The sequence below is a fragment of the Syngnathus acus genome, chromosome 6 (genome assembly GCF_901709675.1).
Source record: "Syngnathus acus chromosome 6, fSynAcu1.2, whole genome shotgun sequence".
In the NCBI taxonomy this organism is placed as follows: domain Eukaryota; kingdom Metazoa; phylum Chordata; class Actinopteri; order Syngnathiformes; family Syngnathidae; genus Syngnathus; species Syngnathus acus.
In genome coordinates this window covers 13,640,077-13,706,507 of record NC_051092.1, presented here as the reverse complement: position 1 = coordinate 13,706,507, position 66,431 = coordinate 13,640,077, and the positions used below count along the sequence as shown (strand labels likewise).

Genomic DNA, 66,431 nt, shown 5'->3' with positions numbered 1-66,431 from the left:
GATAGTAAAAACAGACTTTTTCTTCCTGGCGCATATGATAAACTGCGAGTGTGGCACCAACTACTGTCTGGATTTTTATTATGCCTTAAGTATCGGTGGCTGTTATCGGCAGACTTTGTGAGTACCTAATACAGTAATATAAGGCCGCATTGGTTCGATATCTGTTATTTTCATTACCCGATCTGTAGTGAATATACTTTTGAATATAGACTAATGGGGATAAATGTGTTATGTTAAAGTCATATCCATGATGACCCTTGTGAGGATAATCAGTTCAGAAAATTGATGTCTTCCAATATTAATAAACTCCTACGCTCATATTTTGGACACACAAGTCACATTGCGGGTTTAAACCCTTTTTCTCCAAATCATATTGATTAATTTCTTCTTTTAGATCAATCTAAAGTGCTTTAGGCATGAACGCTGTGTGTCACTTTTAGAACTGGAACTATGCATTGATTACCCAAAGACTAAATTCAAATTTAGACTCCCAAACTGATCATCAGAGTGAGTCATTATGTCATTCATGATCTGAATTTATCGCGACATCACTGACATGGGAGCTTTTCAATGAAGAAACATCAGCCTCATAATAACTGAAGAACTTTACATAATTTCAGTGTTAATTCTTCCCGATTCCCCTGTCAAATGGTCGCCGCCGCTTCCTGAGATTTACACCGTCCCTCTGCCCCAATGCCGTGCGGGCGCGCGCCCGCGTGCGTGTGCTCTCCCGAAATTAGCGGAGGCACGACTCTGCTTCCCTTTGATAAAGACTGAATAGCTGCGGCTCGCTATATTCGGATTAGCCTTTGCAAACAGATGTTCCTCTTGCCTGCAGTCTTAAAACCAGATTCCCTCCCCCTGCACACAGCCAAAGATTAGCATTAACCTGACTAAATGAACTTTACACTCTGTTGCAGGCCTGCAGGGATAATACAACAAGTCGCATGCATTTATGTAACGTTTGCCTTTATTTTTAACATCTGCCTCACCAAAGAGGCGCGTTAAGTGTGAACTTCTCGCTATGATCGCGTGCGGCCGCATTGTGTCCGCCGCGCCGCTCTCTCGAGTCAGGACCGCTCAGCAAATTGTTATATTAGCAGTGGCTAAGATGGGAGGAACGAAGCGTAACATTGCTTATTGACCTGCTGATTAAGCAGTAGCCATCATCACTAATCGTAGCCGATCGGTCCTGCAGAGCGACTGACAGGCTTGCGGCCTGTCCTGCAGCTGATTAATGCCAAGTGTGTCCCTGCTCCTTTTCTTTTCTAACAGCATCAGGCACATGCTTAACTTTATTAGCGCTCTGTATCATCACACTCCGAGATGGACAGCGCGGGCCATAAGAGGTCTGCTTATTGAGCTGTTTTCTTTTGAAGCTGATTCTTCTGTTCTCATGAGCTGCGATGGTCTGAGAATTTAATGCAGCCGTGATCACACGGCCGAGGCGAGGTGAGGCGAGTTTAGTGTGTGAAGCATCCTACTAATACTAATATGAGCTGCAGGAATATGTCACAAGTTGAGGTTAAGTTAGGCACATTTCATTTTGATTTTGGTAACTCACGATCATGAATTTAAAAAAAACAAAAAGGCTGCCAAATGGCGCTGTGTGTGTTTCCAAATTGCTGCATCGTACCTGCTAACGAGGGTAATAACACCGCAGTTGGAGTTCTATATTCTCTTGTTCATAACACACACACACACTTCCTGTTTCTTTGACAGAGTCGTGTCGTGCCCCTAAGAAAAAGGTTTTTCTTACATTTTGCCACAGCCGCACTGAGTCATTTTTGTGATGCAATACCACACGCATTAAATGGACTTGACGTTTTACAGTGGCAAAATTGATATATTCAAGTAATTAATCATCTCCACCAAAGCGCTTAAAGCTACCATCTCCCCCATTTGTATGTCTGACTGTCAGCAGGATTATACAAATAAAAAAACTAGCAGGCAGCTTGATTTTTATAAAACCTGACAGAGGGCAGAGCTGTGGTATTTTGAGCGGGTCGAAATCCAGGAATTATCTTCAGAACTGCGAGACATGTTGTTGACGGGATGTTTGCGGGCTTAAAGCGAGATCACATAGGGGGCAAGGTGAAGAGCTTCTCTCGAAATAACTCATTAATTCAGCTTAATATGAGCCAAATGATTGATATACTGTAATGTATTATTCATTTTGGATTGCTTCTCAGATGATATTTTATGTGCAAGTATAAAAGCAAAAGAATAGAAAACTTAACATTTCCAATTTTTTTACCCTAATGTTAAAAATGTAGCACAAATGTCACATTTTATACACTCTTGTCAAAACTCAGTCGGAAATACAAAGTGAAAATTTAATCAAATGACAATTACGATTTGTTCCTGTGCACATTATATCTGAGTGGACCAGTTGTTGAACTGTGTAACATTCTGTTCTTTTGCGGCCTCGAGTGTTTTGGCTGAAATCCATTTCCGAATCAACATCCAGAAAATGAGTTTGTGAACGCACAGGACAGCTCCGGGGCTGAGACAGAGTCTGAAAAGCTTTTTTTTTTCCCTTCTCATTGCTAATGTTTGCAATCTTGTTTAGCGGAACAATCTTAGGTCGACTGTATTTGACTGCACAAATGCTTTTCCATCCAGTAAGCACCTTGTCTGCCTCAAGGCAATATCGAATTAATGCAGAGAGAAAAGTAAAAGTGATGTTGTCTTAATTCCCTTCTCTTATAATTTCTCATGCCGAGTCTTCAAATCTTGTACAGGAGTCACAAGAGGAAATCTGGATGAACATTACGAACAGTGCAAAAAAATAAAATCTGAAATCTTCGCTGTCGTCTTCTCAGCATGACCTAGCTTTATTTTGTTTTACCAGAGCTGCAGCACTTCCTGTGAGTCAAGCAGTCTCCCTTCAAGGTCTTTGTGACATTAAATCCCACTATAGATTTATTTAAAATGTCATTTTAACCAAGAGTGCGTGTGGGAGGACCAAGAACATCCCTACCGTGTTCTTTCCTTTGGTTAGCCCAAGGCCTGTTGTCCTGCTCTGATGGAGGGCTGTTGTTTTTATTTGTTCCGTTGACCTCAGGATACACCCCAGCCCGACCGCCGGCTCCGTCACAGCAGCCTCCTCTGCGAGCACCGTTCAGGGCAAACCGTCACTCCGCCGCATCAAGGGCCGAATTCACAGGAGCAAGAGCTTGGACAGCATCGACCTCCTAGATTCCAATGTAAGTAGCTGGAATATTACAATGTACCGTGATAGCTAACGTGTATTCTATAAATGACAGGCAAGGAATTAATTTTTTCATTTTTTATTATCATATTTTTTTTTTTTTATATACAACAGACTTTCACTTACTGCAACATCGTCTATTTTTTACAGTCCTGATATGGAAACTTTTAGAGTGGCAGTGTATTCTAAAATAACAAATTTAGATAAATGTTTACATGACAGCAACTAAACGTGGTGTGTAAAAAAAATCCTCATAAAATCATAACACTTTTTGGGTTGCGGGGACCTGAAATACATATTTGAGTTTTATTTTGTTTCGTCCTGCTGACGGCATTGTTAAAAAAAAACCAAAACATTAATGCAAATGTCAATGTACGAGCTTGTTTTTGCCTGATGGAAGAACAGAGCACGGAAGGTGTAAGCCTGAGGGAGCGGGGAGGTAATTTGGGGTTGACAACTAAGCTAACAGTGAATTCAGCTCAATGCTCCACCTCATTAAAGTACATAAAAAAAGAAAGGGGGAAAACGGAGCTGCTTGAATTATTGATATCAGCATTTGGTCAGCAATAGCGTTGAAGCCTTTGGGGAATTGAATGACTGTAAAATAAAAGATTAAAACTGGTAGTCAGCCAAAAAAAAAAAATGCTTAAAACTGTGTTTCCAGAGATTGTGCTTTGAAAAAAAAACGTTACAGTATTTGTAATCCCACTTTTGAGTGTTTATCGTCCCTCCCTGTAAAGCTTAGTGGTGGTGTGATGTGTGTGTAACAGGCCCAGAGCTTAAATCTGCTCTCTGACATGTTGATTTATTAAAAACGGCACAACGGCACAAGTATTATAGCAGAGGAAATCTTCACAGCGTACATTATCCATGGAAAACAAACAAGCAAACTATTGAGGTGCTAGATTGTTATTCCCATTAAGTATTATAGTGATAAAATTGAGGTGGATGCTTTTAGCCTTGATTTTATGTGGATTTAGCAAACTTAAGCCTTTCTCTGAATAGGAAAGCTGTAGTGGGACTTTATATTCTTATAAACAAACATTACATCCACGTTTGCTCCTGTAACAGTTTACTGTCAAACTAAATATAAGTGAACTACAAACTGTAATTAAAACAACCAATGACCTTACTAATGGCCTGCTTGTTTAATGCTAACATATTAGAAGATGCTAACGGTTAGCATCAATATGAATAGAAAAAGGCATTGACATGCTAATGGTTAGCCACACAGTTTTTGTCATTGTGGACGCTGATACAGATTTGCTGTAAAGCTGGCAAGGGAGAAAACATTTTGAAGTGGGCACTTGGAAACCGTCTTTCGTGTGTAGAGCTTGGAAACTGCCTCCGCTGAGGAGACACGAGGTAGCCAGTTGTCTCAACAACCTGCTCCTCGCTGGACAATTCAAGAGGCCACTATTCAAGTGAGACGGAGGGCTTTTTTTTCCTCAGTATATTTCTCCGTGTGTGTGTGTGTGTGTTTGTGTGTTTGTGTGCGCACGCTAGAGGAAAAGTTGCTGACGTAGCCAAACTCAAATGCAGCTGATGGAAGGAGCGTTCCGCTCCCAGTGAGTGATGAGACTGCAGGATGCTGAGCTTGATGAGCAGTCTTCATTGCTTCCTGTCACAACACACACATACAGACTTTGAAGCTGAGCCACTGCATGAGCAGTTCAAATGGTTTTAATAGGGTTTATCTGATTAATTTAGCGGGTAATTTAATTGGCAAATATTAGCTGCTTTAAAATCGGTAAACATAAGACATTGGCGATTTTACTCTCTGTTGTTCAGGACAAAGTATTGCAAAAACAGATTCCATTTTCAATCTAGGTTAAAATGCTGATTTCTGAGTACATCGCCCAAGCCCTCGTTTTTAATTAGGTTGGTAAATGTTTTGTTCGGGAATGTGAGGCGTGAATCAATGTAGGCACCTAACTACCATCAAGCATAAAAGAATCAATACTAGTTGAATACTTTGGTTTATATTGATTGCTTTTTTTTTTATTATTAGTTTGCTCTGATAGTCAGAGGAGGGCTTTGGCGCCTGGCCCACTCCTGCTGTCATTTGTGTTGGCAAGCAATTCGTGAATCAGATTTTAATGCTAAGGCTGCAGAAAATACATTGGAGGGAAACCACTGTCTTTTATCCTCCGGATGCTTTTGTGTTTGCAGTTATTTGGACAATTAGAAATCAGCAGCATCAACTGTGCTACTGGGTCCGTCAGGGAAATGCATTTATATTGTTCTATGCGGGGATTTTTTCCAGATTGTATTAATATGTACAAATCTCTTATTCTCAGTGCTCATAAATTGTTTGGATTTAAAAAAAATCCACTGATTATAACACAGCAACGTTGATGCTATTTGTTAGCCTGTCTATGGCGTTTTACATTGTTAGTGTGAGCCTTATTAGCTATGTGGTTATGTTTTTATTGTATCACAAATATTCCCTGCAAGTCAAAGGGAAAAAAATGGTTCATCATAGCTGCAATGGTCGAATGAAGCTATCCCATCTAAATTACCACCCCAAAAAAGGCCCAGTGTAAGCATTTATTCACCCCACAGTCAGAGCCAGAAAGTGCTGCAGATGCATTTGCGGGGAATGCGGCTGCAGCTGAATGAGGCAATCTGCATATTCAGGACCTGTCAGATGGAGGTTGTCCCATGTGATGAAGGTGTGCCAGGCTGAACCTGACTGAGACGCGCTAAGCACGAGAAGGAGGGGGTGGGAGCGAGAGATTTATCTGTAGGTGGTGGAAGAAAGGGGAGATACTGTGATTGGAGTAGCACGTGAGGCCTGTTGCGTAAGAACATTCAGAGAATGGATGTGTTTTTTTTTTTTCATGAGCGCAGAGGGATGGTTGGAGGGTCGGTATGTTAAAAAATAAAAACTCGGTGGAGTTGGCCATCCGTGATGCATGCAAAGGTTGCGTGTGGTGGGGTTTCTCGGAGGGGACGGCAGATGTTGCGTATGTTTCCGGAGGCTACGACGCAGGGGCAAGGCCTGTCTATTGTGTGTCCTCCAATGGGACATATGGCAAGTCACTGAAGGCAAGTCCTCATGTGCTTACAATACCATCCATCAAGTGGAAATGTCGACTTTGTGCTGTTTTGCCTTTACTAGCAATGGCACAACGGCGGCTTGATGGAAAGGCTCCAGAAGTTCTTCACAATATGTATTTTGAATTTTATACAGATTGATTCATTAATATAATCTGCCTCACATAAATTGATGTATTGCCAACAGTCTATTTTCGTAATTTTGGAGTGTTTTTTACATTTTTCCTATATTGTAAATCATTTAATAAATGCGGAAATTAAGATTACTGCTGGAATTGCATTTCCCAGTCCAGGAATCTCATCCCTAGTTTATTCCTCGAAGGAATTCACCATGAGGATTTAAACTGGTTGAGCCTTCTCTTATCAGGGGGGAGATTGTGGAAAAATGGTTTTCAATTATTGTTATGGTCTGCATTGTGTTTCTCATATTCAACAAATCATTATGACAGAAGACTAGAAAAGATATGAATCCAATATTGCCTTACATGGGTTGTTTTATAATAGGGTAGAGCTGGTAGCATCCACAGATTGGTGAAAATTAGAATCAGCATTAAATGTAATGTTGTTCTTGTCTACACAACAACTTGGATCTATTTATGTTCCACAACAATCCCTTTGTGGTCATTTGTGCCTATCGACAAGTCCTCGTTGATATTTCCTTCCCCGTTTAAGCACTCGAGTGCGGGGTCAAGTGAAGGACGAGCAGCTGGATGATGTAATGTTTGCGCGAATGAAGATGCTGGCCATGGTGGGCAAGTCAAGCATGAAAAATGAAAGCGTATTTTGACTTTCTCTTAAACCGTATCTGACAGTAGAGCGCAAGTGACGACTCCAAAACATACACTGAAATATTTCTCCTCCATCTTGACTGAATGAAAGTATGCCGTGTTCATGCTGAGCATTCTCAAGCATGTCTGCTGTGTAGAGTGCGTGCATCATGTGGCGTGTGTCGCTGGACATGTGTGCATGCGTGTTGACGCCCAGGGAGGCCACCATATGCTGTTTAGACTCAGGAGCTCCCATTCCGACAGACCAGCCGGTAAGGAAGCCCGACTCCTTCCTGTGTCTCCTCGCGTCGGTTCACACGACTTTCATTGTTAAAATCCTGCATGTCGCCTTCACTCCTTTTCATGCTTATTTTCCCATCGCGTGGTCACATGTCATGGCCTAGCTTAGATATCAACGGAAGTCCTGCAGAGGGCAGAGTTTTACTTGCTAGATGCTGAGGAGCACACTGAGATGTCCACATGGCACAGTCCGAAAGAAAAAGGAGGTTCACATGAAACCATAAAAGGCATTTTAGTGCCTAGCTGGATGTAGAATGTCAAAAAAGAGGAATTTCAACGATAGATTCTTGGCAGGAATATTGCATTGGTCGGATTTTGGTTTCATAAATTATTTAATACAGTGTACATTTTTTTGCCGACTCATTGTTTCTTCTTTCTGCGGTATAATATATTTGTCTTTTTTCCTTCTTTACTGTCCTTATTACTCACCACGGCTTGCCGCAACACTGCTGAGCCATCATTATCACCAGTGAGGCATTTTAGGTGGAAATAAAAAACAATAAGCAAATAAGCGTCACCTTTATTGACAATTAAAGCCATAGTTAACATTTAGATGGCTGTTTAAAGAAAAACAGCAGGTTTTAAGTGTCTTCCTGGGTTTTATTTGATGAGGGTCTCAGTAATTATAGTCACTGAGTATAGATAATCTTGTCGATATTTAGTCGTCACGTCAATTGGATGCCGATTTGAGAAGTTATTAAAAATTCTTGTTTGGGTGTAGTGCTGAAATCCGTTAAAACAGAGTTATTTAGATATAATGGCTGGCCACCAAAACCAAGATGTGTCTTTTGCTGCATTTTATTTTTCCTCCAGCTGTTTGTCCTCAAAGCCAAGGGCACGTTTCATCTTCCCACACAGAGAGGCAGCGTTTAATAAGTGCCTTTTTTTTTTTTTTTTTTTTTTACTGCTGACTTTACAAGGTAGCTTACACTTCCTAGATCGTGGACCCCCTGTCTGTTTCTCAGCGTGGGATGCGTTATGAAGGCTTAAGGAATTTTTTTGTTCAAAAAGTTATCAGCTACGAGTCAAGCCAGCGGGGCGATTTTTAATGCAAGAGGTCGAATACTGAGCAAGGACAACAGAGGGAAGACAGAAAAACAAACTGCTGTACTCAGGTCAAAGCGCACTTTTACGGGTTTACGTTGATCTACTGGCGCATTTTTACCACTTCCATGCTATAAATGGACAGATGCATTCATTCCAACCCTGCTGCAGTTTAACAACTGCCATGTTATTTGATAGCTGCACCCATTAAAGCTCATAGGTAGCCCGCACCATTCTTTGCTTAGTCTGCCGTTTTCTTGACCTGTGTAGCTAAGAGGTGACGCACTCACCATCGGGGGGCGGCATACACAAACAGTCGACATGCTGAGAATTTATAATTTGCCCCCCTCACACACATTCGTGCAATTCAGCCCAGCAAGTTGGAGTTAGGATCTAAATGGTGATGAAAAGAGCGCGGCTAACGTTGTTGTGTAGCACGGCATGTGAAAGTCCCTCTGCGCTGTCAGAGCCAGTGAGGCAAACAGTGTTGTAGCTTTAGCAGAGGGTATTTCAAGGGCTTCAACAGAGGAAGATAAAGCGGCGTTAAGCTCAACGTCAAAGCTGTCCAGACTCTTAAAAGTTGTCTTTCATGCATTTTTTTTCCACAGGGCCATTCTGCTCCAGTGCTTCAGCTGTACTGCATGATAACAGATGATCACTTTGAGCCATTGGTCTTGCACGGTGACATTATCCTGCTTAGTGGCCCAAGGTGTGCCTATTGGCTGCAGGCCAAGAAATATGAATTGCGTCGTAAACTGTACGTTGGAGATGAATGATTTTTGAAAAATAATAGAATTGGGACACCCCCACCTTGCACATTATTGCGACTGTGATTTAGCTTAAATGGACACATTTTTTTCAAGGTCCTTTTTTAGGTACTGTTAACAAACACAAATTTATTATCCATAAATATTTTACTTACACTAAAATAAAGGCAAATCAACCATGAATTACTAGTAAAGACAACAATTTTTTTACACTTTATTACAATATTATACTGATATATTTTGCTCTTATGTTTGACATACACTGAAAAAGGCAAGCAAAGCATGAATTAATCTAAAATATTTTATTTACATATTTCAATTTGACTTGTCAATCAACTAAACACTTTTTTGTCTTGCGGTCTTTAAAGCATTCACTACGACAAACAAGTGTGGCCTAAACATTAGTCCGTATCATACATCAGATTACAACAATGCCAAACAAATCTGTGGCTTCATCACTTTAATTCTGCATGTTTCATAAAACGATATGTAAACTTGTGAACTGCACTTACTAAACACAGATCTAGAGACCAAATAAGCAAGAGTTGTTAAATTTGATTAACTGTTCAGCTCTACTGTACATTCTATCCTTGTGTTGATGCAATGTTGTTTCTCCACAGGATATCAATAAGACTGCCTTTATCTAATTCTAATGACCTTGGCCACCAACTCGCATTCTTCCCTCTTCCCTCCAAGGCACCCCCCCACCATTCGCTCCTTGTTATCCTCCAATGGAGTCTCCAGCAAGTCTCCTTACATCAGCAACATTGCAGGACCTCTGTGCCCCCCCCCCTCCCCTTTTGCTCATTAGTGCCAGAGGTAGAGGTGACAAAAGCGGTCGCACAATTTCCAATACTGATAAGAGGCAGAAGAGTGGGTGCTGCAGAGAAAGGGGTACAATACTTGAGGAGATGCCGCTCTAGTACATAAGAGGAAGGTTTGGTGCAGTGCACAATTTACATTTCACTGTATATTGATTAAATCTGTACACGGCTGCACGGGAAGCTGTATTAAGCACGGCGGCAGTAGGATGGATTTAAGAACTCTCTTCTCTGCATGTAATGCCATTTAAGCATAGTCTGCATTTGAAACATACATGAAAAACTTAATTGAATAAAAGGCAATATTTTTCAGTGTGCTGAGCTTTGTTTTACCGAGACAGTTTTCGCTCAGTACTTGAATACATCCAACATAAAATTAGCAGATGATACTTTTATCAACCTCACCCAGTTTCCTCAAAATCCACCCAGCAGGGGGTTAAGAACACAACCCAGCAGTTTTGTGTATGTGCATGTGTGTGTGAGTGTGTGCATGTAGTTGCATTTATCTTTATGAAAGCAGATGCTGTACAAGCTTACACGAGTAAAGAGAGAGCAAACTTCCTTAGTATGAGTACATTGCTACATTATCACGAGTCGCGCCAATTGTGATATATGCTCTCCCTCCCAAGCATCAATTTCTAAGCTCTCTGTTTGATTAAGATCCTTAGAAACATGCTTCCTAAAGAACGTGATTTAGTGATTTTGATATGTGCCTTTGAGAGGCAGCTCTCCTTGCCCACCTGAGGGGAATGTGATATAATGTTGCTTGTCACAATGAGTAAAACAGTTTTTTTTTCTTGCTGAAAATTCATAATGCATTCAGATGTCATTATACGGAAATCACTCTCGGGGAAGCCTGTCAGCTACCAGTTGTATTTCATGGTTATTTGTTCAAAGAAATGGGGTGTTGAAAAAAGAATCAAATACATCTTGTACATTGTTAGGTTTAAAAAACGAGGCTATTTGACAACGTGAGTTGAAAGTATAGATGTGTTTTAAAATATTTTAAGTCAAACTAAAAAAATCGTCACAAAAAAACAATTTAGGGACAACATTTTATTAAAAAGTACCATGGACTGTTTATGGATGCTCTTGATATGAGTCAGTTCGAGCTGGATGCAGTCGCATCCATTTCATCACACATCGTGGGGTTTTTCAAACGATTAGCAGACATGCTTTAAGCTCCGCGTGTGAATTCTGAGCCCTCTGCGTAGCTCTCAAGGTGGAATGGCGCTGGGGCGATGCTGCTGCTGCCGCTACTGCTGCTCTACTGCAGCTTCCGTCGACAGCCTCCCCTGCATCCCAGCTCCATCACCCCCCGCGGACTAGCCTGAATGGTTTGTTCCAAGCGAACCTGTCACTGCCACCGAGTCGGGCAAGCCAGCCGAAGTGTGCGCGCAGAGGGGGTGGAAAGGAAGGAAGGCATCATCCACTGCCTGCCTGCCATTGCAGTGCGGCGGCTGCTGCTGCTCTGGAGCCACGCAAGGAGGACTTTTCCTTCCCGGCGCACATATTTCGGGGGGAGGGTTGGAGGACGCCACACAGACCGTTGTTTTTGCCAAGGTGAATATGTTTGTGGATGTATCCGTTGTTTTGGCTCTCGCCGCACGCGGGGAAAGGATGCATGCCCCCCCTCCCCCCAATACCAGCGGGTACGAGCGAGCGAAAACTGTGCAAGTGGAGGTAACTTAGCGACCCCAGTGCTAGTAAAGTGCATTTACGTGCTATGCTAAGCGGGTTAGCCATTCAACCCTATTCGCTCCTAAACGAAATGGCAGCTACTTCTCTATATCTATCCTTTTATATGGTTCTCGTGTGTCCTAAAATGTCATTCGGTCAAGCTGTCATTCGGCGGAGCACTAGTGGAGGTAACCGTTAGCCAGGAGCAACTAGCCTAGCTGTTACCACAAAATGTCGGCCAGCAAAGGGGGCTCGACTTGACCAACGAAAAGGATGAAGGGGGGAAAACGTTTAGGAAGTGTCGTACCGTAACCATGTGACACCAAGTTAAGGTTGACGATTCCGAAATATGACTTTAGTGTTACGTTTTAGGGCGAAGATTGAGCACTTGCTCGTATTGTTTAGGTGGTAGTGCAGTACCCCCACCGAGGGTCTTTAGTCACAGCTCGTTAGCAGGTTGCTAACATTAGCTCGTTAGCTGACGCGCTCGTCTCCCTCAGCGTGTCCCGTTACTTTTACCGCAAATAATATTACAGGCAGTTGCCAGACAACCTTGTCGCGGTTGCATCAGATGTGATCAACGCTCGAACCGAGTCAACGGATATCAGCTGTTACCTGTTGAATGTTGGCATTTATTGGAACAGGTTAAGATCTTTGAAAAGTTGTTAAAAACTTGTAATGTTCACTTTTTAGTAATCTGTGTCATTACCATTTATTAGCCCAGAACAGTATGTTTTAATGAACGCTAGCTTCACTATTGTCAAGGGATGCTCCTAATCCAGAGACCTGTATAGTTACTGCAGTCAATTTGAATCGAGGTCAAGATTTTGTCCACCCTAATTACATGAATACAACTATTGATGATATTTATAATTAAATTGTAGTATTTGCCGGACATTTTATCAAGTACTTTCTCAACTAATAGTCATCCAACCACCATAGGCGTGTGTATTGTCAAAATCTTATTAAGCTGTCAAAATAAATACAAAGTGCACCATCCGCTAAGAGCCAAAAGTCTATTGGTGGACTAATGAGAAATATTCAGGAAGCAAAAGTTACATGGTGGCCCAATGAAAACGGACCATTGAGAAATTAAAGAACAGCAAAAATTGGAGATGAGGGTCCTGATGATAAAGAACTGGTACCTCGAAAGAGATCTTTTGTTCGGTTTGTTTCACATTCAGGGCAAGCCCTAGGCGTCATATGACATAGTCTCTATGCTGACGCTGCAAGGGCAGCCATACATGTTGTCCTGTAAATTATCTTACCCGGAACTCTCATGGGACCAGCAGTCTTTGAGTCATTGTGGTTTCTGAAGGACATTTTCATGTTGTATTTTGGGCAGCCAAGTTCAATTTAAGATATATTTTAACGTCTTCTGATTATATGTTTGACATTAATTTTACGCACATCTGTGTCTTCTTACATCCACAAAGCATATTTAAGATCTTCTGAAACTGAATATAAACTAAAGTTGTGATTTTGGAGATGCAAGGATTCTAAATGCTGCATAGAGGAACCCATAATTTGAACCGCCTGAAGGTGGTTCATTTCAGACGCTGACCCATAATATCAAGAACAATATGAAATGAAAAAAATTGCAATATTCAACCTTCATCCTGCAGAGAGGCAATTTCAACAAATCTCCATACCTTTCACAGAAATAATTCATTGAGCACGTTTGGCTTTTTTGTATCTTCAAAAAGATGGTCAGCCATGCGTGACACAAGCTGCTAGCACGTCTGGCGTACCTCATGGGAGCTTGGTTTATCCAACATCAAAGAACTAGCTAGTCCCAGGAAGGGACTGAGTTGTTTGACTTTTAAGATTCCACAGCACTTTACGGCTGTGACGACAGTAACACAGAAGCTCGGCGTGACTCGAGTTGCTCGGAAAACCCGCAGTTAAAACACGAGGTGTGATCAAAAGGGATATATCTCTGGAAATCCTATGAATCACCTATCAATCACAAACCTTCTGTGGGATGAACAAGCAAGCTTTCATCATGAGTGCAGTTTTGTTCTCATCCCCCACACTGTGATAGAGATGAGACAGGGTGCAGGTCAGCAGCTCTGCTTATCAGCACATTCCTGCTCTCCTGGGCTCCGTGTGGCCTGCTGATAACTTCCACTGGGCTTGATTTAGTGCTGGAGCTGATTTCCTGCTCTGTGGCTCTGGTCAGGATCAACAGCTCCAGCTGTGGGTTAGGTGCTGTTGTCAATACTATCTAGAAAGAAGAAGAAAAAAATCTCAGGTTGCAATTGGCTGGAGTTATGTATTTGTTGGAAGCACATTTTATAGCTGACATCTGAAGGGTTTATGGCAAAATTGACTGGCTACTGTGATGTACAGACAATAGTTGTCAGTTTGCTCAATTAAAAATTTCTATTCTAACAAAGACTGAGGTTGTGTTTTGGGAAGTGTTTGCTCCTAGTAACCAATGGCAATATTATATGCACCTTTTTTCATTCCCTGTTGTATAAAAATCTTTATCACAATATTTCAAGCAAAATATTCTATTTGAAAGTACAATTTTATACTTACTTTTCTTTACGTCTGCTGGCTCATCCTTATTTGTAACCCTGTGAAGCAAATCTACTTTTTGACGCGCCGGTCCAAGAAATTATTAAATAATAATGACAAATAAAAAAAGATATTAAGTGTTCTGTCGTGACCATCAGTCACTGCTAAGCTGGGCTGTATGTGGGTGTATAGGTGGTGTTGAGTAACATAAATGCACCAGTTTAACAAAGTGCAGTGATACAAACCACTGAAAACATCAAACTAATACCTCAACAGCTTTATGATGTCAGCCTTTATGATGCATCCGAACCTTTTGTGCTGTGATCTATCTACCGTAATGGTCGCACATATTTATGTCGTATGTGAAGATTAAGATGGTCCATAATAGCCGCTCAAGTGTTTTTTTTTGTTTTTTTTGCAGTCTGAGGTTGACTCGGCGGGTTGTCCTTGAAGCGTTCGGGTCATGTTATGCACAATGAAACATTGTGCCGTGAATGCCCGATACAGCATAGGCGGCGTAATGTACAGTCCCTTCATGTCATTGGTTGTGACACCTGTCTTCTCAATGTGACCGGGAACAGCAGCTGCATTGTAAAGAGGAAAGGATAACGTCAGCTTTCAAAAATCACTTCCAACATGTAGTGAGCCATCATTTTCCTGGAAGTGGAAAGGAAAAAAAAAAAAGATGAAGGGAGGAAAAAATGCCGCTTGCAGAGAAAAAGCGATGCTCTGAGCACTGAGGCCATTTGAGAGTTAAATCCGATACAGCAGTTTACACTGCGGATGGATGTTCACTAGCACAGAGTCCCGTGCTCTAGCCCAAACTGCAGATCCCACACAGATCGCTGCCAAGCCCAAAGGGATTTGCTTCAATCCCATGAGCATGTGCAGGGTGGGATCCATTTTGAAGAAGGATGTTTGGAAATGACATGTTTTTAGTTTTTTTAATGAATAATAAATATTGGAGAGGGATATCAATTTGTTTTTTCGGATTTCTCTGCAATACTTGTGTTCGGTGTTTGTGCTCGTGTCATTTGCTTTTTTTTTTTTTTTATTATCAAAATCAAAAATCTGATTTTTCACGAAAAATAAATCTGGGATTTTATTTTCCGACCATATTTTCCAGCCCGACTCTCAGCTGTGCATTCCATCTGTGTGATGGTCCATCTGTGTTGTGCCCGCTCCCAAGTTGCATGGTCGTAATCCCCCCCAAGCATGGCCCGAGCGTCTCCTTGGAGCTGCCAGCATTGGCTCTGCCTTGTGGCACGGGGCTTGCGCTGGCACCGCTTGTTTGTGCTCGGGCCGGGCAGGACAAAAACACATCATCAGTCAATGGGGCGACCGAACAGCCATCTGTAAAGGGGGTGTTTTCTTCTTGCTACTAAAATGATGTTGGGATGTCACTTGGTCCTTAAATGATATTTTTCAAATTGCAATTCGGCTTGTTTGTTAATGACAATTTATGCATCGTATAGAAAATAAGTCATGAAGAGACATCATAAGACTTTTTTAAAATTATTCATTATATTATATATAGCAAAATCATCTTGTTTTGCCTCAAAATTATATCCGGTCCTTACCCAGCTAATGTAACCCATAAAAAGTTTGTCTGCCCACTCTGTCGCCTGTTTACTTTTGTTCATTTAAAAGGTAGAAAGGCATTTTGGTATGTAAATCCAATTGTGTGGCAAGCACTACAAATGTCAGCCCACTTTAAATTTTAAAACACCACAGTGGTCCCTGTGTGTTACCGCAGCAACAAGCGCTGCAGGAAGAAAACGCCAAACTGCATACTTTCAAAGGTGTACGTGAAAGAGAAAAAAGTGTTTTTTTTTCCCCCCAAATGTCAACAGTATATCGTCTGCCTTGACGGCGCACCGTTTTTTTTTTTTTTTTTAATTCTTTGCATCAACGTTTCCATGGGCTTGACCGATTGGACATAAGTGTAAATTATACTTCCCTAAAGAGTCGCAGTTGGAATTCTATCTTTTCTGCAGTCTTGTTAATATTCAAATGTCTTCACCCCCCTCCCTGCTTAAGTGCTGCAGTGTACATTGTGTTGGAGGATGGAGTGGGGGAGTGGTGATCTCATTCAAACTTGGTCTCACTCCTCAGTCTACCGAGTCCCGCCACAAGCTGCCTGAAGAGATAATGACTGCGGCTCCCAGGCCAAGAACGTGTGGCGGGCCACTTGTGGCGATTTATGCCTTTCCTTTCAGTTCTTGTTAGCCAAATTATTATTTGCTTGTAGACACGATGCTGCTATCATCCAAATATAGGACATATAAAATATTCTAATCTATTAAGTTGTTATTTTACATATATATTTTTTTTACAACCTTCTAGACTTAATCATGTTTTATAAGCAACCATTAACAATGCCGAGGTGAAATGCCGGAGGAGTTCAAGAACGAGCAGCGGAGGCGCTAAGGACAAGGTCGCAGTAACAGTTGAAGGAGCTGACCTTCATCTCATCCTCTCAGGGGGTTTACTGTGACCAAGGCTGTGCTTTAATATCATTCACTATCACTGTGACCTCATTTTATCTCGCAAGAGTTTTTATTAGCGTGTCACGCGACTGTCGTGTTCCTCACTCTTTGTTTGTTTTTCTAGAGCGCAGCAATGGAGGAGACTGTCATTTGGGAACAGCACACTGTAACACTGCACAGGGTGAGTACTAGTCAAAAAAGATCTTGAAAATCTTTCTTTGAAAACCACATCCCTGTTCCAACACTTGCCCTCAATGTCTTGGAGCTTCCCAGTTTGGATTTAATATGTTTGAGAGATGCCAGCCTGCTTCGTGACAATGGTCCAGGTGCTTTGAACAAAGCACAAATGCACCCGGACTCCACTCAAGGCTACAGTCAGCATCATCATTACGCTGACATTTCTCCATGCAAGCGTGGAATTTTCTGGCCCTCTGTGTGATGTGCAACAAAATATCGAGAAGCCCTTTCAACTGAATGCATCCCCTCGAGGCATCTTTATCGTTATGACAGGTCGTATCAGTGTACATAAATCAACACGCTCGTGTATTTATTTTTCAATTCAGGCACCAGGGTTCGGCTTCGGGATAGCCATATCAGGAGGCCGAGATAACCCTCATTTTCAGAGTGGCGAGACCTCCATTGTTATCTCAGATGTGCTAAAAGGCGGGCCGGCTGAAGGTCTACTACAGTAAGTGATTGGCAGCACAGTCGGATTGGTTTTGCATTTTCCGTCTTGCTCCAGCGTGTCTTTTCTTCTTGTAGGGAAAATGACAGAGTTGTCATGGTCAATGCTGTGTCTATGGATAATGTGGAGCATGCCTATGCGGTCCAGCAGCTTCGTAAAAGTGGAAAAATTGCCAAAATCGTGAGTTAAATTGTTACCGTTGTGTTACAGTGAGTAATTCCAAAATAGAAAATGGAGGTCCCCTGAGCTGACTTGAGTCGACGCGATTGATTCATCCCCCTGTAACCAACCACGTCCTCCTATTCCTGACGTCTTGATTTCTTTTGAGCAGACAATCAGACGGAAGAGGAAGGTTCACGTCCCCATGGGTCGCCTCGGGGAGAGGGAAACCATGTCCGAGCATGACGAGGAAGAGGACAGTTACGACGAAGAGATATACGAGACGCGGAGTGGACGTAGCGGCGCGTACAGCGGCATGGGCGGAGCCATGGGTCGGCGCAGCGGTCGGAGCTGCGGCCGAAGGGACAGGGAACGTGAACGCAGCGGCTCGCGAGAGCGAAGTCTCTCACCGCGGTCGGATCGCCGCTCACACAACCTGCCTCCTCGCCCCGCCAAGGTCACGCTGGTTAAATCACGGAAAAATGAAGGTGAGGCTCACAAAGTCGGGGATAGATGAAAGAAAGAAAATTAGTCCAACTGTTAATCCTGGAAAACCACTTTATTTTCTGCTGGGTCAGAATTAAGTCAATTTTGGTGAAGTTCCAGGGAACACAAAATTTGCCAACCTCAGCAGAATCCAAGTTACTCAAATAAATCTTAGTAAAAAGAGAAGAGGATTTAATCTTCTTTAATCTTCACTGTTAATCCTGGCGGAAGCAGAATCCGTGTGTAGTCTGCGCCGTGCCGTCTTGTCAACTCTGTGCTAGCTAACCTTGACTTTGTTGTTGTCGTTCACCAAGCAGAGTATGGCCTGCGCTTGGCCAGCCACATTTTCGTCAAGGACATCTCCCCCGAGAGCCTGGCAGCCAGGGATGGAAACATCCAGGAGGGCGATGTTGTACTGAAGGTGAGGGAGGCTGCTGGGGAAACATCACAAAATGTATGAAACAGACGATTAGCTTGCAGCAAGTGCTTTTTATTATGGTTGGAAGCATAAATGAGAAGTGGTAATGTAGTGGAATTCTTTTTTTTTTTTTTTTTACTGCTTTTTTTGTGCTGTCCAAAGTTGCATAACAGCACTTACAGATGCAGGCTGGTGTGTTTCCAGAATCGCCACATAAAATAGCAGTATGTGCGTAACAGGTAGTTTTTTTTTTTTTTTAACTAACTGCTCTCAATCAGTTCTGTTCTGACATTGAAATGAAGGCAAGGGGCTATTTTTTTGTTTCAAGTCTTTGCAAACTTTAGCACACTTCACCTCATCATCACTCTGTCTGCCTGCACAAGCTTAAGAGATCAAAAATAAGATTTGTATTTAAAAAAAAAGAGATAAAAAACCTGTGACCTGAAAGATTATGTGATAGTGAGACTGCAACCCTTCCCAAGAGGATGCAGTAAAGACATTCATTAGTCAAGATAAAGAAATAACGGCGCTAGTACGCTACAATTCTTTTATTCGATTTCTAAGGCTTGTGGTGCTAATGGAGTCTGGGTTTCTTTTCGACACACTTTACATTTGATTTCACTCTGATAAGGATGACCGCTGTTGATCTGCATTTAATCATGACCATTAAGTGTGCTACTAAAGTGGCAGACAAACAGTGTGGGTTTAAAAATGTCTGGCCACCAGGAAAGCGTCATCATGTCAAAGATAACAATCCGTCTTCTGATTCTTGCAGATCAACGGCACAGTGACCGAGAACCTCTCCTTGATTGATGCCAAGAAGCTGATAGAAAGGTCGAAGGGCAAGCTAAAAATGGTTGTCCAGAGAGATGACCGGGCGACCTTGCTGAACATCCCTGACCTCGATGACAGCATTCCTTCAGCCAACGCCTCCGACAGAGACGGTGAGATTGCTGTTAAGTGGTCGCCGCTCGCTGGCTGGGGTGCTTAACACTGGTGTGTGCGTGTGTATGTGTGTGTGTATGTGTGTGTGGATAAGACATTTCAGATATCCAATCTCTGGCATCCGACCATTCCAATCGATCGCACGACAGAATTCGTAGCAGCCGCTCCCGCTCTCCAGACAGACGATCGGAACCCTCGGACCACTCCAGACACTCGCCACCTCAAGTCAGCAATGGCAGGTGAAGACCAGCAATACAAAAAAAAAAAAAAAACATGAAGTATGGGTTGTTAAGCTTTTTTTTTTTGTCAAATATCAAAAACATCATTCCTTGTGAAAGTTTTCACACAGCTATTGTCACTTGTGTTTTGTGGCTGGGTCATTTTTAAAAACAGTATATCAGAATATTGCATCACATTTGCAAAATTTAACGAGAGCATATAAAAATGGCATTTTCATAAAGTGCATTACTGTATACAGTATATGACTTGACTATAAACTTGATTTTTCTTTTTTTCCCGTTCTTTGGCCAGTTGGAGAATACCGTAAGTTCATGTAATTTGTGACTATGGTAATTAGTTGTAGAACTAGTAATATTTAGTATAATAGTGTAAATCTTGTTTGGGGGGAAAAAAAGTGCTAGAGAAATAGATCGTTATTATATTTGTGATAAACTTTAAATTCAAATCCCGACTTGGACACTTTTGTAATGTTGCTGAAACAGTTTTTTTTTAGTTTTTTTTTATTAACATTAAGGATATTTTACACTGCAGTTTCTGGTGGTTAATATTTTGTGGCATTGTCCTTTATGTGTTATTCAAAGCGGCTACCACCGCAGTGCCGTTGACATCCCTCAGCCACCCGCCACAGCATTGTATAAATTCACAGACGTGACGCCAGCATTGCCATAAACAAGGTGGCATGTTGATGACTCCATTTATTGACATTGTGTGCAGTCTTTGCTACTGTTTATTTCAACCTGATGATGACATTGGTAATCATTTTTTTTTTCGAGGTAGACTTTGATGCATACCTTCAAGCTACAGGCTATTAAGCGTCTGTGTTCACCTTGAAGACGGAAGATAAAGATGCTCTATAAATAGAACATATAAAAGAGGAACGTGACCTTCAAGACCAAGATGCTGCCTCGGGCTCAAGCTGTTCAGTTGTCCTGTTTTTATTTTTTTCTGTCCCTTATGGTGGGGACGGGGGGGGGGTCTCTATAATTTAGTGCGGTTTAGTGTTTGTTCTTCTTTGTAGCAAAGGTGACGAATCAGTTTGCCTCTCAACTTTTATAGGGCAGCTGTGTCCGTATTTGATGGCGAACTAAACCAATCCATCTCTTTTTGACCTCAGTCACAGAAGTCGAGATGAGGAGCGGCTATCAAAAGGCGCTTCAACACCAGCAAAGCTTTCAGAGGAAATTCCTCTGCCCAAGCCGAAGGAGCCGGCTCTCACCAGAGATGACAAACAACTTCCGCCGCTCCCAGGTCAGACACTCAAGCCTCAGCAGCCAAACTCAGTCTTTGTTTCCTGTGTCATATGCATCAGAACAGCCCCAACAAAGAAGTCTTGTGTGTAAAAATAAAAAAAACCTCCTGTTTCTACCCAGTATTTTTTTTTTTTTTTAAGTACACGAATTCCAAGAAAAAGTTCAGCTTTAGACGCCTGCTGAGCAAGGCTTAACATGCCTGGAGCCAAGTGAAAATAAAACCATAAGATCTTATTTAGTCTGACGTCTCATTCCCGCCTGCAGCGCTCTGCTTCCTGCCTGTTTGTCCTCTCTGCTTCCTTCAGTATTTGTAACAATGATTGTATTTGTGTGATTTTTTTTTTTTTTATATGTATGCTGGCTTCAGAGCCGAAGCCAGTTTACGCTCAGCCTGGACAGCCTGACGTGGACCTGCCTGTCAGCCCATCCGATGCCCCTGTGCCGAGTGCTGCCCACGATGACAGCATCCTTCGGTATTATTCATTGTAGTCATCCTTTGCTGCGTCACAAATTTTGTTTTACACAAGACTATCAGGAGAGGTTGGAGTCTCAAATTAGAACACCAAAGTGACTCATTTTTGTGGTCATCTGCTAAAGCAGGCGACTGAATTTCTAGGTAACTCCACAAAGTTGAATCAAATACTAAGTAGGGCAGCATTCAGAATTCACTCACTATTGGCTTTGTTTTGCAGGACACAAAAATTCCATTGAAGTGTATCTCGTCTAATAAAGTATGACTGTTTTCTTTGTCCTCAGGCCGAGCATGAAGCTGGTAAAGTTCAAAAAGGGGGAGAGTGTGGGGCTGCGGTTGGCAGGAGGGAACGATGTTGGCATCTTTGTTGCCGGCGTGCTGGAGGATAGCCCAGCTGCAAAGGAGGGCCTCGAGGAGGGTGACCAAATTCTCAGGGTACTTTTCCTTGTACCTAAGATCAAGCGTTTTAAAATTAATGCTTTTTGGAGAAATATAAAATGTGATCTTTTTTTTTTTATTGAACATTTTTCACTTTTCCTAATGTGGACAGTAGGGAGTGCCAAGTGGCTCCATACAATTTTGGCTTATTGTGCATGCAGCTTGAGTGCTCCTTTTTTGTTTGTCCTTACACACAATGCTCACTCCAAAATTCCTGTACCTCTGGGCCGGTCTCTTAGCAATGACTTAGGGACTGCGCTGTTTCCTTTCACTGTTTGTACCATTTCCATGCAGCCATATATCTCTTTTGTTACACCTCCTTTGTTTGAGGAATGACTTGAATTCTTACACTCCACAAAAAAAAAAAAAATGTTTCCCTAGCATGTTGGAGAACAAAAATATCTGGGAACCCTTAGTTTATAAATTTCTACTCTCCACCATGCTGTCAGTGTTGAAAGAATGTTACAATTTAGCTTGAATGCACCAAAACGCTCCACCGGGGCTCATCGTGTTTATGGAATTTCAGGTAAACAACGTCGATTTTGCAAACATAATCCGAGAGGAGGCAGTGCTGTTCCTCCTGGATCTTCCGAAAGGTGAAGAGGTCACCATTTTGGCTCAAAAGAAGAAAGATGGTAAGCAAAACTGTAATCAGTCTTATTCCAGCTCTGGATCAGATCATAGCTTGCTCACTCTCTCTTAATATTTTTCTTTTTTTAGTCTATCGGCGGATCGTTGAGTCTGATGTGGGTGACTCCTTTTACATCCGGACCCACTTTGAGTACGAGAAGGAATCTCCATACGGGTTAAGCTTTAACAAGGGCGAGGTGTTCCGCGTGGTGGATACCCTCTACAATGGCAAGCTGGGTTCCTGGCTCGCTATTCGCATTGGCAAGAACCACCAGGAGGTGGAGAGGGGGATCATCCCTAATAAAAACAGGTGAACAAATAACACAAGCAACAAGATTCTGCCTCTTAATGACAGATTTTTTAATATATTTTATTTATTTTATTTTTTTATTATATGTTGCTTGTGTTTCTTTTTTCTTCATCAATTTATATTTAACCTTGTTCAGCCACAAATGGGGCAAAATATGTCATATAATGCATTTTAGTTTCACACACACATTAACAACGTGATATTAAAGTAAGAATTTTCACAGTGTCAATGTAAATATTGCACTGTGTTCTTTCTAGACAAGAGGAAGCTCTTGATGCAGCTCTTCAATAGATTATGCAGGGGAACCTGAAGTGCCTGCACTATGTTAACGTTAGCAGGAAGTTTGAGCATCCAAAAAAATGACATGTAGAATGAATGGCGCGTTGGACATTTGGTTTTGTTATTTATTTTAAATGTGTCATTTCCTTGAAATGCTCTCTGTTGCTGGCACTATTGAGATTAGCCGTGCCAAGTTTATGACACATCCATTACCTTGTGCGTCAAGTCTTCTCTGCCTCTCCTACGATATGTCAACAGAGCGGAGCAGCTCTCCAGCGTGCAATACACACTCCCCAAAACAGCCGGGGGCGACAGGGCGGACTTCTGGAGGTTCCGCGGTCTTCGCAGTTCAAAAAGGAACCTCAGGAAAAGCCGAGAAGATCTTTCCTCACAGCCGGTCCAGACAAAATTCCCAGCTTATGAGAGGGTTGTATTGAGAGAAGGTGACAAATCTGACATTATGTGAATATTTCCTCTGTATTTGAATTATACAAATTCATTTTATATGTGGTCACAGCTGGTTTCCTAAGACCTGTTGTGATATTTGGACCTATTGCCGATGTAGCACGAGAGAAACTGTCTAGAGAAGAGCCAGATCTTTTTGAGCTTGCAAGTAAGTTTACACATCATGGTTTGAACATCAGGATAACATACAGAAGTTATGAAGTCCATTCAAAATGTATCTATGCTTTATTTTCCAGAGAGCGAGCCCAGAGATGCAGGAACAGACCAGCGCAGTTCAGGAATTATTCGTCTTCACACCATCAAGCAAATCATAGATAGAGTGAGCTCTCCATTTTTTGGTTGTATCAAATATCCACATTGCATTATTCCCAAAAAATCACCCCAACTCACCTTTTCTTCATCTGCTCTTGCCAAGGACAAACACGCTGTGCTGGACATCACTCCCAATGCTGTGGACAGGCTGAACTATGCTCAGTGGTACCCAATCGTAGTCTTCCTAAATCCCGATAACAAGCAAGGTGTGAAAAACATGAGGACAAGACTGTGTCCAGAGTCCAGGAAAAGTGCCAGGAAGCTGTATGAACGAGCCATCAAACTGAGGAAGAATAATCATCACCTGTTCACCAGTGAGTGGCCACTGAATATTAAGAGGCACTAAAAAGGCTGAGTTATTTCCTTTACGTTAATTACCCCAAATCCTCTTTTATAGCCACCATTAACTTGAACAACATGAATGACGGTTGGTACGGAGCGCTTAAAGAAACCATCCAGCAGCAACAAAACCAGCTCGTGTGGGTGTCTGAGGGAAAGGTGAGCAATGGGCACCTTGTTTTTTTTGGGGGGGGAAAATCCGTCACAGCTACAATGCAGTGCGAGTCGTGAGCCCAGGGGTAAATGTTTTCTTCTTAGGCGGACGGCACCACGGAAGATGACTTGGATATCCACGACGATCGTCTGTCCTACCTGTCGGCGCCGGGTAGCGAGTACTCCATGTACAGTACGGACAGCCGCCACACGTCCGACTACGAGGACACGGACACGGAGGGCGGCGCGTACACCGACCAGGAGCTCGATGAGACCTTGAATGACGAGGTGGGTCTGCCCACGGAGCCTGCCATCACGCGGTCTTCCGAACCTGTGAGGGAAGACCCACCTGTCATTCAGGACACCCCCGGTTACCCCGGATACCAGCACCCAGTGTCGCCTGACCCAGCGAACCGTATAGACCCCACTGGCTTCAAGATGACATCCCCACAGCAGGTAATGTTTCCCAGCCTTTTAAACCACTGCAGTGTGTCCGGATAGGTATACTGTACAGTGTAAAACTCGAGAGGTTAACTCGTCTCGGTTGTTGCCTAAGGCCATGTCCACACGATTCCCATTTTATGTTTTTGATTGTGTGTCCTTGATCATCTATTATGTTCAGGTCTCTTAAGGTGCTCAACATAAATTAGTACACCGCCTTTGAAAAGTAAGCTTTTCATTCATAAAAAAACAAACAATTGAAGCATTTTTTGGCGCACTCTGTAGGCAACATACATTTTCAAAACATTTGTGTCCGTGTGGACATAGCCTAAATTGAATTATTCAGCCTGATTTAGAAGCTACTGGTACATTGTCTGATGAAAGCAGAAGTCTGGCGCTTTCGGAAATATCAAGGTGTTGGCCTTTGACTTTGTGTGCCCTTGGCAAGCCGTGTTTGTAAATGTCTTTTAACAATATTCACAGCAAGAGGAGGCTTCTCTGCCCATGCCCTCCTTGACCGCAGCGGTGGTAGCGCCCCCTGCTGTTGAGCAGCCTGTACAGCTAGAGGCTTTGCACCTAGAGGAGCCGCCCCATGCTGCAGCCGCAGCTCCTCAGGCTGACTCACTTAGCAGCCCCAGTCCTGCCCCTGAGCTTTTTCAGCCCCCACCACCACCACATGAACACTACCCACCTGGACCACCTGGTCCAGAACCAAAGGTACCCGCTGTTTCCACTGCCCACTTGGACCGGGCCTGGGCCACAGTCTGCCGTTTTAACTGCCTGTCTTCACGCACATGCTTTCCACTCGCTCTCTGCATGAATTGCGCACACTGTGTGTGCCTCACTGCGCCCACTGTGTGCCTCTGGCTCCCAGAGAATGTGCGACATACTGGTCCACATGCACAATGGTGAGACCTGGGAGACCAGAAGGACTGGTAAATCTTGAGTCTTTGACCAGGGTGAAGACCATCAACAACCAGCCCTAACTGTTGCCTTTTACTCCCTTTGCATGGCTCCAAAATATTTTTGGGTTCCTTTAGCTTTAACTCTCTTCCGTAGACGAAAGACAATCCTTTCGAGTGGCCTAATTGTAGATGTGTCGTGTTGTAGTGCCAGTAGTTTTTTTTTGCATTAGATTCAAACTGAATGTTGGTTGCATGATGAAAGCTAACCTGCAGACAGTACTCTTGATAATGATTTCCGTCAAAGCAATTCTCCCTATGGAACAAATCACTCACCTCAGCACACTGCATTATGTTAATGTTCACATGCTTAGTTCTGAGCAGATGCCAAGAAATCAACCTTCTTCCATAGGAAGAGCTGTAACTCAATTTGCTGTCTACAGGCTACACATCATATGTTTGATATGTGGCCTTTCAGAAATGAAATTGATTTTATTATCACACATGGAAGAAGAAAAAAAAATCAAACAAATATGGATGATCGTCATTCTTGAAAGGCATCTTGTCAAACGGGCATTCAGAACTCTTTCAATAAACAAATATTTGCTTGTGTAACTTTGCACTTTGACAAATTTCTCTATGTAATTTGGAAAGTGTTACATACTGTATGCTCACTTCCATGAATTTCACTTTTATTCAGCTGTTTGTTTTTTTTTTTTTTAATTTGTTGGGGATTTCTTTCCCCAAAGTTCTGCCTTGAAACACGAAGATGGTTAAACGCGTAGGATCATCGCCATGGTTCTGTCCCCAAAACATTCATTTCATATTGTCTCTTCACAGATGTTCAAGAAAGACCTGTACAATCTGGAGGAACCTGTGCGAATGAACCATGGCCTGAAGCAGTCTCTGAGCTATACTCACCAGCTCCCGTACCAGGACAAGCAGCCATACCGGGAATACGAACACCCGCCTTACGGTTACGACGGAGGCGGCTTCACAGAACCAAAGTCTCACAACACTGACTCTCACATGCACTACGACAACCGTGTGCCTCATTACAACGAACAGTGGTCGCCCTACGACCAGCAGACCTCACCCTCCCAGCCCCCAGCTTACCAGCCGGGCCACCAGCAACCCATCGCCTACGCCCCCCGCTCGCCGTACGAGGACGGGCCCGGGAGGGACTACAGCCCGCCACAACCTCGATACGAAGACGCCCTTCCTGTGGGATACGATGGCAGAGCGCGCCACACTAAGTCTATTCGCTACGATGACCCGCCTCCACCGCCGCCCCCTGTTGGCTACGATGCGCGCTCTCCCTATGAGGCAGACGCTCACAGCTTTCCCATTAACTCGCCTCGTTCTCCAGAACCGCCAAAGCAGTACTACGGCGATTCTGGTTTAAGGCCCGCCTTCATTCCCGGTCCACACCGGGGCTTCAAGGCAGGGATGCACGAGCCTGTGATGAACTGCGAACCACCAATCCTCCCTCCTAAAACAGAGGTCGTCACATCCCCTTGTGAACCAGCAGTCACTCCTGGATCTAAACCCTTGCCACCCCTCCAACGGGAAGACCTGGAGGAAGACCCGGCCATGAAACCACAGTCGGTCCTCAACAGAGTAAAGATGTTTGAAAATAAACGCTCCGTTTCAATGGACAGGGCAAAGGAAGGAGACTCGTCAGTTCTCAGGGTACATTATAGCAACGTTAGCAGCGTGTGCTGTTCTTTTCTCCCAAGAAGGAACAAGCTTAGGCTAATTGTGTCCTCTGGTTCTCATTCAGCCAGCAGATGTTCCCAAACCTTCAAGTGCACCTGGTCCAGTGCTCAAGGCAAATTCGCTCAGCAACCTGGAGCAGGAAAGGTCTTCCTACAGGTACGTTGAGGTCACAAACAGCACCCTCAGGCGACAGCAAAGGTAGAGCAAGGACACGTTTTTTTTTGTTGTTTTTTTTTTATGCCTGCTATCTGGCATTTGTTGTTTGAGCCCCATCTAGTGGCGGCAAGTAGTAAAGCAAATTCAAGGTGTAAAAGCAAACGTTCATAAAAATGGTGCCTTAAAACGCTGCCGTAATTTTGTTTGCATCATTTTTAGGGCTCCTGAGCCGCAGAGGCCTCACACCAAACCGCTCGATGATGTAATGCGTACCAATCACTATGACCCGGACGAAGACGAGGAGTACTACAGGAAGCAGTTGTCCTACTTTGATCGTCGGAGCTTTGACAGCAAAGCCATGGGCCAACCCAATCCTGGCATCAGTCGCTTCCACGATGTGGCCAAACCAGCTCAACTGTCGTACCCGTACAACAGGTAGAAGCACACGCCTGCAAAAAGAAAAGAAACTTTCCTGCTTTTTTTTTTTTTTTGTCCAACAGCATTTTTTTAAATTCAATCTTCATGTGTTCACCCAAATTAGAGTGGAGTCTGTCGAGAAAGTGAGTCCAGGTGACAAACGATATGACCCCCTACCTCAGATAAGCCCCTCTTCTCAGTACGGACCCCCTGGCTCTGCCATCCCACCCAATACTCTGCCCAAGCTCATCCCAAGTGATGGTAAGATCTCAAATTACCCACTGGAACATGGACTAGTTGTACTTTGTTAGCATTATTATGCAACAGCAATTGACGTTTCGAACTTATTGGGAATCTTTATTATATCTGTGATTGTTTCTATTTTGTCTAGTGAACTCCATAGCCGAGCCACTGAGCTCCCCCAAACCCGACCTGGCAGCTCTCAGACCCGTTAGCAGGGATGAACCCACACCAATCGGCTATCTGCCCCCAAGGGCCCTTCCCGACAAGTCCTCTGTCAACGGCACGGAGACGGCTCCCGCAAAGACCGTCGGTGCTCCCGTTCCCATCGGTTACAACCGCTACGTCCCTAAGCCGTACACCAGCTCTGCGCGGCCGTTCGAGCGCAAGTTCGAGAGCCCCAAGTTCAACCACAACCTGCTGCCCAACGACACACAGGTGAAGACGGAGCTCCTCGGCAAGCCCGGCACGGTGAGCAACAGCGGGGGAAAGCTGCAGCTCTCCCCCCAGCCTCTGGACCACGACAGTGGTCTGGACACCTTCACTCGCACCATGGACAACAGGCCCAAATACCAGCACAATAACATCAACGCCATCCCCAAAGCCATTCCTGTAAGGTAAATTGTCACTCTGTCTCTTTTTCCACACTCGTGGCGGCTTGTTGTGCACCAAACATTGCCCCGATTGATGACTCTGACCCCCGCTACAGCCCCGGCGCACTGGACGATGACGACGAGGATGAAGGGCACACGGTGGTGGCCACCGCCAGAGGCATCTTCAACTGCAACGGTGGGGTCCTAAGCTCCATCGAGACGGGCGTCAGCATCATCATCCCCCAGGGTGCCATCCCCGAGAACGTGGAGCAAGAGATCTACTTCAAGGTGTGCCGCGACAACAGCATCCTGCCCCCCCTCGACAAGGAGAAAGGTCAGTCTCACATGGAGCTCTCCGTTCCCAACGGGAGGTATAGCTAAGAATAAAGTCATTTGGAGGCGCCATCAACCCACAATGCATTGCACTCCAGCTAATTTGTATCCTCTTAAGATGCTCACAAAAGGTCAGGTGAGTGCACCCTTTACATTTCTGACACCACTGATGAAATGACAATTTGCTACAGGTGATTGTAGTCAGTGTATAGCTTGCATAACTGTAAATATACGGTCTCCTTAAAAGAAGTCAGCACGCAGACATTACTGCAAACATGTTTATTTGTTCTACCTTTCTGGGGTCTGAGTGTGGCTGCATGTCCCCCCTGCAGGAGAAACGCTGCTAAGTCCGCTGGTGATGTGCGGCCCTCACGGACTCAAGTTCCTGAAGCCGGTGGAGCTGCGCTTACCTCACTGTGCGTCTATGACCCCTGATGGTTGGTCTTTTGCTCTAAAATCCTCCGACTCCTCGTCGGGTACGCTGTCCTCTCTCTCGCTCTCTCTGTGTAGGCTTAAAGGTTTGCATGGTTGTACAGGACAGTTTTTTTTCCCCCCACCTTCTTTTCCATATTTCATTCCTTCACCATTGGATATTTTTTTTCCCCTAAATTTCATGAAACAATAAATTCTGATTAAAAAATATATATGTATTTTTTTAGCATTTTTTATGTAGCAGGGGAAGATTTTACTACCAATGTCTTCAATCCTTTTTCAAAGCAATTTCAAAAATTAGCACTGACTTTTCTTGCTGTCATTTTCACAGCGCAGGTGATTATTCTGCTCCATCAAGCATTCCTTGCTTCCCAAGTCGAATCATAAAATACATTACGTCGCCCTCCCCCAGCTTGTAAATGTGTCATTGGCTAAAAGATGTTGCTCAATAAAGAGCTGAGAGTCAGTGTTCAGTCTTTAGCGTGTCTACGGCGCCCTTTCAACTCTTAACTGGTCGAGCAATTCTTTGACTAATAGTGGAGGAGGAGAAGAATATTCAAATCTTGTCATATTTCTTCTTTTCGTTTTTTTGTTACTCAGAACACTAACTTGACATGCAACAACTCCAGAGTAGATCTTTTTCGAATTCATTTCATTGTTTAATTTCCCAAATACATGCATAAAATGTGCTTTGTGCTGGGAAAGAACCTAACTTATCTCATTCAAACATGATGATGGATAAGTTTGACTTCCACATTCAGTCTTAACATGTGATATTGAACATTTGTGTTTTTCTACCGTGGAAGCAAAATTCAAAATGACAATTAATTTGATGATTTTTCTTCATATATAAAATAAACATATGATGTGTATTGTGCGCAGGTGACCCTAAAAACTGGCAGAACAAATCTCTCCCCGGAGACCCAAACTACCTGGTGGGTGCAAACTGTGTTTCTGTGCTCATCGACCACTTCTGAAGAAGGCGACAGCTGGTCTGTTCTTGAATGTGAAAGAAGGTGGCAAGGTGATATGGGGGGGGTGGGGCACACGGTGAATCCACCACTCTCACTTTGTTTACCTGCCTAACCCCTCCAAAAATGAGGAGAGTCCAGCAACGTCCAGCTGTTGTTGTTAGGGTCATTTTTCCGGTGCTTTTGAGGCTTGCAAAAAAAAAAAAAAAAGGAACAATGGGACTGAAGTGAAAGTGCATGACGGTGCCATAGACTGAGTAATCTTATCTTGACTTTTTTTGCTACTTTTGTAAAATGTCAGGGGTCTCACTTATCAGTGCTGCGTACGCACAAAACAGGGCCTGAAAGATGCACATGCAACTTCCTGTGCAACATTTGTGACCTATCAAAAAAAGAGATTTGACGGGTTGAAAGAATGCGTGTACGACTTTTTTTCTTGGTGGCTTTCAAAGATGCTGCTCAAAAGGAAATCGGATAATCAAATTGCAGGCGGCCTTTGATAGATCGTTTCCACAAGCACTCAGCCACCGCTCCCAACTCGGAAGGAAGAAACAAAGGACTTTTTGAACCACCTTTATTTTTTTCCGGCTATAGTAGCAGCAACACTGACTAGAAAACTTTTTGGGGTATTATTTGAACGCTGCCCCATTCCAACTTGCTTATAAACAATACCATTTCAGTCTTCCTTTTTCTTTCTCCTGTCGTCATGATTCACTCAGAAGTTGAAAGTGCTCAATTGTTCAATTTGTGTGGTGCTATTTGGTTGATTTTGGCCGTGTAAAAGGCAAGACGCACTTGACTTAGGAAATGTTGGTCGACATGCACGCTAACGCTATTTCCAGCTTTTGTGCGAATGAACCCATTTCAAAAGAATCCTACGCACTCTTTGATAAGTGAGGCCCCAGATTAGTAAAAATAATAAGATAAAAATTGGTTAAATAATGTCCTTTAATATTACTGAGCGTGTTTTTTGGCAAGATGTAAAAAAAAAAAAAAAAATCCCAAAGGGCAAAGTCGGCATACGTCAATCCGTTTTGTTTGCAATTGGTGTGACCGTCAAGATCCACAAAATACGCAGACGGAATCAAGGTTCACAGTTAGCATCAACGACGCCCTTTTGTTGTGAGCGGGCACTCTCTGTTGAATTGAAAAGTGATGTTTTTTTTGTAGCAAATCTTTTACCATAGATAGAATATAATGACTTGATTTGACAAACTCCTGCTGTCTAGAGATCTATGCATGTGCTATGACTCAGGTCCAGATGCCTGCTACCACTTCTACATATGAAAAGCCCATCCAACAATGCCTTATCTGCATAGAAAATTAAACACTTATACATATATATACACACACACATATATACATATAATATAGAATATATTATATATCCATATATATATATATACACATATATACTATATATACATATATAATATAAATTATATATTTTTATATATGTATATCTATATGTATGTATGGGTGTATATATATATATAATCTATGTATATATACATATATATATATATATATATATATATATATATATATATTTAAAAAAACATATAAGAGAGAGCAATCCACATTGCACCCAACCTGATGCTCCGGTCACCGTCGACACAAAGTTGTCTCTGCTTTTTTTTTTTTTTTTCTCTCTCTCCTAAACTGAACTTTGATTCTAGCACACGTAAAGAATTGATGCCGATTAAAACGAAAGGTCTCCTTTTTTTTCCTGCTATGCATACGAAGCGTGACGAGCTGCAGAAAAGGACGTTGTGGCTGTACATAGCGCTAGCATATGGCCTTGGTTCTCTGTAAATTAACTTTTGTACATCTTTATTGTTTTGTATAAAAGAGAAAATGTTTGTTTAAAAAAAAAAAAAGAGAGGAAAAGAGAGTGAAGAAGTTACTCTGGTTATGTTTGTATTCCGGTTAAAACCCCTGAGCCTTGGAACTGACGTTAGCAGTAATAAGTCCAACTTTTCTACTTACTGCATAAGTACACGACATAAGGCATTTTTAACTGTATGAGAAGTTTTTATTCTTATTTACAAAACAAAAATAGACAAGTGCTTGGTTTAAATGGTTTTAAAAGATGCGCTCAAAGGGGTTTAGGGGAACGACAACTGGTCCCTTCCTTTATTTGTGATACTGGATGCTTTAGTGTGTGCCCTGAAATGTATTTTTGTACTAATAGACGATTTATTATGGCACATCACTACTATTTTCTTTTGATATGATAACACTTCAGTGCTTCAATGCAACACTAGTTTATTTCTCCATGCGATGAGCATTCTTTTTATTTATTTGGATTTCTTTTGTTTAAAACTTTCTCCCCCTCTGCAACACTTTTTTTTTTTCTAAACGTATACCACTGTATTAATAAAGAAATTCATTTTTGAAGTAAAGTATTCTATGGGGTCAAGTGTCTTATTTAAAATTATGTATTCATCTTATCAATTGCTTATTTTGTTATTTGCATTTCAAACTGGAAAATGGAGCCAACTAGTTGGAGTTAATAAAAAATTCAACACTGTCTTTTCATTGATTAAAACGAGTCATTGAATGTAGTACACTTAAAATAAGCATATAGTATATGGTATGCTTTATAATTGCAGGATTGCCCTAATTTCACTAGAAATTTATTTTTAATAGTATATATTATGAGTACAAAGTCAGAATATTATGGGATTTTGTCACGACTCGTCCCGGTCCCCGGTTGCTTTATTATGTCTGTTACCATGGTTTCTGTTCGCGTCGCCCCTCCCCTCCTGTGTTACCTCAATCAATGTAACCACAGTCACCTGCCTCTTGTTACCTGTCTTGTATTTAAGTCATTTGATGTCGTCGTGTCTCCTTGTTTCTTGGTTCCTGTCTGTCAGTTTCGGTTGGCCAGTCTGTCGGTCGGTCGGTCGGTCAGTTAAGTCAGTTAGTCAGTACACTGACTTAAGTCAGTACACTCTGTCTGTCCCAGTCTGTTGGTCTGTCAGTAAGTCAGCAGTTGCCCAGCTCCAATCACTTCATAACCGATTTTCACCATGATTTACAAAAAAATATTAATTTTTATAACTCATTTGGTTAACTAATCACAAACGAAATCACAAATCTTTGTGTTCTAAAAATATTTCCCTTCATAACATTTTACCTCACCTACTAATGACCAGGCCTTTCAGTCCTTTTTAAAAAAAAATACAGAAAAACAAATATTTCCTCATCAAAACTAACTAAATAATCCTCCACTCTCTTTCATCATCTGTGATATGAATTGTAACCCATAAAGCAGATAACGCAAATCATAATATCCGTTCAAATGTGCATCACTGAAAACTCCCTTCAGATAGGAGAAACTTTACTACAAAGTTTATTATCCAAAGTTCAAGCATGTTAATGTACACACACAACTTCATTCTGACACAAGAGCATTGTGGATAAATGATTTCAGTGTCATGTTTGAAATGCTACAGTTGATTTCATCCATCATGAATGATGAATTATTATCAGTGGCAGAGCACTGCCGTGTACCATCTTTTCTGTGGCTATCAGGGTTGGATCTACCATAAATAGTCTTGTGGTGCATCCCTGAGATAAATTGTTTGAAGCAGCAAATGTGCCTGTAAACAAAATGTCTTTACACTTATGCTTCAACACTTTTGTCAGAGTTTAATAAGGCCTCTGGTTATGGCGCTGTACACCTCCATGGTCATGGGAGCGAAGGTCTTTTTGGCCGCGTTGAAGTAATATAGTGGATCACTGATGAGGGCAGGGTTGAAGCCTTCTTCCACCAGCTTGACTTTCTTCAGTTTAAATGTGCCCGTCATCTCCAAGGAAGGCTGAATTACATGTTTTGGGATTATAAGCACAATATATGTACACATGCAGAAGGAAGCCTCACCTGGATCCTGATGAATCGCGGGCAGGCGTAGACCGGCAGGTAGTTGACAGCCTGCCTGTAGGTGTCGGCGCAGTCAAAGTCTTCTCCTTCTTTCAACGTGATTGCCGCCATGCCTGCTCGCCCCTCATTCCCTATCACGGCAAAGCGTTAATGCCGTCTCGTCTCACATACGGCACGAGTCGTTGACGCCTTACCGTTCACCTTAACACCGTAAACGTTGGCCTCTAAAATGCAAGGCGCCAAGGTGAGGACATCTGCTACCTCCGACGTGGCCACATTCTCGCCCTTCCATCTGTTCAGAAGAAAAGGAGTTTCACCTCATTTCAAACCCTATTCCTAAATTGAAACCCTAATTTAAGACCCAAACCTAATTTTAAAAATCCTACTTTGAAATATTAAAGTCATATCGTCACTTCACGACTTACCTGAAAGTGTCACCAACACGATCCTGAAAGTAGACAAAGTTGTCCTTGTCAAAGCGAAGCAAATCTCCCGTGTTGAAGTACAAGTCGCCTTTTTTCAACACGTCGCGGAGCCTCTTCTTCTCCGTCTGCTGCTCGTTGCCCGCGTAGCCCACAAAAGGCGACCTCTGCGTCACCTTCCCCACCAGAAGGCCCGTCTCACCTGACAGACAGCCATGATGCACAAAAGTCTACACCCTTTTGAAATGTTCATTCCTCTCTTCGTAATGGCAAACATTTTTGAACATGACGTTTTGTTTTTGTAAGTGTGTTCAGCTCACCTGTGGCCGCCTCAACGCAAAGACCCTGAGCGTTTCGGATAGGCTCCTCCTTCTCGATGTCAAACTTGATCAACAAGTACGGGAAAATTAACTGGAGGGAGAAGTTTACGGAGTGAGATATAAACCAACAAGCAGGGAATGATAAAAATGTTCACCTACCCTGTGGAAAAAGTTCATCCGTCCCACAGCGCCGACCTTAGAGCTGTAGTTAATAAATCCGATGTTCCCCTCTGTAGCCGCGTACAGCTCCTTTACTTTAATGTCACCGAAGCGCTTGAGAAACTCGGACCAGACGTCAGCGCGAACTCCGTTGCCCAGGGCGATCCGTACTTTGTGGTCCTTCTCATTGTCCTTCTGCCGAGGGGAACAACATCAGGGAATTGGGATCATCTCGAGGGAGGAGATCGTATCTGACCTTGGGCGTGTTGCAGAGGTAGCGCATAGTCTCGCCGATGTACTGCATCACGGTCACGTTATGCTCCCTGCAGTCGTCCCAGAACTGAGACGCGGAGAACTTCCTCTTCAGCACGACCGATATACCTGCAGCAACAGTCACTATATAGACATTGTTCGCATAGCTTTTGTTCAAATCGAAAAGGTCATGACCTCTCTCGATGCAGCCCCCTAACCCGATGAGGAAGCCTGAGCTGTGGTAGAGCGGCAGGTTGATATAGAAGACGTCGTTTCTTGTGACGCCGCACAGCGACTGGAGGAAGGATGCGGCCCACATCCTCTCGTGGGTGATGATCGCTGCTTTAGGCAAACCTATTAGGGACAAAAGTATTTTTTTCTGTCATATAAAATTCTCAAACACACTCAAAGGAGTTGTGGATGTTTTTGTCCCGTTCATACCAGTGGTTCCAGACGTGTAGATGTATATAGCAGTGCTCCTGACGGTAACGTTGGCTCGGAGGTCTTTGGGCATAGGTTGGTCCGAGGCCTTGGAGATCTTGTCAGCCAAGAAATTGACACCCTGCAACTCGAATGTTTTTGATAGGAAGTACACGTTGACCCCTCGCTCCCTCAACGCTGGCAAAACTTCCTCCACGGCCTCCTGCAGCTCTGCAAACACATATACATATTCTTATTACTTGACTTTACAGAAAGGAAAAATTTCTTCTGGCAAAAAATAAAATAAGAATAAAATAAAACATTTTTTAATTTGCATATATTTTATATATAATTATTTCATTATTTAATGTGAATAATGCATCTTAATAGTAAACATTTAAGGTTTCATGCTGGTAGAATTCAGATAAAAGCATATCAATTCAATATGAAATATTTTTGTCAGACATTTTTTTTCCAGCTCAACTTTTTCTTATCCAAGGTAGAAGGAAAGGTGTGCACGTGACCTTTAAACAGGATGGCCATAGTTCGAATGCCCAACCTCAGAACTTTGAGGTAGATGTGCTCACCACATCAACCTGCTGCAAAATTATCATTCAATCATCAGCCATAATTATTACCATTTTTTAAAATCGATTTTTACTTTGATTCTCCTCATTTTATGAATGGTTTTGCCCGTCATTCTGTTTTAAAATTAAAAATTGGCCCTTGAGCATGAGTCTGCCCAACTATGGCCCACGCACGTCACGCATCTCACCTGCCGACGTCACCAACACTTTAGCGCCGCAGCAGGAGAAGCAGTGCAGCAGAGACTTGGATCGGATGTTAAAGTTAAGCAGAGCAACCGGACAACCCAGTTTGGCGAGTCCCAGCCAGGTCCACACGAGGTTGGGCTCGTTGCCTAGAAAGAGGGCCACCGCGTCCCCCTCCCGTAGGCGCGCCTCCTGCTTCAGCACCCGGGCAAGCCGGTTGCTGCGCCGGTCCACCTCGCCGTAGGAGAAGCACTCGCCCTCAAAGTGCAAGAATGTCTTGTCCGGGTGTCTCCGGACCGCTGCAAGGAATCCGTCCAAGACGCCATAGAATGGTTTGCTCCGTTTGTACTTGATCAGCCTGATGGCGAGCAGGAGACTCCGGAGGATGTAGACGCAGTCGTCCAGCCAGTAGGGGAAGCGCGTCCTGAGGATGAGCAGAAAGCCACCCACGACCGACAGCCAGATGAACATCTCGAACCGATGGAGCTGACGAAGGACTGCGGCTCCGATCACAACAAGCCGCACCGTATGGGTGCGCGTGGTGCATTTGTGGCAAAGTTCAGCCGCGACACCTGACCCCTCCTACTTTCTGCGTGTTTTCGAGTTGCCACATCTCTTCCCACGCCCAGTCGAGAAGACACTGCGCGCGTTTTTCTGCCCTCGCATTCGCATTCTCCATCATCATATTGGCCCATCACAATCAACAAATCAAACTAATTTAAAAATGATGAACTGTGACTGAAATGAGATGACATTATGTGACACATTATTTACAATAAATAAATAAATGAATAAATAAATGAATAAATAAATAAATAAGTTTGAATTTCAATAACAATGTAGTGATGTGGTGGGGAAAAAACACTACAAGCTCTCTTCTACTTCTACAGCAGTTTGACAATAACAGGTTTTTGGAGATAACTTGTTTTAAAATAATAGTATTGTAGTGTAGCAGGAAGTTCGCATAAATCTCCATGAGGGGGAGGAATGTCAAGTATGAAACTGAGCCTTGTTTGTCTGATGACTGATGGCGTGAGACAGGGAGTGGGTGGTGTGTGTGTGTGGGGGGGGCGCAAATGCACAAAAACACGCGCACACACGCACGCACACTAAACATCAAATTGGAACTCTAATATACCATAACACTTAATCCCGGTTAAAGATTCACCCTGAACAACAATTACAACTTTCACTTTTAATTCTGAAATTGCACCTGTCCGCAGCTATGAAAAAAGTCAGGCAACAACAGTGTTTGTGGGCCATCCCAACACAGCTACAAAACATGTATTATGAAAATTAATTTCTATAACAATTAGCAACAAAATCATTTTTTCAAACTTAACAGTGAATAGTTTAGCAAATAGTCACAAGTATTATATACATTCACTAACACAGCCATCAAATTCATTACAAAATAGATTTCTTTTTTTATGGATCAAGTATATAAAAATTTGTTAAATTTTGATCTTGCCTGATAATACTGCATTGACTATATCCATTGTAAGTGGGACATATTTCTTCTCCTTGTCATCCAAGAAATAGAGTGGATCATTGATAGCAGAGGGGTCAAAGCCTTCCCTAACCAACCTGGTCTTCATCAGCTTGAATGTTCCCGTGACATCTAAGGAGCTCTGCCATTAAAGTGGAATTTAATATTATTTGCAAATACAACTCATTTGGTAACAAGATGCTTTGAGTACCTGAATCCTTATAAAACGTGGCCTGGCGTAGGTCGGCAGGAAGCTTTCAAGATGCTTGAAGATGCCTTCAGAATCCAACGTACATCCGTCTCGTAGAACTACGGCCGCCATGCCTACTCTGCCCTCGTTGCCTTTGAGCAGAAAAAAAAAGATATTTATTTGCCAAGTATTCCCTTTGTCACCACACAAACTACTTTGGAATTGTTTGGGAGATTGTTAGATTATTTGTGGAGTTACAAGCAGAATTCCATCACTGACCCACAATACATGAGCGTTGTTTGTGTATCGGGTGTGTGGTGCCATTGTACAGTAACCGCTTTATTCTCCATCTGACTCAGGTTTCCTTTGACATGGGTGAACTTTACATTCCACATAAAATGAGTCACAGTTCAGGTGGCGAAAGAAAACAAACATTGCAGGTGACACTGTTCTAAAACGCCCCTAGGAACCTCGCTGAAATGACGCAGTTCATTCCTCTTGGGCCTTCACTTCAGATTCAGGTGAAAGTTTAGGACTCAAACATTGAAAGAGTTCCAGACACGACGGGGCACACAGGCTATGTTAAGTGGCTCAGATGTGTGCGGTTGTTTCCAGAACAGGTAAGTGGCAGGACGGGTTTATCCATGTGATGCTCATTTCTTTTATTTGGAATCGTAGCTTCCTGCTGTGAGTCACAGTGAAGACGTAAAAAAAATGTGTTCAGAAATACATGATGAAAATAGCTAGAGTCATTTCGACAACAACGGTGACATGTTTTTTTCTTAAGCATTCTGACACGTCCAAATATAAACAAACATTCAATTAGTTGCTGTTTGTGCCACACTAATAAAGCTTGCTGATTGCAAAGTACACCACGTGTTAACGCGCTCACCAAAAGGTGGTGCAATTCCAGACAACTCCACAAGAGGACGCAAATACCAGCCACAAATACCAATGACTGCTGCCGCCCAGCAATTATAGAAAGCCAACAATCAAGACATTCATTAACCTTTTTGCAGAGCATAGGAGAGAGTTTTACTGTATCACTCACTTTTATCAGGTTGTAAAAGAAAGAAAGATTGTATTCATTATTGTCTAGTTATGAGACCCACGTTACATGGTTGTGAGTGGTGCACAAATACATACCTGGCACTTCCACACCATACACGGTGGCCTCAGTGATGCAGTCAGCCTGAGTGATGACATCAGCCACTTCATTAGTGGACACGTTCTCTCCCTTCCACCTGTTTAAAAAAACACACACACACGTCATACTCAGCTCAAACGAAGAAAAGAAAAAAGAAGAACCTCACCTGAAAGTGTCGCCGATGCGGTCTTGAAAGTAAATGAAGCCGTCTTTGTCGAAGAGCATCAAGTCGCCGGTGTTAAAGTAGACATCGCCTTTCTTTAAGACGTCGTGCAGCTTCTTCTTCTCGGTCTGCTGCAGGTCTCTTGCGTAGCCCAAGAATGGCGTGTTTGCAGATATCTTAGACACCAGAAGGCCAGGCTCACCTAGTCAAAAAAAAAAACTCAAGTACTGATAAATAATACTTTTATACAATCAAAAGGAAATGGGTTTCTCTAACCACCAGAGTCAATTTTCTGGTAATTGCTGTGGGAGTGACCCACCTTCAGGAACCTGGATGCAGAGACCCGATGAATCCCTCAGAGGTTGCTCCTCTTCCACATCATATTTGATCAGTGCAAAGGGATAACGCCACTGCAAGACAAACGATAGAGCTGATTGATTAAGAGCTAAAGAAAAAGCACCAAATGAAGTTCAGACTTACTCGAAACAAGAAGTTGGCTCGTCCCACAGCGCCGATCTTTCCGCAGTAATTCATGAAAATAATGTTACCCTCCGTTGCTCCGTAAAGCTCCAGGATTTGAATGTTTCCAAAGCGGTTTAAAAAATCTCTCCAAACGTTGGCTCGGATGCCATTGCCGATCGCAAGTCTTACATTGTGGATTCGGTCGTTGGGTTTCTATCGGGAGAATAAAGAAATATTGCGCCTTGGTTAATTCATATATTTCTCATATTTAAACTTAAGTGAGAGATAAAATCTGATGCCTACTTTTGGTGTGTTACATAGAAACCGCATAACTTCACCAATATACTGTATGGCAGTCACGTTGTATTTCCTGCAGTCATCCCAGAACTGAGATGAAGAGAATTTACTCTTTAGCGCAACTGTGATACCTGAATACAAAAGAACACATTCAACTAAGTACAGTAACACTAGTGAATATTGTGACAAGACTGTTTGACTGCATTTATTAACCCCTCAAGGCCCAAGTGTCACTCCTGTGATTGACCGGTGACACATACCTAACTCAATGGCACCCGCGAATCCAACAAGTCCTGATGTGTGGTAGAGAGGGAGGCTGATATATAGCACATCATCTGATTTCAAGTTGCATGAGCTCAGAACCATAGCCATGCGCCACAGTTTGTTGTGAGTTAGCACAGCTGCCTTAGGAAGACCTGTTCAAAAGAAGAGGGAAGTGAAGAAGCCATTTTGCAAAGTCAACAATCCAATGTGGCTCACCTGTCGTCCCTGATGTATACACATAGAAGGCAGGACTGTGCATGTTCAAATGCGATCTTAAATCTTTGGCGAGGGGTTCACAGGACATATTTGTCATCTTGTCTGCGAAGCCGTGCATGTCTGAATTTGTTTGTGTGTTCCCCAAGAAGAACACCTTCACCTGTTGCTCCAGAAGCTCTGGGAGAACCTCCATCACGGCAGCCTGCAAGTCTGAACACAAGTATTCAAGTTTTTCCCTAAATCTATTGGGGCCTATTTCAAATGTTGTCAGCCATTGTCCGATTACATAACGCATCCTGTTTGTTTGAACTACTCAGCATTTAAGGTTACTCATTTCTGTAGGGGGAGCAAAGCGCAAAACTTCCAAGTAAGAACCTTGGTTTTGTTTTGCACAATGTTATTTGTTAAATATTGCCCAAAAATTATTGATTTGTGGCCTGTAAGAGTGCTGAACATGGACAGCTTTCCATGTTCCAGTTAATTTGATTATGAAATCAGACAACCAGAAAATCCTGATGATTGGAAGGAAACATGGGACTATTTACCTAATTATGAACCTTTGCCGGGTGACGGCGTATTCTTACGCAAACACATTTATTTGCGCAGCAGTTGTAACCTCACAACAGTAAACATCTGTGGAACTATTTACAGATGTATGAATTTACAGTATGTAAATATGAGCACTTAAACGGGATTAAGGAATTATCTTAATATTCGTAATGACAGACAGGTTATTTGAATACGACAAATTCATTTGTGGTTAAATTGGAAAGCATTGGTTTTACCCCACTAGTTAAAAACTTGAATGCCGAAATTTGCAATGACAGTGATTTTCTGTAAAAGTGAAAATAAACACAACAAATAAATATAATAAACATAATATAGGTAAATACTATTAAATATTGTTATATATATTTCAATTTATTATGTCAAAAATAGTTTTATATAATTGTTTTTCTTACCATTTATTTTTTTACTTATTTTAATTTTAGTCCTCAATTTGATCTAGCCCGGGAAGAAGGGGATTTTTCTTGATTTTTTCATTATTCCAAATTATTAACAATTCCATCGTGGAGCGCTTGTCCTATCGCACAATGTGAATTTTTCTCGATAGACACTTCACCTTGAGCCACCAGCAGAACTTGAGCGCCGCTGCATTTGAAGCAATGCAGCAGAGACTTGGACCTGATGTTGGTGTTGAGGAGCGCCACCGAACATCCAAGCTTGAACAGAGCCAACCAGAGCCACACGAACATGGGCTCATTGGCCACGAACAAAGTCACCGTGTCGCCTGGCTTAACTTGACCACTTTGCAGCAGCAACCTGGCGGCCTGGGTGCTGAGTCGGTCGGCCTCCTGGTACGTGAACGTCTCATCTTTGAAGAGGAGGAGCGGCTTGTGCGGATGCTTCTTCGCTCGCTCCAAAAAACGGTCCACGAGAGTGTAGTTGGTCTGTGTGTAGTGCAAAACTTTGCGTTGTAATCGCAGACTTGTCACGATAAATTTGACATCCTGGTAGAAGTAAGGGAAGCGAAAAAATAGGCCAACCGCAAAGGCTGCGAGGACCAACCACAAGAGCATTTTTTCTTCGTCTGTGGAGCACAATCTGCATTTAGACTTAGTAAAAAAAAAAATTGCACAATCGGCAGCATATCGTGGGCAGGGTCGCTCCAGAGATGTGGGTGGAGGAAAGTCAAGCCCACAACAGCGCTCAGATTTCACAGGAATCCACCAAGTCAATGATTGCCAGTAAATTACCTGTCATGTGACATTTTTTCCACAACGTGATGGTGCAGTTTAAAACTTTTGCGCTTGTTTGCTTTTTTACTTACTGCCCGCTCCACTATTCAGTGCAGTGACTCTGAACTTTTATTTTATCTTAAAACATACTTAACTAAACGCTGCAATATGATTGGCTTCTGCATCCGCGTAAAATACGCCTACTGTATTGTGTCTGTCTTTCAGAATCCAAACCATTTTGATTATTTTGTACAAATATGGGGACAAGCGGTATAGAAGATGGATGATATATATAGTTGGTATTGTCATCGCTTAGATTTTGATTATCAACTACAAATGCATCTTCCTAGCTCTCCTGTTTTATCTCCCCCCATTATTAGGCGGCAGTTGTATGATTAGTTTAGAGATCTTTATATTTTTTTTTGCACAATTTTGAAATCATTATCTTTGTGTAAACCAGTTCATTTGTTTATTAAAAGAAAATATAAAAAATACTTTAAAACAACAATCTCTTATATAAAAAAAATGTACAGTAGATTTGAAAAGAGCAATGAGTGGAATTTCTGTTATTGCAAGAGACATCCATAAATATAAGTTGGTGTGCAAATTTTGACCTGTCGAAACATTGAGTGAAAATAAAAAAAGCTCAATGATATAAACACTTATAGCCACTTTCTGAAAACCTGGTTTTGAATTGAAATGTAGAAGCTCAACAGCGTTTTCCTTTGGACACATTTTGTCACTGTCAGTTTGGTTGGTTAAACGGGCTGTCAAAGCCGCTGTCCTGCTGACATCGTCTCAACTCCGAGAACAGAGGCCCACTCAGCTTTTCTCCCTCTGAGCCCAGTACGGGCTCCCTCTTTGTGTTCAGCTTCCCTTGATGGGCTGACGTTTGGGTTTGAGTCCAATTCTCTTGGGCGATGTCATTATAAACCGTCAAGTCAGACGTGTCCGGGGTGAGCTGATCAAACTGGCTGAAGTCAGGGGCAGAAACTGAGAACGGCTTCACCGACTCTACTTTCCTCCCCGAGTAAGACACTCGAGGGAGGTGGTGGCTGTCTGAGTCACTGCTGCTCAGGCTCCAGTTAGTGCGTTTATCATCCCTGACTGGGAAATCCTGCGTGACACAGGGTTCGTTTGGCGTGTCCGCATGGCTTCCCGGTTGTCCACCCTGCAGGTACGCCTCCCTATTTTTGCTCCTCAAAGGAGCAGAGCATGAAGAGGACACTTTGTGAGGGTAGAGTTGCGCATCTGCCGAGTCCTGGTTGTTCACAAGTTTAGTCCGCGCCCGAGTTGTTTTTTGCTCCAAACCCGACAACTTTTTCCTGTGGGTTCTATCCTCCGTTCTTTTGTCAAGTGGTCCAGATGACGGGTTCTTCAAAAAGTCTGTCTTACTTGCTGGGGCAGGCCCAGTGGTGGACATTACCGTGATGCCAGCTGTCAACACAAAACAGTCTTAAAATTCAGAGTAAAAACAAAACAATGTATTTCAGAACACTCACTTGGTAAAGCGTGGTTCTTTCCAGATTTATTCTTCACAGGTGTCTCTAGTACTTTAGCCATGGCCGCCAACTTGCTGGCAGCATTCATTATTTTCTTTTCAGCCCTGCTGAAAATATTAAGATTAATGTCAGCTTGATTAACTTCAGTGGTGGCAAGTAATTACATCAAAATTATTAAATTACTGAACTTCAGTGGAGTTTTCAGGTGTACTTGAGTATTTTTTTGCCAAAATGGGATTCTCACTATTCTCAATATTTCAAAGTGTGTAATATTTTTTTCTTAAACACGAGTATCAGCACTTCTGCTAAAGTACATAGTGTTAAGGAAGGCCAGTGATTTAGCAAAAAAACCAAAAACACGATGGCAATCGTGTCTGCTCACCCCGTGGTTTTCCCGTCGTCCTCCAGCAATTCCTGCAGGCAGGTCAGGTAATAGCGTCGCATTTTGCGGGCCGTGTCCTGCCTCTCCTGGAGCACCTCGGTGCGGATCATCTCAGCTGCTCGCTCGCGGCTTTCTTGGAGATAACGCAGCATGTCTCCTGAAGGACCAAAACATAACATTTTGGAAATTTGCCATCCAACTTTCTGTCTTGCTTGTGGCAGAATCACCAACCTCTTATTTTTTCAACAATTGTCAAGTATTGCTGCTTCATTTCTTCCAGGCCCTCTTGAAGAGTTTGTTGATGATTTGAAGGCCTGAAAATGGCAACATCACTCTTTATTTTAGAGAAAGAAAAAAAAATCCTCACATTGGGTATCTAAATATTTGCCATGCTCATAGTGATATACTATTTGTTTTTATATGTTGTGAAAATTTTAGCTACATCACAAACCCAGCATCTTCTTTGCTTCGCTTCGCTTCCTCCAGTTGTAGCAGATGCTCCTCATTTGCCTTTTGTAATCGGCGCTCGTGTTCGTCTACAATAAACAGTAGAGATTAACACAATGAACGGCGGGAAATATTCAAACCGCATTTGTTCAAACGTTACCTTTGAGTTTCTGTATGGTTGTTTTGTGTTCTCTGACGCTGTGCTGGAACTGCCGGCAAGCTTTTGCCAAGTGCTTCTGAAGCTCCTGGTTTTTCTTCTCCAGTTTACTGGCGGTGTCTGCGCAATCCTTCCTGCTGCAAACCTGCCCTCCACTCTGGGCTAAGGAGCCTATACAGGGCAGATTACAGCTTCATGTAAATTCTCCACAAAGCAGATATTTATTTATTTCATTTTCAATCCACTCAAAGCGCAATGAGGCTTTTTCCTACTTTGCATTTTGTTGATTTCTCTTTCGTGCTGTTCTTGCGTTTCTCGTAGCACACAGCTCAACTGAGCCTCACTTATCTGTGGGAAAGGGAGAAAAAAAATCCGTCAAGGTAAAGCAGCTCACCCAGATCATTGCTATGTTTCAGGATAGGCAAACAGTTAGCTCCTGATGGAATTAAGAACATACTTTCTTCCATTCCTTCTTGGCCTGGCACACAGCTTTGTCAACAATGTCTATGCAGCAAGTTTGAATCACGTGCGTTACGGCGCCCTCTGACACGCGGCCTCTCACGCGCTCTGTGAAACTCTGCTGCTCAGTCCTGGAAGTGCCGAGAAGCTGCGTCTGGACCTCCGCCAGAGCAGTTTGAAGCTCCAAGAGGAAATCTTCCCTCATCTGTCGCTTCTGGGCTTGTTCCTTCTCAGCCTGCTGATATCTCCACTCATCCTCTCTGGCCCTCAGGGTCTGCAGCAGAGCTATCTCCTGCTTCTTATGCTGCTCCTGGAGTTTGGTTTGGTACATTTGCTCGCTGCGAGTTTGGACAAGGGAGATCTCTTGCTGTTTGTCTCTTTTCCAGGCTGCTCTGGCTCCGGCAAGTTCAGCCTCCAACAGTGCGGCTTGTTCTCTTCGTAACTGCTCCAGCTGAGTCTGGAGAGTCACCACCACCTCTTGCTCTTTAGTCGTACCACATCTTTGACCTTGGTCTTGTTGCTGCTTGCGCCACTCCGCCTCTGCTGCCCTCAGAGCCTGCGATACCTGGTACATGTCCAACAAGCAGTAGAAGCATTTGTTTTTCTCCATGAGAATATGGTAATATCGCACCATCAATATGAGCTGTTTTCATATAAAAAAATGAAATACTGTTTGCTTGTAAATAAAATGTATAAATGTCACATGTTGGTTAATTTTTCCAGTAATTACCTCAATGATGTGCTTTACCTTTTGTTCCACGTCTTGTTTTTGCAGCTCTTCCCATTTCTCTTTCTCTCTTTGGAGCAAGGCTTGGTATTGCGGCAATGAAGGCAAATCTTCAATCCAGCGGTTATAGGCCCTGGTTACTGCTCCTTCAACCTGTAACAAACACATTTGTGTTTACTCTAAAAAAAAAATGCACATGGTCTCACATTCCTGAATTGTTATGACATCCTAATTACAGTATCAAACCTTATTGGCCAAATCGTGGAGATGTTTCTCCTGATTCTCCATCTGGACTTGTTTCCTGGCTTCTTCCACCGCTCGGCGTTGGACTTTGTCAGCTTCCGCTTGCAGCTGCTGTCTCTGGGCACAGAGTTTGGAGTCCAACTCCTTGACGGTGACGGTCAAAGCGTTTGCTTCCGTCTCCTCTGTCTGACAGGTTGCCTCAGAGGTCTCGGGTTGTTTTCCTTGCCTGGCTTCCTCCAGCTTCAGAGCCCAAGTCTTCTCCGTCTGCACAGAATCAGAAGCAAACAAAATGATGCTGCTAGTTGCTCCTCCAGAGATACACAGTCATACCTGATGTCGCGCTTCATCCCAAGCAGCCTTGGCCAAGGCTATGTGAGATTTCACCTGCTGCTGGATCTCAGCCTCCTTCTCCTTGGACCAGAGAGCCTTGAGCTGGGCGATGGAGGCCTGATGCTGCACCTCTAGCTCAGTCCTTAGTTTCTCCACATCTGTGCTGCTCTCCCCTTTTTTCTTTTGTGTGGGTGTAGCAAATCAAGAAAGTGTCATCATATATTTTACCAATCAATTTCTAGGGAGCAGCAGATTTTGATATTTTGATATTGAAGATGTCTGATTGGGTATACCTCAATTTCTTTCCTCAGTGCATCCTCCGTGGCTTTGTTTCTGATGCTTTCCTCCAAGATTTCCTTTTCCTTGCAGACAGATATGTAACACTCTTGCACAGCCAACACCTTATCACTGGCCTCAGAGAGCTGAGAGCTGGGCAGGAATGAATCCACAATGAGCTGCTTCAATACAGTTAGTTCAAAACTTAAAATGTCCCGACGGGCACGTACTTTAGGTCTTGGATTTGTCGCTCGTGTTGTGCCGTCAGACGTTCAAGCTGATCGTTGTGTTGCAGCATGAGCTCCGTCCTGACTCGTTTCACCACGTCATCCCTGTGCTGCTGATTAATCCGCTCGGATCTTCATCGAGAGACGGACATGGTTAATGAAAAAGAGTCAAGATTTCATTTGCTCCCTTGTGTTTGTCTTACTGCTGAGCAGCCGCCTGCTTCTCCTGGTGCAACTCTTGAATCATCTCTCTCGTCTTGACGCAGAGCTCTGAGTTGGCAGAACGGACCTTTTCCTCACTCTGCTGCAGCTCTGCAATTTTACTTTGCAGCCCCTAGAATTGAAAGACAACAATAGTAGCAAACCTCCATATTGTCATTTAGTAAACACAACGGGGCCTTTAGCAAAATGACTGATGACCAACCTCCACTTGATCTTGCAAGCGTTCTTTGTCTTCCTGGAGTTTCACTAACTCATTCTGGTCCTCTGCAGTCAAGTTTGGATGTTTTACCTGGATGGATTGTCTAACCTGTGGCCAAGCAAGCTTACGTCAAACTTGGATCATTCATTTCAGTGTCAGATTTTTCATCATAGTGCGTACCGATGAGCTGAGCTTGGCTTCGTCTAATTGGTTCTGCAGCTCGTCTGCCCGGGCCCGACTCTGTTGAAGCTCCTCCTGCAGGTGACTGATCTTCTGCCTCTTGCTCTTTAAACTCCCCAAGCAGCGCTGCATTTCCACTTGCAGTTGGCGCAAAGCTTCATCCTGAGGCAGCTGCGAGTCTGACAGGGTGGCCAGGGCCACGCTGTTCACGCAGAAAGAGTTATTTGAAAAGAATTATTTGAGAGAATATTACATGATTAAAAAATGAACTGGTTGGAAAAGTACCTGCGGAGAGAACCATTGGTTTTCTTAAAGCCTAACGCCAAACAGGATTCAGAGAGCTGGTTCTGGCAGTCCCAGTTGGGCTCTAATGCAATAACGCCATGTTTTAAAGCAGATTCATACAGCATGATCTGCTCCTTCAAGTCAGCAAGATCCTCCTACGGGGTAAAAAGAAAATGAGAAACAAAGTGATTCTTTTTGAGACACAAAACCGAATAACAAACCTGTAGGTCTCTGTTCATATTGTCACTTAAAACCTTGGCCGTTTGAGCCTGCTGTAGTTTGATTTGGATTTGACTCATTTCTTGCACAGAACCTGGAGAAGAAATAAAAATCGGAGTAAAGCCAAAGAAAAGCTGGCTAAATAACGGCTGTCTACATTTAAGACAACTTTGGCTCACTCGTCTGCAAGAGCTTGGCACATTGTTGCTGACTCTTCTCCAGACTCTGGGTGAGAGCATTGACCACTCTGGCTCGCTCAAGTTGCTCTTCTTCCCGTTGCCGCTCCAACTGTTTCACCTGCTCACGGAACTTCTGACTAGTATCCATCTGAAAAGCATCGTCATGACGTTTAAAAGCAATTAGACAAAAGATAGGCCAGAAGTAAAAATCCAAACCTGTTCCTCCATAGCTTGAGACTTAGCATCAAGCTGCTGCTGTAAAAGCAAGAGCGCGGCCTCATGCTGCTCCTTGATGACGGCGAGGTCTCTGTCGTGCTGCTTACGTGATTTGGACAGCGTGTCCGAACGACACAGCTCCAACATCTGCTGCTTCATAGTGTCAACAGCGGCCTCGGCCACCCGCTGCTTCTTTGTGTTCTGAAATTAAACTTTATATCAATGCTTTCTGACGCGCTACTGTACGAGCTCTTCCAACTTACCTCCTGGTCTCGCTCATTCAAGGTTTGTATTTGCTGCTCCATCGTCTTGAGTTTGCTTTGCATTTGAAGCTCCCGCTCTTTGGCCTCCCCCAGGAGTCGAGTCGATTCCTTAAGACTCGCGGCAAGGTCATTTTTCTGATCTGTGCGTAAATAAATCAAAAGTGAATTGCAGACAAGTGTCTAGACTGTAGATATGGATTTTTTTGGTCCAAGTAATATCAGATTTAAGTTGTTTCCTTCTCTCGGGGCCACATCATTTCATCAAAGACAGAAAAGGAAAAGTACCTTTAGCAATTGCCAACTGGTGCTCAAGGTATCTCGTGTTGCGCTTTGAATCCTCAAACTTTTGCTCCAAGTCCTCATTTTGCCTTTTAAGAGCTACGTTGAATATCTGCAACTGGGTAATCTGCTCTTTCTCAGCAGTTTCTAAAAGATAGCAGAAAGGAACGTCAGTCAGTGAAACTTCAAATGGCTGAAACTTCAAATTGCATCTTTGGTTACAAGTACTAGGCATATAGCATACAAAAAAAATTGCTATAGGCCGAGAAATGTTTCCCAACCTCTGGACATTGTCAGACAACATTGAGACTTACGCTGTGTTGAGTCAAGGAATTCTCTTTGTAGTTGATCGAATGGACGCTGTTGATGTGTAGCCTGTGAGCTCAACATCTGACGTGGAGGGCCGTGAGGATTGTAGCTGACCTGGTAATCATCCGCACGTCGTTCCACTGCTCCAGGCTTAAGATTCGAAAGAAGAAAACACCGAAAAAGCAATATTTAAATGAAAACTTCTTTTGTGTCAAGTTAGGTAGTTATCTATTCATTTTATTGCGCTTCAAAGAGGCTAATTGCTTCATTCTGGTTTATTTTTTTTTTTTTTTTTTTAAAAGCGGCTAAAATTACAATATTAATTTCCAGTAAAATCGCTTTTTCTGGCAGAAGAAAGAATCAGCCTTACCTGAGATTGCACTCTGGGATTATTACAGTCACTAGTTCCATCTCCGTTGCAGTTGACAATGTTATTAGCACGAAGGTGTAGCTCATATGGATCATCTGTGGAGAAACCATTGGCTTCTGAAGATCGTTCTGTTCCCATGCTGTTTTGGGTGCAGTCTTCCTGGGTGAACTGAGAATCTGAATGCTGGTTCCAGATATGAGCCGAAGGTTGAGAATGACCATTGCTCTGAACGCCTCCATCTTCATAAGTAAAATCATGATGATCGTAGTCTTCTTCATAGCTCTTTTATGAGACATTGAAAGTTTGGTGGTTATTTTTCAATTGAAATGAAAAGACAAAACTGGTGTCAGGTATGTATAAATAATAAAATAACAAAAACATAAAAACATGCCTGCTCATGAGAATTTGGCCTGGGATGATCTGACCGCTGTTGAGTCCATTTGGACTGTGGGCTGTAAAGAGACACCAAAAGCACTCAACAATCAACTCCACAATCAATGGTTATTAATCAATCGACTAGCAATCTTGTATCCCATCTCGAGTAGGAACAACACTGAGATTCGGCAAAAGCCATTTCATTCAAGCATGTTACCTGGTTTCAGCATTTCTATTTATCAATTCCTGCTCTGTGCAGGAGGAGTCTCTGCTGTCCTCCAGCATGTCATCTGGCATGTTTGCGAGGAGATTGTGGAGCTGCAGGGAAAAAAAAAAAAAAAAAAACTCAAGGCGGTGAGTCATCATGTTTGTGCTGCAACCAAGGGATAGAAACACAGAACAAAAAATATGCAATGTCAAAAATGTTTAATCGCATGAAGTCTCCATTTGATAGGTATTAAAAAAATAAAAACTGCAAATTATGATGTCAAGAAGTAGCACTTCATATTTACAAATGAAATAAAATCTTTCATTTTGGAATTACTACTTCCTAATTGGGCTTCTAATATTTGAGTAAAAGTATATGCTTTGTTAAATCATAATAAAACAGCAGTACAGTTTCAGTGACAAAAACAATTTCAATTATTGTCTCCACATTAACCAGCTTTGCCCCTTTGTATCTCAGTAACAAGTATATTCTTCTTATGTCAGAAACAGGCTTAATATGCTTGCGTTATTCCAGCGATTCAAATAAAACCAGCTGGACTTACTTCCCATAAGGACCGTTGAATCGTCTGTAAATCCTCCACCGTGTCCTCAACCGAAGGACCCATATTATCCCATTTGCACATTTAGCACAAGAAAATGTATCCACTTCAAGCGCCAATCCAATTCATTGCATCCCAACTGATTTCACATTTCAAAACAACCAAAGAGTCCATGGCATGCTGTCGACTGCGGGCACGACTCATGTGCTCCATTGTTTGAACAAAACATATAGCAAAGCTAAATGGAGCAGAAACATTCCACTTACTGGCAGGAAACATTTTCCACTTGACTAGTTAATCTATAAAACGTAGGATCCATTGCTAAAATAAAAAAGTAGATGATTAATAGATTCACAACATCCAGTTAGTCTTTTTGTTGCAGTCTTCGAGAACATAATTCTTCATGCTTGCTCTTAAGTGGCATTGTGAACAAAACAAGTAATAGTATGAAAGTAGGTTAACCACATGGCGGCCGGCTACATCCAGTGACACACCAGGAAGAAGCCAACAGGGCCAATCGCAACACAAAGCAACATATTGAGGGGATGAGTCATAACAACAACCCTACATACCAGCCTCGTTGTGAAGGTTTTATGCTAATCCTCAAATAGATCCAAACAAAGACACATATTTGAAGCTCACAATTGTAATATTGGTGAATGGAATGATTATATTGATATTAATACTGTGTTGTACCTCTTGTTTTCTCGCAAGGTCATCTTGGTCGTATTCTTCCTCATCATCCTGGGTTTGGAGAGCAGCAGTATCAAAATCTATAGACATGATGGGTTTTGCTGCACGGGGAAGATATATACATAAATATGAAAATACAAGAATATGAATACCTCTGTATTTATTGTAAGGTTATCAGATGTAAAACGAGAGTTGCCTGAAATTAGGATAATGTTGCGCGTAACAGTGTATACAAAAGACAATTACCTTACCTTTAGACACACCCCGTGGACAGAATTTCACGTGGTTATTCCTCTCTTAAAAATGACGTTAATGGTTGATAAATGCTCGCCACATTGTTGTTTACAGTGCAGCGAGGCAAGCTAACCAGCCTCGACGGAGTCACGTTAGCTTCCTTTGCTATTACAGAAAAGAGAAGTAAAATACAAACGGACCATTTTTAAAAGTGTCCGCATACCTTTGTTGGTGGGACGTGATTATTAATTAACCCGTTGTTAGTTTAATTTGTTGTCATTTGGCCCAGCACTTTGCTTCGTAAGCTATAAAAGCTAAAAGTGGCTAACCGGATGTTCGCTCGTCCTCGTCCACTTTGAAAAGTCGCGCGCAGTTGCGCGGCGCTCGCGCCAATGAAACCCAGTTTGGAACGTTTTTGATACGCGTTCACACACATAATGCACCAGCCAACATTTGCATCACGTTTACATCACGTTGAACATCAGATTCATGATAAAAACAGTGATTTGTATTTTGTCCTCCAAATAAACGATACTGAAGAAACTGATCGTGTCCCCATGATAACGTGCGTTTTGAATTGTGGGCAATGTAGTCCTATTGTCGACCGCCATGTTTGAAGTTCACAGTGACGTCATCGTTAGCGTCTCGCCTCCTTCATTCGATATCGTTTCCGTATTTGTACCGCTCATGTATTTTTTTAGCGCGTCGGCCCAAAACGCACGGTTAACAACTGATTCCGATTCAGCTGAATCAGCATCCGGTCAGCTGAACAGGACTTTGGGCTCCGTGTAACCCAAAAGAACATCCGTGATTTCATTCAAAAATGGCAACAAATCCTCCCAAATTCAAAGTTTCGGTCGTTGATGATGAAAGGTGAGTATCTGCAGTTACGTAAAGGCTAAGGAATTAAGGAAATGATGTTTGCTTTCTTTATATTTAGGCTGCAAAACTTGAAAAATACTTTTGAAAGACAGTATGGAGGATCACCTCTCTTCTATGCATGTGCACCTGGAAGAGTCAATCTCATAGGTAACTAACTTCAATGCAGAATGTAATGAACTCTATTGAATGATATAATTAAAAAACACTGTATAACATTGGATAAAAAAAAATTAAATATGCTTTGATCCCAGTATGTCTTTGTTTTATGGTTGACATTAAATTCTGCTTGTTTCCCTCATTTTCTTTTATATTACAGGAGAGCACATTGATTATTGTGGCTTCTCTGTGCTTCCGATGGCAATTGAACAGAATATTCTTGCTGCCGTCTCGTTAAATAATTCAGGGACGATCCAACTATCTAATATTAATCCTCTCTACAGGTGGGACTTTAAACCTTTCCATATGTGGGTAGTATACATGACCATCATAGACGGGATAATAAATATGAAATATGTCTGTTTTTATTCTGCAGCAATATCACAGTGTCCACCTCAGAGGAAATTGTTATTGACAAAAATAACCCAAAGTGGTATTATTATTTCCTGTGTGGAGTTAAAGGCATTCAGGTATGACATATGAACCTTGATCAGACTGCGCAATATAAACAAAAGGTCCAAATTTCACAAATTAAACCTCTTGTGTTCACAATAGGAGAAGTTTGGGATCGCACGTTTACAGGGAATGTCATGTGTCATCGACGGAAACGTTCCTCCAAGCTCCGGCCTGTCCAGTTCTAGTGCTCTGGTTTGTTGTGCTGGACTCATAACAATGGAGGCAAATCAGAAGTCCCTCTCCAAAGTAATCCATAATCGAATCATTCCAGAATACTATGATAACCAGCAGACGTGCTTAACAAACATCATCTTTGTATTTCAGGTAGATCTCGCAGAGACATGTACCAAATGTGAGAGCTACATTGGCACCGAGGGAGGCGGCATGGACCAGTCCATCTCAATCCTGGCAGAGAAAGAAACTGTATGTAAAAAGTCTTCACTCTCATGAATAAATATAGCAGGTCCACTCAATAGAATTTTTTTGTGTGATGTGCCCTCCAACAGGCAAAACTGATTGAATTTGGACCTTTGAGGACCACTGATGTCCCACTCCCTGACAGTGCTGTATTTGTAATTTCCAACTCATGTGTGGAGATGAATAAAGCGGCATCTTCTCATTACAACAGCCGTGTGGTGGATTGTCGGATCGCGACAAAGGTATGATGTCAAGGGAAGGTCTAATTTTTTTAAGAATCTGAAAAACATCTCGGATGTGTGGAAAGCCAACAAACATTTGCTTGTGTTATTGTGAGCACAGTTGCTGGCCCAAGCTAAAGGTTTGAACCAGAAAGAGTTTTTGAAGCTGGCCCAGGTGCCGACAGAGATAAATGCATCTCTGGAAGAGATGCTGGCACTGGTGGAGGAAGTCCTACATCCTGAACCGTACAGCCGAGATGAGATCTGTAAGATTTTGGGAATCACCTCCCAGCAGTTCTCCACAGAGTTGCTTAGTGCTAATACTCAACACGGTGAGCAAATAAACAGCAGAAAGAATGCAACAAAGACAAGCATGAATTTGATTTCTTACTTTTTATTTTTTTTGTCACTCATAGTAACTCAGTTCAAGCTATACCAGCGAGCCAAGCATGTATACGGCGAAGCAGCACGTGTGCTACGCTTCAAGAACGTGTGTGACTGTGCACCTAGCGATTCGATGCAGTTACTGGGTGACTTGATGAACCAAAGCCACGCGAGCTGCAGAGATCTTTATGAGTGCAGCTGCCCTGAACTGGACCAATTGGTGGACATTTGCCTGTGAGTATAAAGTCTGACCTAATCTCCAAAATACAATAGAGGTCTTGAGTATGCATTTTCTATAGATCGGATGAAGAAGTCATCAGAACATATCAGTAAATGTCCTCACAGATTTTTTTTTTTTGCCATACTGACAGGAAATCGGGTGCTGTAGGCTCCCGTCTGACAGGAGCAGGTTGGGGCGGCTGCGCTGTGTCCATGGTTCACAGGGACAAAGTCCAGTCTTTCTTGCAAGCAGTAAGGAAAGCTTACTACCTCCCTGACCCACGAAGAGCAGCAATGGAAAAGCAAAGTTTGTTTGTATCAAAGCCTGGAGGAGGAGCTGCAATTTATTTTGAGAAATGATGTGTATTGTTATATACAGTATTCACTTGAACAAAAAAAGCAGAATAACAATAAGGTAGCAAAAATTTGAATTTATTCAGGCAAATGAAGGAAAACTTTTTTTAGACAATTTTTTTGCAATAAATGTTGTTTGTGCTATCTTGTCTTCTGGTCAGTATTTGATATACTTAAGGTGACAACTTCCGGGAATAAGTTTCTCCTTTGGCGTCTTATTCTATTTTTGTTGTAGAAATAAAAATTGAAAATAAGACTTTCGTTAGGCTTTCCATTACTTGTTGCAAATACAAGACAATCGAGCTGTATTTTAAATTTAGTGTTTATTTTTATACGAAAATCAAATAACCCTCATTTATTTTTAGATTATAAAATCATTTGCATTTGAACAGTATATTAACCAGTATAGAGCATCACTGTACAAGAATAAATGTTTTTCAGTGATCATTCCCCGATGAAACGAAATTCGATTCTAAAAAAACTCCCTTTCCCAGAATGCTTAGCGCCGTAGGGCTTCAAACCGGAAATCCGCTCTTGTTTTTAATCTGCTTGAAAAACGTGGTACGATTCGCAGTGTGCGGACTAATATAAGGGAAATTTGCTGTTGTCCCTGCTGTTTGTTATTAGTCCTTTGCTGACTGGCGACATGTTCTTGCAAATTTACCTCGACGATAATGGGGACAGAGTCTACACTTTGAAGGTATGTTGTTTTTCGTCATATTATTAGCAGCTAGCATTACCCAGTCAAATCTCTGGAGCCTGTTGTTAGTGTTATTTTGAATCCCTTAATATTTCTTCTCAGACCAGTTTCAGGTCAATTTATCACTGGGCTGTTTCTTAAAATTGTAATTAACTAACCTTGTTTTGTTCCCGATTGACAGAAAGTGGCACCCAATGGCCAGCCTACCTGCTCGGCCCACCCAGCCCGCTTCTCCCCAGACGACAAGTTCTCTCGACACCGGGTGACCCTGAAAAAACGCTTCGGACTTCTGCTCACCCAACAGCCTCGACCTGTTCTGTGAACGAGATCAGATATGGAGGGATATCTGGAATGCATAGAAGAGAAGGAAACGTTAAATCCTTATCACGCCAGGACTTGTCCCAAATTCTACTCCTGCAAGTGTGCTCTGTGATGTTCACATTGCATTGTCCCTTTGTAATAATTCCTTGTTTTTTGTTTTTTTTAAGACATTTGATTTTGTGTTGAAGGTGTCCAATAAACACCCAGAGATGAGAACAGTTGGAATAAACACACGATACGACAAATATGTGGTCGTTCATGTTAAATTATTTGCCTCTGCTATGTAAAGTGAACCTGTGGTCAAACGTAGAAAATGAAAACTAACACTGCTGTCATAGATGGATAAACACATGACTTGATTGTGTCTCATGTATTTCATTCACTTAGTATCACATTGATGAGTGTACATTTTTTAAGATTTTGCAATGGTAAAATGAGGACCCAGTAATACGAGACCACTTCCCACATTTATATGCCGGTGTCGCATCTGATTGGTCGATAACTTGAGGGGGCGTGACCCTGGTGCCAGTCAGGGGAAGTGTTGAAAGTTCATTTTGGAACGCTCAAACCCGACGTGACGTAAATACTGTGTAGATCGTGGCCGACAACCGATTGTAGCAAACGTAGGTACCTCATGCCAATGTAAGTATGATACAAGCTTTTTCTAGTCAACCTCAATTTCGGCGTGTACCTGCCTGCTTATCGGTATAAATGTTATTGCGCATTATCTCGGAGCCACACAATAAGGAGTGGCAAACTGTTAAAATGCGACAATTTTGTGAAATTGAATGTCATGTCACGAATGACGTCGCCATCAACGACCCTTGCATTAGCTGAGATGTGGCTAACTTCTAACCTTGGCCTTATACATGCATCAAATGATATGTCATTGTCTTCATTGGAACAGGATGGCTGCTTTCCGTGGTTCTGTGGGCTTTTGCGCCTCTCGTCTTCACACAAGCAGTCGTTCCTCTGCAAAACAGCATTACAAAATGTTGGTGCTAGGGGGAGGAAGTGGAGGAATTGCAATGAGTGCACGCATGAAGAGGATGCTGGGAGCTGAGAATGTGGCAGTAGTGGAACCTAGTGAGGCAAGTACAACTCATGACTGAAAATAATTATTCTTAAGATTTTTTTTATTTTACTATCATGCAAATCTTTTTTATTTGACTCTTCAGATGCATTACTACCAGCCCCTGTGGACTCTGGTTGGGGCCGGTGCTAAAAGTTTAGCTACATCGGGAAGGCCCACATCAAGTGTTATGCCATCAGGTGTCAAGCTGGTGAAATCTAAAGTTGAGGAAATAAACCCGGATGCAAACACCGTGCGCACTGATGATGGGTCTGAGGTATGTTTGTGTTACTAAGGCTGTAAAGTTGTTCAGCGTGCAAGCATTTGTTGTCATATTTAATGAGGTGACCTTCGTTCCCAATTGCAGATCTCTTATGATTATCTGATTGTTGCTCTTGGTTTGCAGCTTCATTTTGAGAAGGTGAGGGTCTGCTTTTTATTATTTGATTTTTTTTACTTGTCAGCAATATGCCATCCACTTTATGTCCTCAGATTAAAGGTCTTCCTGAAGGATTTGAACATCCAAAAATTGGATCCAATTATTCACTTGAAACTGTGGACAAAACTTGGGCGGCCTTACAATCCTTTAAAGAAGGCAACGCTGTATTCTCTTTCCCAAACACACCGGTTAAATGTGCTGGAGCTCCACAGAAGATAATGTACCTCTCAGATGCTTTCCTCAGAAAGGTACGGGAATTTTGCACATCAGTAAAACTGTGTTTGTATTGTTAATTCTTTTATGTGTGTTTCATGTTAAGACAGGAAAGCGGGCAAAAGCAAATATCATTTACAACACTTCGCTTCCTGTGATATTTGGGGTTAAGAAATATGCTGACTCACTTTGGGATATTGTCAAACAACGGGATATCAATGTGAACTTGAGGCAAAACCTGATTGAAGTGCGTGCGGACAAACAAGAAGCTATCTTTGAGAATCTTGACAACCCGGGTGAGACGACAGTCATTCAGGTAAGTCGTTTTCAATGCAACAGCACAACAATTCTATTGAATTTACTTTACACATTTCAACCAAATCTTTTTTTTCTTTTTTTTAAGTACGATATGCTTCATGTTACCCCACCCATGGGACCCAACTCTGCGATAAAAAGCAGCCTGCTGGCCGATGAGGGCGGCTGGTTGGATGTCGACAAGGACAACCTTCAACACAAGAAGTACCCAAACGTGTTTGGGATCGGGGACTGCACAAACTTGCCGACTTCCAAAACGGCCGCTGCTGTCGGTAAGACGTGATGTTGTGTAAGCACTAAACTGCCGTGTCTGAGTCATGATTCTTCTACCCATTTGGTTAGTGTTAAACCTGACTCCAAACTAGACATCTGAGCTTCACTACATAAGAATTACTTTGAGGAATGTTATCATGAGCTTTTCTGTTTACATTCCACGCATGCATTTAAGATGTGGCTTGATTGTGAGAGGCCATGTTATGTGTTTGGATGTTTTTCCCCATCTGAATTTCTATTTTATTTGTCAGTTTTTGTCATTTATTCAGTTTATATGGTTTCTTGTTTTAGCCGCACAGTCTGCTGTTTTGAACAGAACCATCAAAAAGATTTTGAAAAATGAGAAACCAGATAAAAAGGTAATGTATTGCTCAATGACAAAAATATATTTTTACCCTCAACACTTATATATAATCACCTTTTAGTATGATGGCTACACATCATGTCCGTTGGTTACAAGCTACAACACGGTTGTTCTGGCCGAGTTTGACTACAATGGTGAACCACTGGAAACGTTCCCCATCAACCAAGCCAAGGAAAGGAGACTCATGTACCACATGAAAGCTGACGTGATGCCCCACCTCTACTGGCACGGGCTCCTCACGTACGTTTATTCTTCCCCAATTAACGATTATATAACCTTTTGATTCTTTCTTATTTGTGTTAATGTGTCATATTCAGGGGCTTATGGGGTGGACCAGAACCATACAGGAAACTCCTGCATCTTGGGATGAAGTGATTCCTGATGATGAATGATCAGTGGGGAAAAGCCGCTTTTACTTTACAGGACATAAGATTTAGCTTTCATATCGCTGACGAATAAAATGGCCTTGCTTGATTGTATTCAGATTCTACTAAAGACAGCATAATATTTGTTTCATACAGTTTAACTTGCAACGTGTGGATTTTGTCCAAGTTGTGTTAATGTACGTGAATGTTAAAAACGGAACATTAGTTAAATTTGCTGGATCGCAGTTGGACTTCCTAGTGTATCGCAATGTGTTTCTACGCCAAACTATGAATGTGAATGAAAACTGACTCAAAGTTTCTTAGTGGTTTTCCTTTGTGAGATTATAGTAAGTAAAGTATTAGAAACTGAAACATTAACATGTTATTTTATGTATCTCTGAAGACAGCTACGATGGGCTCCAGCGCATCTGCAACACTTGTGAGCGGTTCATTTAACGGGTGGATTATTTTTGAAAGCCTGGCGATAAAACAAAAAGTCAAGTAGGTCTTTATTCACAACCAAGCCAAGAGCAATTCGTGCTAAGGTGACCTTAGTAAGGTGAACGTGACACGGTGGACAAGTGGAGATAAAAATCATAAATTGTGCTATTTATTGCTGACAATTGTATCTAAATAATTATTTATCAGGGTGCTATGAATAATATTTGTTACTATTTCAGTGCTGTGTGGTGGGGGGGAAAAAGGATGTTAAAGAGGACAACGAATTTGTTCTGAAATCTTTTTACTCCTTTGCCACCCAGTGGAAGGAATTATGTGGTTCTGCTGTTTTGAGTGAAAATCCGCACAAAATTTACGTCAATTGAAATGCATTGGTCAAACATTAAATTCTCCAAAGAAAACAAATAAACCCCCAATATGTTTTTTTCCACCGAAAAAAGGGGATTGCCACCTACCAAAAATACATATATTGTGGGGGGAAAACTGTCAATAGGTGAATCCACTATACCTCGCTTTGTTCAGATTAATATTTTTATTCCTGGTATTTTTTCCCCCTCTTCTTTCGATTTCTCGTGTTTTTGTTCTGTTGGAAGCCGTGTCCGCGGTGCGCTCGTTTTCCTGTCTTCTCCACGCCACGTTTGTTCGCGCGCGCGCATGTCGCATTCTCGCGCGCACTCGCGTATGTTTGTGATGAGGAGGAGGCGGGAAATGGCGTCCGTAGACATGGTCGATCTGTGACTACTAACCACCGAGAGACAGCCACAGACGCCAGTGGGCAAGCAGCGAGCGTTCGCGCCGACCTCTGGCGGGCGCCGTTGCGGCTTCTCGGCCGCAGAGCTGAAAACGCCGCGGGACGTTTTTGGAAGCGTTTCGTCCGTTTTTTCTGTGAGTACAAGTACAGCGTCAACATGTGTGAGCCGTGAAGTGTTTGTGGCTTCGCTTAGCTTGTCTGCTAGCTAGCTGCTAGCCAGCAAAGGGGGCGTAGTCTAATGGCTGAAAATAGCCGTGAATCGAAACAAAACGATGCCAGACCGTAGCTCGGGGGAATATTGTTGTTTTCACTGCCAAGTCAATGATGCGTTAGCCTGCTAAACACACGTTCGAAATTACCCACGTCTCCGTAATGTCATCGTTTCCTTCTCGTTTTGTTAGCATGAAAGCTAACAGTGGCTAAACGTAAGCGACGGAACTGATCGGAGGAACCTGGCAACGTTGACATATTTACGGAGGAACAGTGAAAACAAGGCTTGTATTGTCGCGATCTCGTCCACGTTCCACTGGCGGCGATTGTCCGCGTCAAGTTATATATCGGCGGGCTAACGTCAACCATTGGTGACGTCTCTCCTGTCCGAATGTTTTATGGTGAGCGCATTCGGCGGTGCTGTTCAAAAGCACATTTCGAAGACGTTCGGCTCGGATGGTCGCGAGTTAAAGTGACCACACATCACATTAAGCACAATTGGCAGGTCAATTACAGAATTGATCCTCAGTGGTTGTGGTGTAGACATAAGTGAGCAACATGAGGGAATGTTGACATCGGCTGCGCCGCAATGCAAGCAGATGAGTTGCCGCAAATGATGTGGGGAGAACCTTCAACTCATTATTTCCCAACCTCCAAAACTTTAAATGTTAAAAATAAAACTGACATACGTTTGCATCAAAACACCGAGGTTATAATAGTTGGGAGTTTTTCATCAGGTTTGATATTTGCTTTTGAAATTAAATTAGTTTCTAGAGCAGGTTTGTTAATGTTCAATGCCACATCTCCATAAAATGCTTGAATCAGAGTAAATATGTAAAAACAAATGGACCTTTTGTTTAAAAAAAAAAAGAAATCCATTTATCACAATCCCAACTGGATAAGGATGTCGCTTATATCGAGTTCTGTTCAAATGGAGATGTTTGAGGATAAATTACCCATGTTATTGTAAACGTGTGAAATAATGCAAGAAAAAAAAAGAAAGTAACTCCCTTTTAAGTAACTTTTTTTTCCCCCAGTCTAAATGAAAATTTTCAACATCTCTTGGCAGATCCTTCTATGTGATGCCAGAGCACAATGCGGCTGAGAGCGCGTAAAGCTTCTCAGCAGCCCACCTTAGGCCGTCGAGCCCCTACGTCTCTGGCCAAAAGGAAACACTGTACAGTGGCGGCGTCCCCACTAAGAGGCCGAGGCAGGATGCCGAAGAATGAAGCGGGCCTCTTGTCCACCATCAAGAAGTTCATCCGGGGCGACCCTGTCAAGGTAGGCCTAACAATAAACAGAACTGACTTGTAATGAAGCTTTCAAGTAGTCTACCAATTAGCCCATAAAAAAAAATCAAAATTTTGGAACAAAGTGATGCCGCCGCTGTAAGGTGCTGGAAAAACATTTAAAGTGAACGCCACTGAATTGGAAATGTTTCCTTGGTGAGGGAACGTGGTCCTGTATTGAGAGATGAAAACTGTAACAAAAGGTTTTGTATCATCGTACCCGTTTTTATATTCGACAGGTGGAGCCGAATATTCCTGCCAAGAGGAGTCGTATTAATTGCAGCGCTAAAAGTGACCTCATCACGTCAGCACCACAAACGCGAGGCCTTGCCAACAAAACCGTCTCTAGAGTTTGCCGAAAAAGTCCAGGTAAAGGTACGATATTGTTACATGCAACCTTTTGCCACAAAGCAATATGCTGAATGTTTTGTTTTTTTCCCCAGTAACAGATACAGTAACATGCAACAGCAAACCCTTAAAACCAAACGGCAAACTCGAAGCTTCAGTTGAGGCGACGAGCAGTCCTCCGCACACAACCCTCCTAGGAACTATCCTCTCTCCTGTTTTCAACTTTTTCTCACCAGCAACCAAAACTGGTAAAACACCCACACATCATTACATTTCCTGCTCGTGTAATTTCACACTTGGCTAGTCACTCTTTGTATAGAAACGGTAATACATACATTTTCCACAAGATGTCTTTTTGAAGAAAATTGCCATCCTTTATTTAGCCACTCCTGGTTCCGACTCTCCGGGCCAAGCTATGGAGGCAGAGGAGATCATGAAGCAGCTAGACATCGAGCAGGCCGAGGAAATGCCCAGCAGCATGCTCACGTCCTCCGATGGAATCACAGCTTGTCATGGCGCCCCGCCGTTGCAGCAGAGACTCCAGATGAGCACTGACTCCACCGTGGAGGACGCTGAGATTGTGACTGAAAGTGACATGCCCTCGTTAACAGGTACCATCAGCTCGAACTCCTATGTAAAGAACACCAACAGTGCCATCTAGAGGAGTCCAAAAATAAAACACCTGGTTCACAAAGCAAATTTGAAGCTTAATTTTCTCACCACAATCATATAGTTTATCATCTCAATAAATGTGTACATTACCTTTATTTTAATATTTAGGCACATCATAAAAAATGTATAAATCTATCTCCCACAGCTCCTCCTGGTTGTTTGCCTGATGGCAGCTATCCACACACGTTACCCCCCGCCCCCACAGAGCCGTCATACGAGGAAGACTGGGAGGTATTTGACCCGTAAGTGTGCGCACACACACACTAGTACACAAATAATGAGCTGCCAAGTAAAGATATCTAATAAATATAAAAGCGGAGCTTCGGGGTCAGGGATGTTATGCTCCTAAATTACAATGCTTGCTACATAAAAACAAAGAACCACTAGACACCAGCAAAAGCAATTTAGAGATCACAGATTAAGATTTAAATAAATTTGCCACCTATCAATTGCCACTAAGGTTGGATTTACACTTCATGGTTCAAAAATGTCTTGCTCTCAACAACAAGCACCAACGCCATGCATCCTCGTCACCTTCCAAATGTAACTGTCCTTTTTTTGGTGGCGTCTTACTTTGAAGGTACTTCTTCATCAAGCACGTGCCACCGTTGACAGAAGAGCAGCTGACACGCAAACCAGCACTACCTTTGAAGACGCGCAGCACGCCCGAGTTTTCACTTGTCCTAGACTTGGTAAAAAAAAAAAAAAAAAAAGCCAAGGACTCTTTTGCACTTTGTGTCCTCTTAGAAAGTGAGTAGTCACTGTGTATGTTTTTTTTTTTTTTTTCTTCCCCAGGATGAAACCTTAGTTCACTGCAGTTTGAACGAACTGGAAGATGCTGCACTGACGTTCCCTGTGCTCTTTCAGGATGTAATCTACCAGGTAAGAACTCTCTCAAACTAGCTATGTGTCCATGTTTTAGTCTTTGTTGCTGTTAACCCATCTCCCTGAATGTAGGTGTATGTGCGATTAAGGCCCTTTTTCCGAGAGTTTCTGGAGCGCATGTCTCAAATGTATGAGGTGAGGTTTTCTTTTCACTCCACACAAACGGGGATTTGACTTAACTCAAGCTGCTCTGGGTTTAACAATTACATTTTGTCATTGCAGATTATTCTCTTCACGGCGTCAAAGAAAGTATACGCTGACAAGTTGCTCAACATCCTCGATCCCAAAAAGCAGCTGGTCAGGTCAGTGAAGTAATAGTGGGAGAAAAAAGAGCCAAAAATATGTCTTCATATTTTTTTCCTCAATGGTGAACATATTTGTGTGTGTGTGTGTTTAGACACCGTCTTTTTCGTGAGCACTGCGTGTGTGTCCAAGGAAATTATATAAAAGACCTCAACATTTTGGGACGGGATCTTTCCAAGACAATAATAATCGACAATTCACCACAAGCTTTCGCCTATCAGGTAATAACTGTGTCTCATCAAATTGTGTGTCAGTGATTGTGGTTGTGGTCCGAAAGCAAGGGCACAACAGTACAAGTTGTTTTGAGAATTGTGCGCTCGTGTGTATTATCAGCTCTCTAATGGGATCCCAATCGAGAGCTGGTTCGTGGATCGAAATGACAGCGAGCTTCTCAAGCTGGTTCCTTTCCTGGAGAAGCTGGTTGAGCTGGTAAGAGTTCACGCAACATATTCTTGTGTTTCTTTAGCACCACCTAGTGGCGTCAATTTTCCAAGTGAAGACGATTACTTCTTTAAACTCTTTTGCAAGGGGCCGTCAATTAGTGTTGGATTTTGGCAAAAGGGCTAACGTGGGTTAACAATACTTTTTTTTTTTTTTTTTTTTTAACTCTATCTGCTTCATGTCACGTCGATTTTGCTAGAACGACGACGTCCGACCGCACATCAGAGAGCGCTTTCGCTTGCACGACCTCTTGCCTTCAGACTGAGCAACTGGCTTCCGCCCCCTGCACCGCACCCTATAAGGGAAGGATGTAGTCAATGGATTTCTCGATAAACTCCATATTGACATTATTGTTTTTCTATTAGGAAAGAAAAAAAAATGAAAAAAAAGAATGAAATTGATGTTTTTATGCAGAGACACTCTTGACAATGTGACTAAATTGCTCACTGCAGCGAGCTCGCTTCTTTGGAGGTGTTTTGTCCGCCACTTTGGATCGACAAAACTGAATGTGTTTGTGTTTGGCCAGTCAAACTTGTATTATAGTTACTATTTTCTTGTAAATACATGTACAGTTTTTTTTTTTCCCCTTCAAATTTTTTTTTAAGTTGAGATTTTAGTACGGATACTTTGGCTCTGTTGTGTTTTTATTTTTTAAAGAAAAAAAGATTAGTGTTATGTTTCCAGTATGCCTGCTTTACTTTTGTGATGCTTTACTCCATTACATGCAGTTGTCTGTTTAAAAGGTGCAGTTAAAAAAAATGTTCTGAGACAATATTTTAAGGTTCTGTATTGTAAGATAGACTAGACTTTTAACTAAATACAAAGCCATAATGGCCACTCCCACATTTGCCATCTTGATGGTCCATGATAATGACGACAAAGGGCATTAACATCCAGCTCATTTGAAAGATGTCATTCCTCAGTTTGAGGAGGAGGGGGGGGGGAGGGGGGTGACACCAGCCATTGCTTTGAATTCCAGTTTTCTGGGACATCTTTTTGATGTTGGCGTTACAAACAAGTTTTGACTCTTGAATGATCAATCATGATGTATTCAGTGTTATTCAATGGTTTTTCCATGAAAATAAATATGTTTTTATAGGACTCCATACCTGGATAGATGATGAAGCACTTTTCGTTTGCGTCTCGATCCAAGGTTCTGTGTACAGATGTCAGCTTCATGACATTGGCATTTTTATGTGCCACATTGTGGAGTTGCCCTCTTTGGAAGAGATGGTGCGTGTGTTTATATCAGTGCAAGGGGGAAAAAATAATTTTAGTGGACAGGAGAAAAGGAAAGATATCCTGTACATCTTTTCCAGTTTCAAAAAAACATCACAGTACATGAGCCGAATTTTATTTTCATTACCGTTTTCAGTGTGTTACAAGACATGATTACAATAGCTTATTGCTACCAGTAAGTGCTTTTTTTTCCCAATATAAGTTTGGAAATAACCACTCAATTATTACAATAGGCTTCTTTGCAGGAAGACTTTACTCTCAGACAGTTACGTTCGCCGACAATTAGTTTCATTGATCATAGTCCTTGTACAATAGAATACAAAATTTGCGGTGCAATAAAAACACCTAAAACATACTGTGAGAATGATTCATTGGGGTTTGCAAGCCGGCAGCGAGATTTGAGTCTGTTACTCCCTTTTGAGAGGACACAATTGTCTTTACATACTGGTTAGCAGTGGTGGGAAGTAACTAAGTACAAATACGTCATTACTGTA

At 42.5% G+C, this 66,431-nt stretch overlaps 8 protein-coding genes across 28 annotated transcripts in view; 5 read left to right on the top strand and 3 right to left on the bottom strand.

Annotated features, from left to right (window-relative positions):
- The window catches only part of tjp1b (tight junction protein 1b), a 43,854-nt gene extending 13,190 nt beyond the window's left edge, over positions 1 to 30,664 (top strand). The window contains exons 2-30 of one of the 11 annotated variants that reach the window (XM_037253260.1): positions 3,068 to 3,209; positions 16,790 to 16,846; positions 17,229 to 17,353; positions 17,428 to 17,530; positions 17,682 to 17,997; positions 18,310 to 18,416; positions 19,189 to 19,357; positions 19,462 to 19,597; positions 19,890 to 19,901; positions 20,713 to 20,846; positions 21,216 to 21,321; positions 21,605 to 21,755; positions 22,285 to 22,393; positions 22,479 to 22,698; positions 23,236 to 23,420; positions 23,495 to 23,590; positions 23,679 to 23,761; positions 23,858 to 24,068; positions 24,152 to 24,252; positions 24,352 to 24,702; positions 25,171 to 25,404; positions 26,430 to 27,281; positions 27,373 to 27,464; positions 27,684 to 27,899; positions 28,006 to 28,142; positions 28,273 to 28,738; positions 28,831 to 29,048; positions 29,380 to 29,523; positions 30,362 to 30,664. In XM_037253260.1, coding sequence (XP_037109155.1) covers positions 3,068 to 3,209; positions 16,790 to 16,846; positions 17,229 to 17,353; positions 17,428 to 17,530; positions 17,682 to 17,997; positions 18,310 to 18,416; positions 19,189 to 19,357; positions 19,462 to 19,597; positions 19,890 to 19,901; positions 20,713 to 20,846; positions 21,216 to 21,321; positions 21,605 to 21,755; positions 22,285 to 22,393; positions 22,479 to 22,698; positions 23,236 to 23,420; positions 23,495 to 23,590; positions 23,679 to 23,761; positions 23,858 to 24,068; positions 24,152 to 24,252; positions 24,352 to 24,702; positions 25,171 to 25,404; positions 26,430 to 27,281; positions 27,373 to 27,464; positions 27,684 to 27,899; positions 28,006 to 28,142; positions 28,273 to 28,738; positions 28,831 to 29,048; positions 29,380 to 29,523; positions 30,362 to 30,456 — 5,368 coding nt within the window. In that variant the 3' untranslated portion in view covers positions 30,457 to 30,664. Of the gene's footprint in view, positions 1 to 3,067; positions 3,210 to 11,000; positions 11,537 to 16,789; positions 16,847 to 17,228; positions 17,354 to 17,427; positions 17,531 to 17,681; positions 17,998 to 18,309; positions 18,417 to 19,188; positions 19,358 to 19,452; positions 19,598 to 19,889; positions 19,902 to 20,712; positions 20,847 to 21,215; positions 21,322 to 21,604; positions 21,756 to 22,284; positions 22,394 to 22,478; positions 22,699 to 23,235; positions 23,421 to 23,494; positions 23,591 to 23,678; positions 23,762 to 23,857; positions 24,069 to 24,151; positions 24,253 to 24,351; positions 24,703 to 25,170; positions 25,405 to 26,429; positions 27,282 to 27,372; positions 27,465 to 27,683; positions 27,900 to 28,005; positions 28,143 to 28,272; positions 28,739 to 28,830; positions 29,049 to 29,379; positions 29,524 to 30,361 lie in introns of those variants that run through there. The other 10 variants (XM_037253259.1, XM_037253263.1, XM_037253258.1 and 7 more) reach the window with 10 other exon arrangements.
- Positions 30,665 to 33,785: 3,121 nt separating this feature from the next.
- LOC119123886 (very long-chain acyl-CoA synthetase-like) lies at positions 33,786 to 37,243 on the bottom strand. The gene is made up of 10 exons (XM_037253269.1): positions 36,688 to 37,243; positions 35,934 to 36,143; positions 35,688 to 35,846; positions 35,497 to 35,621; positions 35,241 to 35,435; positions 35,082 to 35,172; positions 34,765 to 34,963; positions 34,534 to 34,631; positions 34,340 to 34,470; positions 33,786 to 34,277 (listed from the first exon to the last, which is right to left on the bottom strand). The coding sequence occupies exons 1-10, from the start codon at positions 37,151 to 37,153 to the stop codon at positions 34,101 to 34,103; spliced, it is 1,851 nt and encodes a 616-aa protein (XP_037109164.1). The 5' UTR covers positions 37,154 to 37,243; the 3' UTR covers positions 33,786 to 34,100.
- A 619-nt stretch (positions 37,244 to 37,862) lies between these two features.
- Positions 37,863 to 42,576, bottom strand: LOC119124543 (very long-chain acyl-CoA synthetase-like). Its single transcript, XM_037254633.1, has 10 exons — positions 42,034 to 42,576; positions 40,911 to 41,120; positions 40,691 to 40,846; positions 40,437 to 40,561; positions 40,152 to 40,346; positions 39,991 to 40,081; positions 39,675 to 39,873; positions 39,508 to 39,605; positions 38,383 to 38,513; positions 37,863 to 38,313 (listed from the first exon to the last, which is right to left on the bottom strand). Exons 1-10 carry the CDS (start codon positions 42,488 to 42,490, stop codon positions 38,137 to 38,139), a joined length of 1,839 nt encoding a protein of 612 aa, XP_037110528.1. The 5' UTR covers positions 42,491 to 42,576; the 3' UTR covers positions 37,863 to 38,136.
- A 514-nt stretch (positions 42,577 to 43,090) lies between these two features.
- Positions 43,091 to 52,539, bottom strand: cep152 (centrosomal protein 152). Of its 8 annotated transcripts, XM_037254625.1 has the most exons (29): positions 52,413 to 52,539; positions 52,207 to 52,354; positions 51,959 to 52,056; positions 50,713 to 50,813; positions 50,512 to 50,572; positions 50,121 to 50,402; positions 49,756 to 49,900; positions 49,448 to 49,588; positions 49,163 to 49,302; positions 48,900 to 49,100; positions 48,684 to 48,831; positions 48,507 to 48,598; positions 48,286 to 48,440; positions 48,001 to 48,202; positions 47,824 to 47,928; positions 47,603 to 47,733; positions 47,403 to 47,531; positions 47,190 to 47,325; positions 46,897 to 47,076; positions 46,570 to 46,830; positions 46,345 to 46,476; positions 45,595 to 46,161; positions 45,410 to 45,485; positions 45,141 to 45,308; positions 44,976 to 45,069; positions 44,765 to 44,847; positions 44,534 to 44,690; positions 44,152 to 44,258; positions 43,091 to 44,086 (listed from the first exon to the last, which is right to left on the bottom strand). In XM_037254625.1, exons 3-29 carry the CDS (start codon positions 52,043 to 52,045, stop codon positions 43,395 to 43,397), a joined length of 4,773 nt encoding a protein of 1,590 aa, XP_037110520.1. In that variant the 5' UTR covers positions 52,046 to 52,056; positions 52,207 to 52,354; positions 52,413 to 52,539; the 3' UTR covers positions 43,091 to 43,394. The 8 variants fall into 8 exon arrangements, with proteins under 8 accessions (XP_037110520.1, XP_037110519.1, XP_037110522.1 ...); XM_037254624.1 differs by having other exon boundaries at positions 52,207 to 52,539; XM_037254627.1 differs by having other exon boundaries at positions 44,152 to 44,255; positions 52,207 to 52,539.
- A 332-nt stretch (positions 52,540 to 52,871) lies between these two features.
- galk2 (galactokinase 2) lies at positions 52,872 to 55,305 on the top strand. Its single transcript, XM_037255156.1, has 10 exons — positions 52,872 to 53,062; positions 53,130 to 53,218; positions 53,388 to 53,511; positions 53,604 to 53,697; positions 53,783 to 53,929; positions 54,008 to 54,106; positions 54,190 to 54,342; positions 54,443 to 54,653; positions 54,738 to 54,939; positions 55,077 to 55,305. The coding sequence occupies exons 1-10, from the start codon at positions 53,013 to 53,015 to the stop codon at positions 55,282 to 55,284; spliced, it is 1,377 nt and encodes a 458-aa protein (XP_037111051.1). The 5' UTR covers positions 52,872 to 53,012; the 3' UTR covers positions 55,285 to 55,305.
- A 484-nt stretch (positions 55,306 to 55,789) lies between these two features.
- On the top strand, positions 55,790 to 56,546 carry nop10 (NOP10 ribonucleoprotein homolog (yeast)). Its single transcript, XM_037255163.1, has 2 exons — positions 55,790 to 55,978; positions 56,160 to 56,546. The coding sequence occupies exons 1-2, from the start codon at positions 55,925 to 55,927 to the stop codon at positions 56,298 to 56,300; spliced, it is 195 nt and encodes a 64-aa protein (XP_037111058.1). The 5' UTR covers positions 55,790 to 55,924; the 3' UTR covers positions 56,301 to 56,546.
- Positions 56,547 to 56,798: 252 nt separating this feature from the next.
- Positions 56,799 to 59,718, top strand: sqor (sulfide quinone oxidoreductase). 2 transcript variants are annotated; one of them, XM_037255157.1, is made up of 10 exons: positions 56,799 to 56,941; positions 57,207 to 57,390; positions 57,478 to 57,648; positions 57,739 to 57,792; positions 57,864 to 58,058; positions 58,130 to 58,339; positions 58,427 to 58,610; positions 58,903 to 58,970; positions 59,037 to 59,215; positions 59,293 to 59,718. In XM_037255157.1, exons 1-10 carry the CDS (start codon positions 56,934 to 56,936, stop codon positions 59,348 to 59,350), a joined length of 1,311 nt encoding a protein of 436 aa, XP_037111052.1. In that variant the 5' UTR covers positions 56,799 to 56,933; the 3' UTR covers positions 59,351 to 59,718. The 2 variants fall into 2 exon arrangements, with proteins under 2 accessions (XP_037111052.1, XP_037111053.1); XM_037255158.1 differs by having other exon boundaries at positions 56,828 to 56,922.
- Positions 59,719 to 60,463: 745 nt separating this feature from the next.
- ctdspl2a (CTD (carboxy-terminal domain, RNA polymerase II, polypeptide A) small phosphatase like 2a) lies at positions 60,464 to 65,804 on the top strand. 3 transcript variants are annotated; one of them, XM_037255155.1, is made up of 13 exons: positions 60,464 to 60,684; positions 61,830 to 62,041; positions 62,289 to 62,418; positions 62,493 to 62,645; positions 62,781 to 63,008; positions 63,215 to 63,311; positions 63,650 to 63,761; positions 63,865 to 63,951; positions 64,027 to 64,089; positions 64,177 to 64,256; positions 64,352 to 64,478; positions 64,591 to 64,686; positions 64,898 to 65,804. In XM_037255155.1, the coding sequence occupies exons 2-13, from the start codon at positions 61,856 to 61,858 to the stop codon at positions 64,961 to 64,963; spliced, it is 1,425 nt and encodes a 474-aa protein (XP_037111050.1). In that variant the 5' UTR covers positions 60,464 to 60,684; positions 61,830 to 61,855; the 3' UTR covers positions 64,964 to 65,804. The 3 variants fall into 3 exon arrangements, with proteins under 3 accessions (XP_037111050.1, XP_037111047.1, XP_037111049.1); XM_037255152.1 differs by having other exon boundaries at positions 62,289 to 62,424; XM_037255154.1 differs by lacking the exon at positions 60,464 to 60,684 and adding an exon at positions 61,144 to 61,161 and having other exon boundaries at positions 62,289 to 62,424.
- The last annotated feature ends 627 nt before the right edge of the window (positions 65,805 to 66,431 follow it).

Bases quoted from the DNA above. Each gene is read 5' to 3' on its own strand.
- LOC119123886 (XM_037253269.1), bottom strand. From the start codon at position 37,153: ATGTTCATCTGGCTGTCGGTCGTGGGTGGCTTTCTGCTCATCCTCAGG. The intron at 34,964-35,081 runs GTGAGCTGAACA...GCTGTCTGTCAG, and splicing joins TTGCGTTGAGGCGGCCACAG to GTGAGACGGGCCTTCTGGTG. The intron at 34,632-34,764 runs GTAAGTCGTGAA...TCTTCTGAACAG, and splicing joins CGTGTTGGTGACACTTTCAG to ATGGAAGGGCGAGAATGTGG.
- galk2 (XM_037255156.1), top strand. From the start codon at position 53,013: ATGGCAACAAATCCTCCCAAATTCAAAGTTTCGGTCGTTGATGATGAA. The intron at 53,219-53,387 runs GTAACTAACTTC...TTTATATTACAG, and splicing joins TGGAAGAGTCAATCTCATAG to GAGAGCACATTGATTATTGT. The intron at 54,343-54,442 runs GTATGATGTCAA...TTGTGAGCACAG, and splicing joins ATTGTCGGATCGCGACAAAG to TTGCTGGCCCAAGCTAAAGG.
- nop10 (XM_037255163.1), top strand. From the start codon at position 55,925: ATGTTCTTGCAAATTTACCTCGACGATAATGGGGACAGAGTCTACACT. The intron at 55,979-56,159 runs GTATGTTGTTTT...CCCGATTGACAG, and splicing joins ACAGAGTCTACACTTTGAAG to AAAGTGGCACCCAATGGCCA.
- ctdspl2a (XM_037255152.1), top strand. From the start codon at position 61,856: ATGCGGCTGAGAGCGCGTAAAGCTTCTCAGCAGCCCACCTTAGGCCGT. The intron at 62,646-62,780 runs GTAAAACACCCA...TCCTTTATTTAG, and splicing joins CTCACCAGCAACCAAAACTG to CCACTCCTGGTTCCGACTCT. The intron at 63,009-63,214 runs GTACCATCAGCT...TATCTCCCACAG, and splicing joins TGACATGCCCTCGTTAACAG to CTCCTCCTGGTTGTTTGCCT.
- cep152 (XM_037254624.1), bottom strand. From the start codon at position 52,045: ATGTCTATAGATTTTGATACTGCTGCTCTCCAAACCCAGGATGATGAG. The intron at 46,831-46,896 runs GTATGACTGTGT...GATTCTGTGCAG, and splicing joins GGGATGAAGCGCGACATCAG to ACGGAGAAGACTTGGGCTCT. The intron at 44,259-44,533 runs GTGAGCAGACAC...TAATATTTTCAG, and splicing joins GACGACGGGAAAACCACGGG to CAGGGCTGAAAAGAAAATAA.
- sqor (XM_037255157.1), top strand. The intron at 57,391-57,477 runs GCAAGTACAACT...TTGACTCTTCAG, and splicing joins CAGTAGTGGAACCTAGTGAG to ATGCATTACTACCAGCCCCT. The intron at 58,971-59,036 runs GTAATGTATTGC...ATCACCTTTTAG, and splicing joins ATGAGAAACCAGATAAAAAG to TATGATGGCTACACATCATG.
- LOC119124543 (XM_037254633.1), bottom strand. From the start codon at position 42,490: ATGCTCTTGTGGTTGGTCCTCGCAGCCTTTGCGGTTGGCCTATTTTTT. The intron at 40,082-40,151 runs GTAAGTCTGAAC...TTTGTCTTGCAG, and splicing joins GAGCCAACTTCTTGTTTCGA to TGGCGTTATCCCTTTGCACT. The intron at 38,514-39,507 runs GTATGTATTTGT...TTCTGCTCAAAG, and splicing joins GTATGGTGTGGAAGTGCCAG to GCAACGAGGGCAGAGTAGGC.